The following is a 56,304-nucleotide window of genomic DNA, read 5'->3' as shown; positions in this document are numbered from 1 at the left end:
AAACTAAGCATCATAGGAAATACAATATGTTAGACACAAGGATGAGATTGAACAAATATGATGATGAGGTTAGTATGAAGAAAGGAGAAAAAGGTTCAGAATCAAAAGATCATTTTAAGTAAATTGAAGTGACTGGATTGAAAAAAGAAGCATGAAACAGACAATTCTGCGCAGAGGTACATGGACAGTTGTACTTGATGTTCTCAGGGAAACATGCATTTTTGAGGACTTTAAAGCAGACTCCAGTATTGTCTGTAAACCAAGATTGGTACCATTATTTTTTCTTCATTAGACTTTGACTCAGAGTAAGAGATAAAGAAAGGGAGAAAGAAGAAGAAAGAGGATGACATAACAGTAATGACAAAGAAAGGAAGCAGGGATGAATAAAAGCCTGAACAAATGAGTTAATGTGATGGTGAGCATCTAGTGGTGAATGAAAGAGGCATGAGGTGGTTACACTATTACACACAATTTGTATTCAACAGCCCCCTCCCAAAATTCAATATTGGTGGCTGTAGGTTTCAAAACTAAACTTTGAGCTCTAGTACTTATTCTTTTACAAATTAAAAACTGTCCATATTAGATGTTTTTGGACATTCCAATGTATGTGACTGATCTTAAACTCCCAGAAAAAAATAGAAGAGTCTTACTTTAATTAATCTCACTCTGTCATATAATTTACTTTGTTGAAAACTATCCAAAGATTTGGAGAAATACTCAAGAAGAAAACCATTGAAGTGAAAACTGCGTATAGTTGGCTCTCCATAGTTAAAGAACAAGATCAGAAAAGCATGCCTGACAAGCAAGTCTTCAGACCATCCTACAGATCATTGGTTGCAGTTCTTTAGAATAGAATGCTTGTGCACTGTAAACCTGCCACTAGGTGAAGAAAAGCAGGAAGATGTTGATTGATCACATCAAAATGCACTAGATGGCTGGTCTGTTCAGCAGCCCATCAAGTGCATTTGGATTAGTCAAATAAAATTTCATTCCATTCTTGGGTTACTCTGGAAGGGCACATTTGAGTTGAAATGATTTGTCCCATTCCAGGTACTCATGAGCCTGATGTGTGTCTAGCTTTTTCATTCATTATCAAGTGTGGTTACAGAATCTATTTCAACAATTGAACGTGCTGTAACCTCAACTACAATTTGTACATCAATGATTGTGGCAATGGTGATGCCACTAAGTCAGGGATGCAGGTAGAGGGAGTATTCTCTTATAGGCCACTCTCAAAGCTTGATTTGGACATTACATTCAGCAAGGTATTGACCACAAAGTCATATCCTTTCTGGGCTTATCCCTGCACGCAGTACACCCCTTAACATCTGGAGATTGCATAATGTGTTACATGAGAGGGATGTTGGTAACTACCCTGGGGTGATCATGATCTCCATTACCCTGGAAAAGGAATTTGCCGCTACACAGTGACACTATCTTGAAGTAATTATGTCCAGGATGTGCCTAGGATTGGGATCAATATGGTGGGTCTGTCTTTTTTATTCCCATCTGGCAGCTAGTTTTAAGACTGGTCAATATGTGTCTCTGAAATACCATATTTGTCATGAAACGCATCATGACCTTAGGGGAAGGGACCTGGGTGAGCAACGAGAACTTATAAGAGGAAACTGTGATTGCTTAATTTGGTGTGTCTAACCCACAATAAAATGATTATCCTGGTTAGGCTGTTACACTATTTTACAAACCTGTCAGTAGGGATCCCAGCCTTTTGATACAAACAGTTAGACTCGCTTGTTAGGAACTTGGTCTAGGATGGTGACTGTCAGTAGGTCTGGCTCAAAACATTTAGGATAGTTTTGGTGGGATCCCAAGCTGTACCCTACGTGTAAAATACTGTCTGCTGGCTTTTTGTACATGGTTGGGACACGTTCAAGGATACTGTTCTATTAGATGCATTACAAATCACCTTTGGACAGGGAGGTGGTGTGTGGACCAGAGAAGGTGTGCTTACTGGGTGATTTTGCTAGATCCAAATACAAGAAGGTGGGTAATACATTCCTTTATTTGGCATTGATATTGGTTAAACTCTTGCTTGCACTCTCCTGAAAGGCTGTGGAACATTGACACAGGCAGAGGAGGAGGCCCTGCGTATGGAGGGGACAAGTCATGTATGGAGGAGGCATGTGATGTAAGTAGGAGGCCTATGTTTGACTCAAGTTTATTCAGGCTTTTGAAGGGTGAGATATGCAAAATGTAGCAAATGGATAAGATGATTCCAATAGCACTGACTCACAATTTGATGTTTATTAATTTAGAGAACAACACTAGTCGAGGAAATATGTTATGGTGAATTGCTATATCTTAATATCATTTATGTCCTTTATGCTTATTATGGCTTCCTCCAACCTTACCTCATACATGTACTTTATGCTACTTGATTGAACCCAAATCTGGATTGTCCAGGTGATGTATTGTTTCTAAAGAAAAGACTAATATGCACTTTGCTGTGTGTTCCTTTTGTACTGGCTATTATCTTGTGAAGTTAAAGGTTTATGATTTGAAGTGAGTATACAAAAAGAAAAAATATGAATAGATACTGATTCTGTATTCATGGCTCTCTTCAAAACGATTTAACAGAAGTTTTGAAAAAAACTATACTTGCTACAACTGCAAGCACAACTGATACCATATGTGCACCACCAAAATAATCTACAACAGTGACAAGAAACTGCAATATGAAAATACACACAATCTAGATCTTGAAGCAGGAGTTATTTTTCTTCTATATTTTTAAGAAAGACAAATATTTCCACTTTAACAATGAGTCAGGGCTGTATAAGGATGCTTTATGTTCCTTTGGCCCTGACAGGTACATCAGCCCACCGTAGTCCTAAATTTGAATCTTCGCTGCATTATCATAATTTCATTTTTAGTTTACAAGGTTGAATATTATCTGTTTGATGGTACATTAATGCTGAAAGTTTAAAACCATTTCCTGTGATAGAGGAGCTGCAACAGTATTAGTCATTACTAAGAGCTAACACAGTCTTTTATGCTTTCAATATCACAGCATAGCCACTAACTAATGAGTTATTTGGGGAAAAGGTTCTATAATTACATTTTTGCCCTACAGATATGATTCAAATTCCCTATGGTTTGAGAATCTCATTGGATAACATTGTCACCCAATGTCCTTTTGCAAGTTCATGGAACATCAATGTTGTTGCTGTTGACTCACTTGAGTTTGTAATATATAACTAATATTTGTTCCTTGATGCATATGTTCATCAGTAAGTGTTTTGTTATCATCATTACTTGATGAAATAGCCAAAGGGAAAAATATAATTTCACACAGTTGGAGTATGTCACACTCCAACCATTCACAGTCTTGGGTGTTCTCATAAGAGGTATTCTTCATATTTTAATAGTGATGGCAGATCGGACCCATTTCCATTTTATTTTTTCGAATGGCCTTAATCTTAAAAAAGATTTTGATTACCTGTCACAGCTTTATATAGTTATCACAATGTATTGATTCATTTTAAGAAAACGGTTATATGTATTGGAAGGAAATGAGAAATCTGTGTGGGGAGCCACAATTTGGCAATAATTAAATAACAATTAAAGCACCTCAATCCGGATGAAGATTTTAAATGAGTAGCCAGTCACTAGAGGTTTCAAGATTGAACTATTGCAACTCTATTCTACGAAGCAACACTACATGCAGCTGCCAGGCATGTCTATAGATCGTAGAAGTTTGATTGCATCAACCCCTTTTTGCTCTCTCTAAAGGTTTGCCTCACATACACTTTAGTTTAAGAAACTGTTGGTACATAGCACATAAACATTGCATTTCTTGTGGAAATTATTTCTTGTGGAACTTGGATAACCTGACATTCGAAATTCCAACCTTCAAGATGGAGAAACTGAGGAACAGGTTTCTTTGGTTCTTTGGGCAAGGCCACATCCACCTCACTCACTACATACTTACTCGCCAAGAACAAAATCAAAAAGCTAATGTTTCAGTTCTTCATATTGCTCAGATAGTTATCTAGTGAGTGCACCTTGGAAATTCCTTAGATGGTTTACCATGTTATAATCAGAGCTCTCTTGACTTAATAATTTCCCTCCTAAATGTATATGTCTCAGAAATAATCCTTAACTTTCATCCATCCAATATTCTGTAATACACTCATTCAAATTATATTCTTTATAAATTAATTTTGTCAGTCATTTATTTGTCTCTAAAGCATCCTTGTATCTGTGTCAAGGTCTAGTTGATGATATGCATTACTCTTAAATAAATAAACACTTTCAAATTATTGTTTGTCACTGTGTAGTTAAATCTCTATTTACTTTAGGAGGCCCGGCTACTAATAAATACATTCATGTTTCCTATATTAGCTTTAGGAAATGCCACACCTATCGATAAAAGTTTTTTCTCTATGATGTTTAAAAAATATAATCCAGTATTGATAGTGGATTTTGATAACTTTAGTAGAACAGTAACATTGTAAAAGTGTACTTTTTGCTGTCTAAGAGTTCACTAGTTTGGAACTGGTTTGCCTAATACCCCTGACCCAGAACCTGAATACATATTTCTAACTGGCTTTAAAGGACCAACATCCTGAGAGTCAAAGGTTTAGCAACTGGCAGCAAGATGACAGGACTGATGGTAACAGTGACTCCTTAGTAGGGATTATCCATGTGGAAGATGTCAGGAACTACAGCCACTGATTCATTGACCTACCGTAAACTTTCAGTGTGTGTCCCTAGCAGTAGAAAAAACCTGTTCTGGAACTGAAAGAAGGGAGGGCACCTCATTTCCTTATAAAGAAGTAAATTGAAAATTGAAGCACTGGAGAAGAAGGTGGGAATTCTGCGAAAACAAGGCCTATGACCAATGTCTAGTGTTGGAATCCAGATACTGGAGCTGATCTTTAATGGTCACATTGTTGACCTGCTGTTATCTGCTGCAAGCACACAAAAAGCATAAGGACTCTGACTCCAAAAGGGATCACGTGACCACAATAGAGTAGCCCCTGCAGGAGCCATGGCTGGAGAGTGACTTTGTGCCTAAATGCGGGCCCTGGCAAGTAAGGACTCCAGGAGTTACTATGACTGTTTTTCCAGCACTGAGAACTGCTTGGGATCTAGTCATCTTCAAATGTCCTGACAACCTGGGCAAGGTGCTGAGGACGTCTGAATGGAGGCACACCTCAGTGAACATGAAATCACCTTCATTCCCTTTGTAACATATCTATCTCCTCTATTTTGTCACTGTTAGGTTTGGCAATTAAGTTGACTGCATCGCTTCTCAACAAGAGAGGCTCCTAGTACTCACCTTCATCAATGCTGGGAATCAGGAGTCACCTTAAGAGCTCTCTCACCTTTTTCATGCATGTCCCAACACCAATACAATGACTCACTCTTTACAATATTCCATTGTAACATTAACCATCAGTGGGATGCATAGTCTAGCCATGCCCTTCAAGGTTCACTTCTTTCTCAAGCGTACTGGCCTTCAGACCGGCATGCACCAAGAAACTCATATAAAGTGTGAGTAAGGAGTTTGCCTCCATAAGAAATGCAGAGGCCAAATATTTACCACTGATTATTGGGCTTACTTCAAAGAATCACTAGTATGGCTTAAAGCCAGCACTCCGTTAATTATTCACCCGGAAATACTTAATAAGGAGGGCCGATGTATTTGATCAAAGGTCAGCTAGATAGCACCCAAATGTACTTTTCTGAAACAACTGTTGTACAGCTTGTTGTAATAGGCATAGATTCCATAGTTGTTGGGCGGAGATTTCACAGTGTTTTGATGTTGACCTGGATGGATTGTGCCCTGTGCTATTCTTCACAACAACTGTCCAAAAATACATAATATCACTCTGGCTACAACAAGGGTCCTAGAAGACATAAAGCATTATCACAACCCCCATACCAAACTTTTCTTCTTCTATTCAGCTGTGCATGAATTTTATGTATGCTTGGATATAATTGTTTGCTTTGGCCAGTGATGGTCTCTCCCGGCTATCTGAGCAGGGAGCTATCTAAACATAGCCCCCTGTGGTCACGCTTGAAGTAAGGGTAGATTACTTGCACCTATACCCATATGCACTTTAAACTCGCAGCTCCTTAAGAGTCAGTTTTTTGGGCTACTCTAAAACACAACATTCATAAACACTTAGGGCCCGATTAAATTCGTGCTAGGAAAGCCCTCCGTACGACTCTGATCCAGAGGGCTTTACGAGTGAATCGCGCTCCTCTAGTCTGAACAAGCGAGTACGATGCATCCGTATGCTTACGGTCTCGATTCGCTCAGACTCCCATTGAACTGTATGGGAGCCTATACTGGACTTGTACACAGGCTCCCATAACATACACTCAGAGCCCACCACATTGTGCATGCTTGAATCGGTGGGACCCTTGTGCCCCCCCCCCCCCCCCCCTGACAGATTTAGAGGGCCCAGGGTGAAGGGGGGTTTGCTATGGCCCCTGGAAGAACAATTCTGATAGCCATTTCATTTCGCTGGGGCCAAGATGATGCGGCTGCCCGAATCATGCATCGTACTTGCTCGGTCGGATTCTGGCTCCATTGCGTTGCACGATTCAGCTACGAACAAGTCGTACGGACAGGATTGGGTTGGGAAACGATGTGGACGATGCGCATGCGATCTTCACATCGTACTTGGTCGTTCGAACCTGTGTACGAGTCGGTCGGAAAAATGGATACAAATCGGATCTGGAAAATACAAATCCGATTCGGAGGCATTCATAGCGACATCATAATTGGTGCCTTAGACTTACACAGTCTTTTGAATGGGAATCCTTTTAAGTTTTGATTCAGGGAATTTGCACTTATTCCGTGGTTGGAGGTCGGAAGGTGTTGGAGAGAATCTTACACAGACTGAGAAAACATATGTTGAAACTGAGCAACACCTAGTAAAGAAACCAGAATTGCATGACTCCCTTAATGACCTATGTGAGAAAGAGGTAGCATTGATGGAATCTTTGCAATGTCTATATTACACAGCATGCACGTTTGAGCTCGCTCAGATTGGGATAAAACTGAGAAGCTATTTATCTGGTTAATTAATAAGAATGGATCAACACACACAACTTCTCTCTGCACCTTGAATGGAGAAATAATATGCTCCCAAAAAGCTATCCACAGTTCATTTTAAGATTAATCTAACAAGCTCTGCTATACTGACACAAACTGTTCTAAACCACATATTGAAGCCTTTTAGATGGCCTGTCCATATCAAATATTCCTACTCCCCTTAGAGACAAGTAACAAAGCACGTGTCGGCTGTCTGCTGCTCTGACTTGTAGTATTGGACTAGGACATTGAGGAGGAAGAGGAGCGACGACAAGAGACTGAAGCAGAGCAGAGTCAGAGGAGCGGAGCGGAGCGGCGTGAAGCCGAAAACCCGAAAACCGAAAAACCGAAAAGCTGTGCCGTAGCCGTAGACGCAAGGGAAGAGAAGGCGGCGGCAGGAAGCGGCTGCGGCAAGCATCGAGCATTTGGGTCGAGCGCAGGGGGTCTTACCTGCGTTCCCCGTACTTGTGGCAGCCGTTTTTACCGCAGCAGCAGCAGGCGGCGAGCATTTGGGTTGAGCGCCGGGGGCCTCCCCTGCACTCCCCGTACTTTTAGTAGCCGTCTTTACCAAACCGGCAACAGCGGCATCAGTGTGGGAGGTGCAGTAGCGGGTGCTTGGCGTTATGGTGTCTGGAGCCTGAAAATACGGAGAAGCCCGGCAGGGAGTGCGGCATTCGAACGCTGTTTGTGCGAGGGGGACAAGTGGCATCTCTACCGCGTGGGGGCTTCTACAGGCGAGTGCAGTAAAGCAAGGCGAGTCAGCCTGTCGCACTGCCTCCCTACTGCCTCCCCTATCTCGCCACACCATACACACCACAGCAACCATCTCCGACCCTTTTTGACATCACCGCCCTCCACGCAGAAGCACAGAAGCTCAGTAGCAGTAGTAGTTCTCCCTGACAGCGCTACCCCCCCCCCTTGACTGCAGGGAAACGTGAATGTAGGCGGAGGGAGAGTAGTGATCAATGGGCTGGGGGCAGCGAGGAGAACTGTAACAAGGGTCACTAACAACAGCCTTTCCTCAACCCAATCAAGCCCACTAACTAACCAATTAATACACTAAACTTTCTGCATCAGCCTTTCTACTACTGCTAGGTCGGAGCCCGGTTCAGACAAAAATATTTTAGGGCTACTGGAATACCTTTTTGAAGGAGCCACCCCTGCAGCTACCACCGGACAATTGTCTTAAAGGAACCAACCGCCTGTTTACGCCTACCTACGGTGGACAAGACCTTGAACAAGAACGGCATATACTGTAATTACATCACCAAAGTACAGACGCCGTATCAAAGATTAGGCGACAGCTAACCGTCTACCGTGTAGAGCAACCATGCGGACAAGGAATGCAGACCTTCTACAATCCCACCCCAACCACTGTCCTCATGAGTCAGCACAACGCCAAAAGGCTAGGATGCTATATCCTGTGGGCAAAGACAATACAAGACATGACATGACCCTACAGGATAGGATTATAAACGATGGGAAACAAGTGGGAGAAGAAAGGACAAACTCCCCTCCAGCTTCTGGGTCAGTCCTCAGGATGGAAGCCATAAAGACAAACATAAGGACAAACGGGGACACTGGCACACCAGCAAGCCCTTGTTACCACAACAACACGGACAGCAGTGTTTGCACTAAAAACACAAATACAAATATTAGTCGCAACAGCAACAGTCCTAAAGGCACCAACGGCATTAGGAAATATTTTCATCAACAATCAAAACAAAGCAACCTCTCTGTTTATGGAAATTCAATCGACACATCTCCTGTTGCCTTCAGGCTGGATCCTTACCGCTTTAATGCCAACAAACCAGCAGGCACTATCAAAAATGGTATTTCAAACCACAACCCTCCACCAGTTGTTCCTCTTTCACCAAAAGTTCTGATCGTTAAGGGCAAGAGCAAACAAACCGAAGAACTTCTAAATGATCATAATCAGACCAAAGCTAATGACTTAGGAACTAACACACTGGTGCTCAAAAACTTTCCCGACGACTCTCCAGAACAAAAACTTACTACTGCCTTAGGAGGAAGTGAAACAAATAAAGAATCCTATATTCTAACAGAAAACGACGCGAACCTCAAGATCGATTCCACACCCTTGGTACCTCAATCGGGGCCACTGACAGCTCCGTGGCCATCCATCAAATTGGGGGACAAAGACGATGACATAACACCCCAACAAAACAAACACTTTGTTTCAGGGTTGGAGGAAAGCATAACAAATTCAAGGGCACATTTGTCTTTCTGGGAATCTAGCTTGGTCCCACAAAGAATAGAAAACCATCTTGCAGTAATCAACGAGGCCTTGATATCAATGGAAAACGCTGCACTAATGCATGCGGACAAATGAGATATTCAAATCAATATTTTGCAGTAAGTTGCAAGCTCCATCTCCCGAGTGGATTCATAACTGGAACACTTAAACTCCTTGATACGCAGAGTGCAGGCGGACACAGAGGTAACAATGAAATCTTTAGATTGCGGGTGCTCCCCGATACTGCAGTCTTTGGAAAAACTTCTGGAAATAATGAACACATTAGTCACGGATCTCAAGTACGAGGTAAATAGAAGGAAAAGCAACACAACACGCTTCTCTCCCCAAAAATCATTGCAGAGAACAAGTGCAAAGATCCCACACAATGGGACAAATACTACGTCTCCAACCTCAAGGTTAGTTGGAGATCCAATAAACAAACCAACAATAAGTAATCCACAGTCTACTTTGTACTCAAACCAATGCTCAAAGATCACCCAGAACAGCCTAGAGAGAACCCAAGAAACTGCCAGCAACAGCAACAATGAAACAAAATGCCCATCCACCCCTAACCTTCAGATCCAAAATCTAAATTTATACGCATCTTCACAACCTCATCAAACAATTAATAATAGCCCTGGTAAATAGGATGATTTAAATCCACCTCTCTCAGTTCGTCAATCCTTATCAAGGAAAAGTAAAAAAAAAATGAAAAAGCTAAATAAAATAAAAAAAGACAGAAGCTATGCAAAAGAGAAAATTGAGCACTGGTTTGCACCAGCGAACAAGGATAACAAAGCTACCAGCAGTGAGGATCTGAATGGTCGGGGTCCAACCTTTATAGATCAAAAGAGAGAAATACAAACACAAATACATGAAATATCTACCACAGCAATGGTTCCCAAGAGCCTACCATGCGCTACAAGTGAAAACTTGCCTAAAGCTTCAACTGAAAGATCTCCCGTGCTACGTGGCATCTCGAAGCGTGTACAGGGCAAACAGGTCCACGATTTTGAGAATGATAACAGGCACAAAATTGACATGATAGACATAAATGCTCATAAGGGCCATCAATCGGAACTCACATCTAACGCTCAAAGGGAACAAACTACCACTCAAGCAAGTAACAATGATGGCCGGCTTCAGGGGGACCACACCATCGCCCCTAGGTTTGATGCGTACACTCACACCACAAATACAAATAGGATCGAGGAGGGATGGGTCCCAGGGGATACCCTCACCCAGAACTTAAATTAACCTTTTGTAACCTCTATCGCGCCTTCTATCACACTTAATACCGCTCAGTCGCTAGACCCTGATCTTGAAAATCTAAAAGTATGGCTATATCCAGAATACATCTCGCAAGGGAGCTGGGACATCCTCAATAGAGGGAACCTCCTGAAACTCTGCAAAAGCATTTCTGGCCTGGAAAACATAAAATCAACAGGTATTCATAGGGTGGCCTTTTTGGTCCAGGGCCCAGCGAACAAAACGAAACGACCGAGATAACCTTCACCAATTCCAATATGGCGAAGGCTCTGAAGGGATATAAAATACAACTGGATAATTGGGGAATAAAAATCAAACCCCCACTACCAACGAAATATCCGGAAATTTTTAAAGACAAAAATAGTCAACAGGGAGAGGAAGATCTGAAGGGTGGGAAAACTATGTATACCACTCATTCAATCCCCCCCGCCACCGGATCTATCCTACATGGTTCATTAGGAGGCACACACGCAATACAGCTGAGCAGCAACTTAATCCAAATTTCCAAACACACAGAAGGAGGCAATCAATCCTGCTCAATCATGGTGCAGGGCAGCAAAGATTGGTCTTGGCTGGCCCATGCTTTAAATTCCACTCCCTATTATCAACATTGGCAATTTGTCAAATAATCCTCTGCCAACAGCAAAGAATATCCTGGGCAATAGCAGGTGTAAAGAGTCTGTTTCATGCATCATTAGCACCGACCAAGAGTTGGGCAACCACTTAGCACAAGCAATTCCCAACATTGGCCGAGCTCCCTTATATCAATCCCACGAACAATCCTATAATCAACAAAGTGTCTTGGAATGTCGCTGGGATACATAAAGCCCTGCAAAGCCCAAGTGCAGTAGCACTCATGGTAGGAGCAGACATAATTTGTGTACAGGAAACATGGGCCACCTCCTCTACACCATTATGGAGCTATGCAGAATACTTCAAACCCGCAAAAAAGGTTAACATCTTTGGGAGACCGTCAGGTGGCATCTCAACATATATTAAAAACGCATTAAAAGTAAACTTCGCAACAATACAGAACCCTTCAGACATGTTTCTGGCCAGAATTTTTAAAGGCCTCATAACGACTAAGGCCCGAGTTCAATTCTCCTCATCAACATCTATTATAATCGCCATGGGCCGAACTCAAAAGACAAACTGACAGACTTATTAAAAGAGATCGAGGCCCTACTGGTACGATATGCAGGTATGGACTCAATTATATTGGGCGACTTCAATTTGCACGACATAGGGCACACAACTGACGAAAACCATCACAATGGAAGTACTAGAAGATTTAATGCCCGAATGCGAGCCTACAAATTGGCAACAACACACTATATTACCATAAAAAATAACCCAAGAGTACTGATACCTCCCACCTTTAATAACCAGACATCAATCGACTACATTTTACTAAGCGAATGCTTACAAAATCACATGTTAAGTTACCCAGTTCAACCTCGGATTGATAGCGACCAAGCCGCTCTCATATTAGAGCTGTCCTTGAGTGCGAAATTAAGACATACCCTCCATCATATAGGAACTACAATTGGAGACGAACAACCGACTCCTCAAAAGAATGAAATGTGGACCGCTTCGGACCCATACGTTTGCTGTATGCAAATTGTCCTGGAAAGATTGGCAGATCAGCCGTAACGATCAGGGAAGAATTGGAAAATGGGGCGTTCTTGCATATGATTTAGCCCACAAACTCAGAGGGAACAACAATCAAAGAGCATATGATAACTCCACATACAAACTGGGATTCCAGCCAGCAATAAAGAAATCCTCAAAAGTTCTTAACTCCAAACGCAGAGCCGATTGGGCAACTAGATCGATAACCGCAAAATATTACTTAAAGGAGGTGGCCAAGGCCCTTGCATAACTTGTTTGGCAGGTGAAACGTGAAGCAACCGAGCGAAAATGGTTGAAAATCTTTGAACTGCTTGCCCCTAGCAACCCCCAAGAATTTTGGCGATATATAAACAAGCTCAGCCATGGGTCCTGCAATAGAGAGAATCCACTTGATGCAAGCACTTGGGTAGTTACGTAAAAACTCTCCATTCTAACAACTCAGAGATAAATCCAAGCAAAAGAACACCTCCAGACGAACATCTAACTGACAAATCAACCGAATCAACCGCCCTCCTTGTTAACGTCACATCTGCTGAAAGAAAGGTTTTAAGAGCAATCTTGAAAAAAATATGCCCCAATAGGGCACCTGGACCAAACGGCCTACCGGGCTCTCTCTTCAGAGAGGATATTGACTTTTGGACCGAGAACCTGGGTCAGCTGTATGCGGAGTGCAGACTCCTGATGGATGTCCCAGACTCCTGGAGGGGTTCCCTGTTACACCCAATCTACAAAAAAGGGGTAAGCACAGATCCTAAGAACTATCGAATGATTGCCTTATTGGATGTGGAAGGCAAGGCATATGAAAATTCTCTCCTCATGGAATTAGCACATTGGGTCACTAAGGAGAACTTGCTTCCCTTCTACCAAACAGGATTTCGCCCGGGAGGCTCAACTATAGACAACATCATAGCCCTATCATACATTATACAACAATCAATGGCTCAGGGCGTCCAGCCTCTTTTTGCCTGCTTCATCGATTACACAGCTGCATTTGATGTTGTTGACCAGAATATCCTATGGAGCAAATTGGCGGGTTGGAACATCTGCCCGAAACTTCTACAAGCCATCAGATCACTGTACACTCAGACATGGGTAAGAGTTAAACTTTCATGTGAATCAGCCACGGAAACAATTGGCAAAGACCATGGGCTAAAGCAGGGCTGCATCCTTGCCCTGCTTCTTTTCAACTTATACACAGCGGACTTGGGCAAGGCACTGCAGGGAGCTCAGTCAGTCAGTCAAAAACTCTTTATTTCGATTAGTTAAAATCATAAAAGACAGCATAAAAACATACTACATAAAAACATTTTAAATATTTTAAGATAAACATGCATTTGATAATTACAATCAGTAAGTACGCTATTTACAATACAGAAATTCATCATTGGTTACGATGAAAAGATATGATAAAACCATTTTCCAGATATGGGTCCAACTAGAATGTTATATACAAACAATCTTCTTATTATGAATCCGGGTTGCAGCCACCAGGAAACTTGCAACGCTATAAATGACACGCGTGCTACTAAGCATTTGCAAATAAAGCAGGGCAGGTCTCACTTGTACAAATCCAGCCGCACGTGATATCAGGGTTACATTTTTTTTCAGGATTTCTGAATACTGCTCACAAAACATAACGAGATGTAGAGTGTCTTGTGTAGAAAAGTTATCACAAGAGCAAGGCGCAGAATTTTCAGGTTTTCCCCACTTCAAAAAATTACCCAGAGTAAAATGAATTAGGTTAAATCGAAATCTGACCAGCAGGAAGCGATGGAATGGCTTAGTTACAATTTTTAAGTATGCTTCAATAGAGGGGGAAGTTAATGAAACATAATTATTTCTAACACACGGTTTCCCGAACTCCTGCTTCTCCCTATCCAACTCTAGCATATTCAAGAAATTGTACTTAATCCAACCTATATCCTCTTGTATTTAGGCACTCAGGTGATGTGTATAATTCCGGTTGTCCTAGTTTGATGCACACCGCTCTAACGTACATCAGCAAGGGATTCCTATTTGCCTTATCAAGGGCTACACAATCTTTTAAAATCAAGTGATTTAGGGTGATTTCCTCATTTAACCAGGTTTTCACCCAACAAATCAATGGTGCCAGTTTAAGGTGATCTGAGATATAGCCCAGTCCTAATTCTGTATGTAAGGAGTAGGTCGGGGTCGACTGGGGAAGTGTCAGAACGGATCTTAAAAACCTATTTTCTACGGCTTGTATTTTATTCAAAGACGTATACCCCCATAAGGATGCCCCATAGGAGGAAATCGCTACGCATTTAGATTTGTAGATCTTTAGCATTGCCTCCATGGGTCTTGTCCCGACCTCTTAGAGAAACTCAGGAGGGCTGATGTTGATCTTGCTACAACATTGCTCTTTAGCTTCTGTTGTGGGCCCCAATGTCCCTTCTCATCAAAAAGGACCCCAGCATAGGTGAAAACCGGAACCTTCAAAAGTTCCGCGCCGTTGCATGTGAAGGTTTTTATCTTTGTATTCTTGCTTCTTGCTCCGGCCACCATTACGTGTGATTTTTTAATATTCACTCTTAGATCCAATGAATCCATGAAGGCGCCGAAATGATCCAGAAGCCTCTGGAGACCCAGGCCTGTACATGCCAATAATACTGCGTCATCCGCGTACAGGAGGACCGGGATACCCGAACCCCCTATACGCAGAATATCCAAAGTAGAAACTCCCAGAGACTCCTCTAGGGCATTAATATAAATAGTAAGAAGAAGTGGTGCCAGAATGCATCCTTGTCTGACACCCCTCTTTGAACTAAATTGCCTGACACCCCTCTTTGAACTAAATTGTCTGACACCCCTCTTTGAACTAAATTGCTGCAGGGAGCTAACCTGGTGACGCCTTGGATCGGTGGAACCAGACTCCAATTGATTCAGTACGCAGATGACCTGGTCCTTTTGGACCACATCAAAGTTGGTCTTCAGAAAGGTTTAACAGCACTAGCAGATTACAACGCCAAAAACAAACTGGTTGCAAATCCAGCAAAATCTAAAAAACTGATTTTTGGCTGCTATCCATAAAAGAAGCTAATAAAATGGAGACTGGGACCACTTACATTATCTAGCACACAAGCATATAACTATCTTGGAGTATGACTCAGCGAAACTGGTCGGCCACAGGTCCACCAATTAAACCTCCAGCAGAAAGCCAAAATGGTAACTTACGCCATCTGCAAACTCAACGCCACCTTGGAAAGCCCAACCACCATGGCCATCCAACGAGTTCTGAAAGCAAAATTATTACCCTCCCTTAATTACGCCATACAGGCGTTCCCAGGCAAATTGGGACAAGATCTACAAGATCTGCGCAGCCTACAAAAAGCTATTTTGCCTTCCATCATGCACAAGAAACACTTTAATCCGCTTAGAATTCAATCTCACCCGGCAATCCTTGGAAGAACTGGCAAGCATGGCAAAATATTATTATCTAACGGCCATAGTACCAGAGAACTCGATGAAGCAAGTAATACATAAAATATTCACGAAGTGAGGTAACCCGTGGTCAGCCAGCCTCACTAGCCGAAGAGCACCAGAATTTAGCAATAGAAAACTGGGACCCCAACATAATAAAATATACAACCATCAAATCAGTTACGAAAAAGCAAGTAAGAACTTGCTCACGAAAACTGGACATTGAAGCATTGACGGTCAGAGGCTTCCTCGAGTCCCAAAGCTCTCCTCACATTTTAAATGGCCACAAACCACATCTTGTAAAGTTGTTGGGTAGGCAAGCCCTACAAAGGATTCTGGCTGCAAGACTGCATGTGCTTCCCCTAAAACAGCTTTACCCTTCTGTCATAGTTGGCCCAGCGAATGTCACCTCTGTCATTACAAGCGTGAAACTCTACCTCACATTCTATTATGCTGTCCTGCCCTGCTGTCAGTTCGTAGAATCCATCTAAGACCCATCCTTCTCCAACTAGGTGTACGGACAGTAAAAGAGGCAGTTCTTCAATTATACTTGTTGGACACGGTGAAGCACATGGACAACTTCGCCAAATTCATTTACCATGCGCGAATAGCATTAATGGACAAGACAACCATGGTACAAACTGACTTTTAACTGTTGGAAGCTTTCATGTAGCATATTCTTCCCAAACACACATTGTTTTATTTAAATTTTCAACATCTTTTTATACTGATTGCTCTTCTTCATACTAATTGCTCTCTTTTGTATTGATTTTTATTAATCACTCAAATAAAGTATTGTCATTGCCCTTAGAGACTAGATAGACACTACCATCACTCTTCAGCATTTAAAGAAAGCCATTTTAGAATTAACACCCAGTAAAACCCACACACTGGCACACTTCTATTAGACTTTTCCAAAACCTACACAGGCGTCCCAGCTCCAAAGATAGCCCAGGTGTATAAGGTAGTAATAGACAATGGGATGCTGCCCCTCTCTATGGTCTCAATTTTACTTAGAATATAAGATCCTTACTAATATCTTTGCTGACCACCTGCAGCAAACACAACTCCATTTAATTCCTGTAGACCAGGGCGATTTCATCCCTGGACAAAACATCTCCTAAAATATTAAGAGGGTCTACATGGCTATAGAACTGGCTCTTCAGGGTGGACAGGTGCAGCCTGCCTGGTTTGGACCTATAAAAGGTTTTTTTCATCTTGAGATGGGGCTAACAGCCTTTAGAATTGTCCCTTGCACCATACAACTTGTTAATCTCCTCTATGCTGTTCTATTGGCTGAATTCTGATTAAGGGCCAGTTTTCTCCTGACTGGCAGGCTTTTTTTTGGCATTTCTACAGCGGTGCCTATGAACAAGGCACTGTAATGGGAAAGTCAAAATCAGTACCTGCTGCATTTCCTGCCGTGCAGGTACTGCAGTGCATCCACATGGCACGAGGCACAAGGGAACCCTGTAGGGCCCCCTTTGTTTTCTCACAGCCACACGTTTCATAGTGGTCACACCACTGTAAAAGTGTGGCAGTGAAGAAACTCGCAATATTCGTGGCGGAACCGCGTTGGTCCAGCTAAACATATTGTGACCTCAGGACCACTGTGCAACTGTCAGGAAACAGCAATTCTCTGGTAGTTCTGGGGGTCCCAGGGCAGCCCGCCTGCCCTATTCATAATGGGGCATTTGGGAGACTACCATCATGATTCTGGAGGTCTGTGGACAACCAGACTCAGAAGAAGGTCCTAAGTGAACTTATCTCAGACTTTTTGATAATAATAAGCTTTGTTCAGCAATTCTTTGCTCAATGTAGATGCTTAGCAACATATGTGGGGGACCCAAAGCACATTTTGAAAAAAATTGGATAATTTATGTGGAACATGGGACTTCATCAGTTTTAAAGACTGGTTGTAGCCCCTGCACTACATATTGCTATGGTCAAAGAAGACTCTTCTGCTTATGCGTTGAAAGGTGCTCCTGGGGTATTGTTCTCCAGACCAGGGCGTAGCGTTATTAATGAGGTTGCAACCCCGAAAGGGGAATGTCCCCCTAGGACCCAAGGGATCCTCGACTGAGGCTTTGAATATTTTTGGAGAAATATTTTTTCAAAAAGTTCAGTTCATTTGATATATTTATAGCCATAGTTCCATGATGCTAGTGGATAAATCAAAACAGTTCATTAGTTTTACACACATGAAGATACTTGAGCATTTATTGAATATCCTTTCGGAGCCTGTGACTTTTAGCAAATGTATGTGAAAATAGTAATTTAATGTGTGCCACCTGCCAACATTTATTTCAGACTTTTCTTTTGGGAGATCCCCCCCGCATACAATGGATTGAAATACACTCTGTATAGGAAGGCCAGATGCAACATGCTAGGTTTCACTCACGTTGTCCTGCTGCGCCTGAGGTCATATTTCAAATTACTATAAGAGACAAACAAGATCAAACATCTCATCGAGAATAATAAAACACAAAGGACAAACAAGACTCATTTCTGTTTATTATCTGACTGAAGACATTGCCCATGAATAGCTAGTACAGACCTGGTGACTTAATGTCTCTAAAAATGTGATGTAAGTAATGATTGACTTGAACCAAGGGCATGGACTAAGTACTCAGATCCCAGAGATTGTGAAGATATGTAATGAAGTAAAGAAGAGCATATTATCCCTTTTAAAATAACAGTGCCAGCTCACTGATTTGTCTTCTTGGCATATTGTCATATCTCATAAGGATGCCTATGGAAACCATTTTCCCTCTTTCAAGAGAGTATGTTTGGAAAACAGTCCCTGAACTCACCTATGTGGCTTGCAGTGCTCTCTTCAAGGCAGGGCAAACAGTGGGAACAGCTGGGAGGTCCAGCAGCAGCTGATATTCTGGTTGTTGGGGCACATTTGCCACTGCAGGAAGACAGCGGTACCTACATGTTTGCGAAAGATGGAGAGAGTGTGATAAAGGGGTGGGACAAATCTTTATTTCCTTTAAGCTTCTAGTAATATATCTTTTGTACCCTGGGGCATCTCTTTATGCTTGCCCTAAACAAAAAGTCAAAGTGCTACATTTAACAAGAAGGTAGTATCTGGCAATACAAAACAATATTTGCTGGGCAGAAGAATTCAGCGGGCGGAGTATCCTTGCCATGGTGGGAATAAAGTTTCTCTGCCCGCCAATAATTACTTCATCCCTAGCTCTTTTAACAAAATGAGCACCTATTAGCATTTTGCATGCTGGAAATCAATGCATTCCTCTGCCACCATCATATGCAACCGGAATGTTGTGGATTGTTCCCAAAATGGATCAACCCGAAGGAGCAAGGCTGCCATAATGGGGAATCGATCCAGGTAGGTGATATACCTTACTAACCTCATGTCAAACCTCGGCTGGGGCAAGGCCTGAGCACAACACTTGGCACCCAGTACGGCACCAAAACCTATGCTGCCTCCTTCATCAGTAAACAACCCAAAATCTTGACTTGACCAGAAAGGGGCCGGCCATACTCTTAAACCATTAACTTTCTGAGAATTGAAAATGTCCCCCAAATCTTCAAATCCTGCTTCAGAACCACCAACAACTGAGTGCTGTGGTACTTCTCTTCCATGACATGACTTGAGCTATAGAGCATGAAACATGGGTGACCAATTCATATTATCCTTAGGGTAAAACTGAGCTGTAGCTGCAACTGATATAGAGTAAACTTCTGTGCTCATAGACATAACTCCAGCAATGACTTTAAGGCATCCACTTTATCTAATGATAGTCTATACTCCCCCTTCACAGAATCAGTTTCAATCCTCAGAACAAGCATTGGCAATACAATAGCTTAAATTCTCCCTAATGCAAGACCCATTGCATTGCAAATATTGTTTTGTTAACTAGCGCCCATGAGGTGCTTTCACATTTATGGAGGCCACGCCCCTTTCTTTAAACAAGCCGGGTCTAAAGAAAGGGGCCTGTCAACATTAAAGTGAAAGCGGGACATGGGCACTTAAAAAAAAAAAATCTGTTTGTCAATTTGACAAACAGATGTTTTTTTTGTAAAAGCACTTAGGCCGCACATTCACTTTATTAGCGCCCGCACACCCTTCTTTAGACATGGCTTGTCTAAAGAAAGGGGCGTGGCCACGTGAATGTGTAAGCATGCATGGGTGCTAGTAAACAATATAAGTATGTGTGGCCACTATACTTAGAGCGGACCACCATTAGCAAGTAAAATCAATAAAGAAGGAAATGCAGTCGCTATAATTAAATCGGACCGCAATTAATAAGTACAATTAAAGCAGGTGGCGTGTTTTGACCCAGTGGCTGGACTAGGGGCAAATAATTAAACAAAATAATGCTCACAGCAAAGATATCGCGGTACAAAAGGGGGTGGTGATGGACGGAGCATCTGAACCAATCCAACACTCACACCCAGTCAACAGATGTGGGTTGAATTCATCACCGTTCTTTAGCCCACTCTGCCACCCCAGTTTAGACAGGGCCATATGTAAATCAGTCTGACCCTGTGCCTCCTGGGAAAAGTCCCTCCTCGTTTTTGCTGTTTTATGTGTGCTACGTTGTGCAGCACATATGGAAACAGCAAAAGACCGATGATTGTTTATGTACTGGAAGGTCCCCCTTCCTGGACATATACAGTCATTTAACAAAAAATTCTGTTTTGTTGCATTTAGCAGCACACATAGATGTTACAAAATGGCATTTCAAGACTGTTTATGTGCAGGAAGGGGAACCTTCCTGTACATAAACAATCTTACCCTGAACGTAGACACCCTTGCACTATGGTGCTTGCATTGGCGCTAGGCTGCTAAGTTTAGCACCAGCGTAGTGGTAAACGCTTTTATGAATTGGCTGAGTGAGGCGTTAAACCATGAAGGCTAACACCTCACACCTTTACTTCCCTAGTTATGCCCCTAGTTCCTTTTCAGTCTTCTTTCCTGCTACCTCCTGACTTAGAACTAAGAATTGTTAGTTTTGCAAAATTCTGGCCCTTGCATACCTGATGCAGGTATTCTGAAACCGTAGTTGGACCCAATTGTCAAGCAATTTTGGTAACAGTTTGATAACAGTTTAGCCAATGATTCAAGTACCATGCACATATAAAGCTATGGGAAATGGCAACTCTGTAGCTGAATGCATATGCCCTGTACTGCCTCTAAATAGTTCTATGTTTAGTATCTTGGCTTTGGACTCTATGGGCCCCACATTGTACAGTACATGGTAACGCTACATTTGCACGTGAACTTAACATGCGCTAAATGCGCCCGAATACCTTGCAACAAATAATTGGGGTCTACGTGCCATCAATCGCTGGTCATTATTTGAAGTTATATTGCTGTTGTGCTAAATCCACATAGCGAGAGTGAGACAAATCAGGGGCACCCCTTCTACCTCTGGTGACCCCTAATTGACATCCATGATTATACATATTATTAAAAGATACAGGGCTTCATGGCACAGGACTGTACTGAATGACTCATTAACTGCCAGCCTCATGACTACCAATGAAGTGGGGATAGAAGTTTGCATATCCAGCAGAAATCTGTCTCCTCTGTCTTTTTCCATAAGCCTGTGCATTACACTTTCTGTCCCCTAAAGGAAAGCTGACTGCTCTAACAATGCCAGTTGTTAATTCGTACATATTTGAAGTTTTGAGTGTAAGTTTCAAAATCCCTGGCAGAGTATGCCTTTGTCACCCTGTACTTGATTTCACCATTATGGTGAACATAGGGCCTATTCCTGCTAATGTCTGGGTCCCCTTGGGAGATGTTCCAAAATGGTATTGTTCTTTCTCTCCAGTATAGTAATTGAGAAATAAAGAAGTGGTGAACCTACAGGAGTATCCAGGCCTCTAACCCCTTAACTCTGAATGAACTGGCAAGGGCATGGCCACATTTCCACACCTGAAACAAAAAGATGCTCTTTGACCATCTCCACGCCCAGAGCTGAGCTAGGGTAGCAGAAGTACAGCACCAACCTGAAATGAATCCACACTCAACAGTGCCTGCTGGGAGATGGTTCCCATTACCATCGATTGCTGAAGGATTTCTGAACACTGGTAGCACTGAGAGCATTGAAGGGTGCCCCATCACTATGCACAAGATAAAATAAAAACAGATATGTGCAGGAATGTGATAGGTTCTCTTCAAATATCTGAATGTATATCAGTCCATTAATTGCTGCTTTGTTTGCCATCCATTGCTACATAGTATGACTATAAACTGGTATTTGTTACCATGTCATGATCCCATCTGATGTCTTAGATACTGTGCAAAACAAGGTGGAAGAATTGGACTGGGAAACCGGCATGCTGTTTTTGCCTTCCTGATATCTAGGTATTTGCTAAAGTACCAGTCGTCTGAGGAAAAAGAAGCACACTGCCAGACATCTAGGGACAAAACCCAATGGCAACAGTAAGAAAACCAAGCCAAAGTGTTGCCATGAACATGCTATTAGGACCAGTTACCCTTGGTATGTATGAGCTTGATCTCAGACCAATATGCTGCTGCAGAAGTCAACCAGATGAAGACAAATTGTCAAGATGCTGGAATTTTGTCTCAATGCTTCTTTTTCTTTCTCATGTTGTGAATCCTCCTGTGCTTTATCTTCTCAGATGCTGCAGTCGAGGACTGAAGAGCTAAGGAATCCTCTGAGACAACCCACTGTCATTTCATGAAGGTAGCTGTAGGTGCTCTCCCTCCTTTGTGGCCTTTGCACAGGTCCCACAAATCACCTTCTCACCAAAGAGATCTGTTGTATTATTGATGCATCGTAGTCCATGTATATTAAGTAGGTTGATTTATTTAAGATGGATGTAATCATGTTGAGCCCCACCAGGAGCAGCCTTCCTGCTGCTCAGCCCATCCTCCAACTCGCACTCTCACTCACCAACATTCCACAGCATCCCTACAAACCTACATTCCACCACCACAGTCACACTGGCTGAGCAGCAGGTAAAACACATCTCCTTTCTTTACACAAAATAACATTAGAGCTCTTGCATGGAAAATTAACTATGGAAACATTTCACACAAGAAGCATACATGAATAAGCAACATGTGATAAAGTATTACAAAGAAAGCACCATGCTAGTTGTCACAACAAATAAAGGAATCAAAGATAACCATAAAATAAGACCCTCCAGAAAATGCTCACCCTCATCTTCTCCCTTTCTAACCAAACAAAACACACTCACTCTACCACACCACAAAACGTCAATCCAAACCCGCATACCACAAATTTTGCCAGCTGGCCAGGCTAGCATAAAAGTAGTATAAAGGACACCGAACACAGGGCGCGGTAGGGAACCATCCAAACAACTGCTAAAATAAAAACTCGGTAAGTGTGGAGCTCCACACCAACTACGTGGCATCTACACCACCATTCCCTCAAATCTGAAGTAAGGGTGGTAAGTGTGGAACACCACTCCAAATCAACCATATGGCATCTAAACTGCCCTTCACCCAAAACCGTAGTAAGGTTGGAAAGTGTGGTAGACCCCTCCACACCAACCATGTGGCATCTACACTGCCCTTCACCAAAACCCATGTTAAGGATGGAAAATGCAATCACAAGTAATGTGGCTTCACTCCCACTTAAAAATGTGACTTCCTCTCTGCCCTTCACCCTTACCCCATAGGAAGGGTGGGAAAAAAATCATCACACATGCAACAGCAACAGTGGGTGATATTACAACACATCCCAGAAACTCCACAAGAAAAGTGGGTGATATCACTGCATCATCCCACAAACTTCACAATCAGTATCTACCCTGTCCTTTACTCAAACCCATGGTACGGGTGGAATAAAAACAATTTCACTTACACATAAATCTTCAAACACTTACGTTTCGGCTTAATCCTTTCCCTCACCCTTACCCCATGGGAAGGTTGTCATAACAAACTTCAAATACATTCATTTTGGCATCAAAACTGCCTTTCACCCTTTCCCCGTAGGAAGGGTGGCACAATAAACTTCAAACACAGATATTAGGCATCAAGTATGTGCACAGTTTACCTAAGGACCATAGTACTAACACTTGAGGACACTCGCAATTAAGCCCAGAAACATACACATCACACCCGGGAAACTACACTGTGGAAGAAATACAGTATGGGTACAATCCACACCCTTAATCAGCAATGAACCATAGACATGAAGTGTCATAGCATATAACAGTAGCCCTCAATGACGCTGTAGATAAGAGGGGAGCCCAGTGCACACATCTCACATCACTGCCTCCTAGAACCTACATGTTATGCCACACAACAAAATGCAAGAAATATTTCTGAACTGATGGCTGCTGACATCATGAATCTCCAGTACAGAAAGTCATTACCACTGTGTTGCATAAATTACTTACATCTCTAATTCCAGAACATTCGCTGCTCTCTGAACTCAAACTCATTCTTGTTCCAAGGATAGAAACTGTAAGCAACGGGAACCAGGAACTTCAATGTATAATTAGGGCGTACAAAGTTATCGCCTCCTGAGTGAAATTATTTTACCTACTTTCCCACAAAGTCAGCGTTGACAAAGTACCTAAACAAAATTGTTAATGCTAGTCGTTAAACGGTGCCGGAACCACAGATCAGTTCGCAGACCAAATAAATCACCCAAGGTGAATAATGCAGTGAGAAAAGCTGTTGATGAGAGTCACTCACCGGAAAACGTGAGTATCGGCTTTTACAGTCCTTAAATTGAAAGCTGGAAAACACCCAGGAACACAGTTAGGAAACCACCATGGCTTTGACTGCCGGGTACAAGATGGAGTGTAAAGAAAAACAGGAGTGAAAACCCATCAACCTAGTTGGGATTGGGGTGGAGATATATATACAATAGACAATATCCCAACTGGTATTATTTGTAGGCAATTATACAGGATATCTATACAGCATTATCCATCAAAGAGCAAGGAGACTCAGTTTGATTTTCATATGTGCTCAAGGATCATTTATATCAGCATTTCAAAAATTATATAGGGCAAATGTAATTACAGTTAGTATCAGCACTGCAATTAATCAATACCAAGTGACAGCCCAAAGTTGTACAAGGTGCACGAGGGTGAGTGGCACTACGGCAACTCAAGTGACAGTGAGAGCAGCGTGGACGGCGCAAAGTGTGTTGTGAATAATTATATACAGTGCGTAAAAACAGAGTGGTATTTAAACAATTAAGTTTTCGTTTTCCATTTTTTTCGAGAATCACTGAGTGGGGGGCTCCTAAAATCTCGCTGGGAAGTCGACGGCGTTTCGATCCGTAACAATTAGGATCATCATCAAGACTGAGGGTCTGGAAGCAGTGCATCCGGCAATTGATGGATGACAAGGATGGAGTACCATGGGTCAGAGATCTGTATGGATGTCCCGGGGGACATACAGGCGCAGGGGGACTATTCTGTCCGAGATTAAATCTTCGGTCCCATGAGTGCCTGAGAGCGGGGGTTCAGAATGAAATCAGGGTAATCCGGAGCCGGGTGGTCCGTGAAAAGGCGAGAGCTGATCTCGGAGTGATGAGAGGGGCGAGGCGAGTCAATCTTTCCTCGAGGTATTTTTACGAGCCAGTGAAATGCTGTCCAGGAGTTGCTGTAGCCACATACCAGTAAAGGTGAACTTTACCTGGCCCAATCAAACACTGTACTGCCTAGCCGGCAAGATCCTCTTTTAAACAAACTGCAAACTGTAATATGACGTAGTTCACAGGCATGTTAATTTCCCTCATTCTTGCCGATGTAATTTAGATTCCAGCAATGGATAATCATGGAATTCATCAAAGTGTACAATTAAAATGTCCCCTTCATAGAATGTCTTGCACTGCTCGGGTACATTCTTCCTTGAAAGTCTTGCACTTCTGGAGAGCATTCTTCAACTTAAACCACCATACTTCACATGCATTATCACGGCTGGCTAAGAATAGAATCTGATTAACGCCCTGGCTGTCCAGATGACAAGGACAATGGTGGGGCACAGGATGTTTTGAAATCTTTCTTGTACACTTCACCAAAATTTCCCAGCAGATCTCTTGAGATTCTCCTTTGCTTTTCAGTTTCTCTCTAAGTTATCAGTTTCTCTCTGGTGACGTCCTCACAAAGCTTTTTCTTCACCAATCATCGCCAAAATATGTTGTAACAAAGATGCCTCGTAGTCCATGTATATTAAGTTGGTTGATTTGTTAAGGGTGGATGTAATGATGTTGATCCCCAACAGGAGCAGCCTTCCTGCTACTCAGCCCATCCTCAAACTGACACTCTCACTCACCAACATTCCACAGCCTCCCCACACAGCATCATTCCACCACCATCACAGTCACACTGGCTGAGCAGCAGGTATAACAATTTCTTCTAAATTCACCCAACACAGGTTGCCCTAGAAATCTGACCAATAAGATCAGAATGCTGATATAAACTGCACCTGTGACTAACACCACCAATGAACTATTGTGGGTTGGTGTACACAGTTGCTTGTGTGAAGATCTGCATTGGTACGTCTGGAGAGGTCTCACAGGAGTGAGATCGGGTAAAAAACATGGGAATGATTTAGTTTAGGACAAATCAGAGGCGGGAATCCTAATACATGTGAAGAAACAAAATACCTCTGACACCATAAATCAAGAATTCACTTTTTCCCAAAATATTTTTTTAATAACCCTGGGTTATGTTCATTTATATTGTATTTCTTTTTCCTTTTGTTTTACAAAACCTTAAATCATATCACAAGACAAGCTAGAACGTGACCCACTTGCCTTCATTTATATACATCAACAACAAAGAATCTAAATTGCATGTAACATCCTGAAAGTTACATCAGGCGAAAGGTAGTCCTACTAAATTCTATCAAATGGAATAGAGTAATTTATATTCCTGTCCTCAACATAAATTACTCTTTAAGCCAAGGAGAGGTCAAAGATGATAATCAGAACTCAATGACAGAACACTATTTCATGGGTTCTACTGTGTCCAATTTCGGGACCTGGCTTATACTTGGTTCTATATAGAACCTCTCTACGGATAAAACCAACGCGTTTCGGCCTTCTAAATGGCACGTCTTTATGGGAAGGTCTTCATCAGGGATAGTAAATTTTTCAAGGAGGACTTGTGTACCTAGGTGAATTAAAAACATGAAATAGAAAACTATTGTGATTATCAGTGTCATGTGTGCTATTTTAAAGTTGTGAATCTATTGTGAAATGGGAACTAACACATACCGTGTATGCATCTTGTAGAACGAAGCAGGGGAATTCCTTTGTCTTTATTCGCATCAATGTAGCATGTGCTGAAACAAGCAAATGACTGTATGTTAACTTAACAGGGTAAAACCTGTTCTTAGTTTTGTGAGCAGTTAAATAGTGCTCTTTAAATGTGGATTATTCTGATTGTGTCGGTGGGAGGGGCGGGCCAGTGACATTGCCGGGTTAACAGTGACTATCAAGTATGTATTTAACTATGAGCAGTGTCTCCCTTTAGTTTCTGGTTTTTTTGAGGGCATCTTTATCCTGAGCGTGGTTGGTTAAGGGTCACCATGCCGCCACTTAGGTTCTGCATGCACTGTGTGTGTTACATGATTTTGAATGCCGGTGCACCTTATCTCGTGCGCTCCTTGTGGTGCAGAAAATTATTTGACCTCCGCCAGGATTCAGTGTTTGCAGGAAACAATCAATTTCAGATAAGTAGCGTCGATGTGCAGTTGATTGCTGTCAGTCTTCAGTCTTCTCCGGTAGACAGGCTTGTTGTCTTCGCTCGTTTGTTTTACTGCCAGACACCATGAGTCGTCTTCTTTTCAATTGTTTCCCGGCAAAGGAGCCGATCTCTCACTTTCGCGGCCGGACCTCAAGTTGCCTGACCTTGTCTCGTTTCCGGACGTTCGTTTTCAAGTTTCCATGACTTCACAAGATGACAGGTTTGATCCTGGTATTTGACTTGAGTGTTCTTTTGAACTAAAATAAAGTATAAAGGGACTGCTCTTGTATGATACATATTTCACCTAGAACAATGCTAACGTTCGTTGTTTTTTTTTTCCTCATTTGCCTTACCATCTTTTCAAGAAACGCCGACCACCTTACGTGTCCTACCTTGAGAGACAAAAGATTTTAATTATCTCCCATTCCAAGACACAATTGACATAATGGCAGAAGAAGAATCCAGAAGACAAGAGGGGGAGAGAGGTATGGGCTAGCAATTACTCCATCAAGGTATTTTTCAACATGTTGGACCAGTTACAGTATCCGAGGGGAGCGACAACCCAAGGTCCATGGAGTGTTGTAGGCATAATCATACGACCCGGGGAAAAAAAAAACCCCGTAGATCCTATCTCCACTGAACAAATAAATCCCAGAAAGCCAAATTTCATTTACTGCGTGGTCTGGCCAAGTCCACCTTAGATGTTTCGTCAGCCAACCAGCGTGTGATGGTGCCGTGGTGTCAACCCAAAACTTACAAATTTGCCTTCTTGCTAAGAGAATTGCATAAAAAAGAAATGACCTTGCCTGGCCGATGACGCTTTCATCTAAACCAAAAATTATTAATGGCAGAGTGATGGACAATGATGTATTGAGAATAGAGTCCAATGACGACTTTACTTCTTCCCAAAACATGCAAATGGGACGGCAGTCCTTAAACATGTGTACGTCAGATGCTTCGGGGAGATTACATTTATTACAGCTCTTTCCTGGCTGGAATTTTGATAGCCTTAGAGGGGAGAGGTAGGCACGATGTACCGTGAAAAGATGGTTACGCCTCAGCCATGCTGGTTTAACGGTTTTATACAGAAGTGTAAAAGATTTTATCCATAACTCCTGGCAATGAAAGCCTAGCTCACCCCCCACAACTCATCAGGAAGGGTAAACTCCCCATCCACCTCCTCCAAAATACTCCAGTACCTAAGAGCCACCTCTTTGCCTCCCCCTTGCCTCTCTACCAACTGATGTTACAGGTTACTAACTTTCCCCAGAGGGACACCTTTCCTACACAAGGCCCGAGCCCAGCTCTCAAGCTGCATGTGTTTAAATCTGAATAGACCCGGGCCTACCCTGTCCCGTAATTCTTCCCATGTCACCATTGACCCCCCTGCCAGCAGATCACCCCATCTTACAATCCCAACATCCTTCACTGGGGTCGCCAGACTGTCCTTTAAGTACGGTGGTAAGATTGGGGAGTCCCACAAGGGTGCAAAGTTTGAGAAATAAGAAAGCCCTATTCTCTTTTTAATCTGTGCCCAGGCTTTAGCCAAAGATTGGAGAATTTTTAACGTAACTTTTAAAAAAAAATTCTGGTCCCTGAATTTAAACAAAAAATCCATCAATTGGTAGGTACACCCCTACTAACATGGCTTTAAACATTATCCCTATTGACGAGCTAGATGGTATTTTCAAAAGCATTCTAGAGTGGGACAACTGAAAAGCCCAGGCATAATACTGTAAATCGGGTAGTGCCAGCCCTCCCTTTTCCCTCCTCCTTCTCAACTTCTTCCATGCCAATCTAGTAGCTTTGTAATGCTAACGTTCATTGTTTGGGCATGAATCATTGAATCAGAATGTTGATAAAAGGCACCGTCGACACGGATATGTCAGCTTGCTATTTTTTGCACAATTCCAAAATTAGATGTTTTGTTAACTGTTGACGCAGGGTCAATGATGGCATTTTATGCGGCCATAATCAGGATGAGGGACGTGGGTACACCAGAATTTCATAACCCATGGTTTTTCTCACTCATTTCGTTAAGCCCATTATCAAATGTGTTTAGATACATGAGCAGAGGCCGAAGAATTTACTGCACCACAAGGAGCACACGAGATAAGGCACACCGGTGTTCGAAATCATGTAACACGTACAGTGCATGCAGCACCTGAGTGGCAGCACGGTGACCCTTAACCAACCATGCTCATGATAAAGAAGTCCTCGAAAAAACGCAGTAACTAAAGGGAGACACTGCTCATAGTTAAATACATACTTGATAGTCACCGTAAACCCGGCAATGTCACTGGCCCTCCCCTCCCACCGACAGTCGGAATAATCCACATTACAAAACTAAGAACAGGTTTTACACTGTTAAGTTAACATACAGTCATTTGCTTGTTTCAGCACATGCCACATTGATGTGAATAAAGACAAAGGAATTCCCCTGCTTTGTTCTACAAGATGCATACACGGAATGTGTTAGTTCCCATTTCACAATAGATTCACAACTGTAAAATAGCACACATGACACTGATAATCACGATAGTTATCTATTTCATGTTTTTAATTCACCTAGGTACACAAGTCCTCCTTGAAAAATTTACCATCCCTGATGAAGACCTACCCATAAAGACGTTCCATTTAGAAGGGCGAAGCGCGTTCGTTTTATCCGTAGAGAGGTTCTATATAGAACCAAGTATAAGCCAGGTCCCGAAATTGGACACAATAGAACTCATGAAATAGGGCTCTATCAATAAGTTCTGATTATCATCTTTGACCTCTCCTTGGCTTAAAGAGTAATTTATGTTGAGGACAGGAAAGTAAAACCAGTCTTCACTCTATTCCATTTGATAGAATTTAGTAGGACTACCTTTCGCCTGATGTAACTTTCAGGATGCTACATGCAATTTAGATTCACTGTCAGACAACAGCGTGTTTTTTATATATATCCTTTATTGAAAAATACACTTTTTCCTGATTGCACTGTATATAATTGTTGAGCACAATTTTCAAAAAATGTCTTTGTTTTTTATGTATATAAAAGAAGGCAAGTGGGTTACGTTCTAGCTTGTATCGTGATAGGTTTTAAGGTTTTGTAAAACAATAGGAAGAAGTAATACAATATAAATGAATATAACCCAGGGATAATTAAAAAAATATTTTGAGAAAAAAGTGAATTCTTGATTTATGGTGTGAGAGGTATTTTGTTTCTTCACATGTCACAGGAGTGAGATGTCACTCATATAAGTTTCTACCAAGAACCAACACTACAGCACTATGTCAGATGAATCTCATCTTCAATGGAGAACAAGATTACCAGGCACTCATCTGTCATAGGACTACGCAGTCATAGTAACAGTCAGCTCACAGTATTTAGGGGTTATTGTAGATACATTTCTTGCAAGATTTCTCTGCCAGGGACTGCCATGCCCTATGGGTTAAGGAAATCAAGCAATTACACTGTATTTATAGTTTGGTTTTGAAATGATGCTATCAGAGCTAAATCCTTGATCTCCAAGCATGGCCTCATCATCGATTGCTTCAAGCAGGAAGGGATGTCATAATCAGGTCTGAAAATACCTGCTATCAGCGGAGACACCGGAGCAACTTTATTTCCCTCTGGTAGGGAGCATTGTTTAAATATAACGAATAAATCGTTCCCAAAAAAATTAAATAACAATTGCACTCTTCAGTGTAGCACTGGAGTGTTTCTGAAGCGATAATTGTAACTAAGCCTTGGCTGCTTGATCTTCTTACATTGCTGAGATGTTTTTGGCATTTCAGTGAACTGTGCAGTAGTTCTCAGACTTGGGGACCCCAAGAAATTAGACGGTACTTGTCAATAGTACTGTCCAGTACCTCTGAGTCTTCCAGGATTTGGAGAACTAGCTGAAACCTGGTAGTCTGGCACAGATTACTTCTACTTTGAGATTTCTTGTTGTTGCCACAAGTCATCACATAGCATGTATACCTGTACTCATGATTATACGTCCACCTGCTGTTCCATTACTATGCCAGCTGCTTTGTTACTGTGATAATTGCAAGGTGCAGTGTTCCTTTTTATGCATTAGCACAATGGAATTCTCATTAATATTATGAGGCTATTTGCTTAGCCCTGGTTATGCAATCCCAAAGTTACTCTGTGCAGACGACCTCCAATGTTCTAATAATACATTATGATTGCTTGTAATGATTGCACTGATTCTGACCTGAGTGTACTTTCCACCCCAGTAGATGGCACTGTTGTTGATGGAGAGTTGGTGGCTTGATGGACTGCTGCCGTTGTAAGTTCCAACTTTCACAAAGCTGCTGGTGTTATTGGAAGTTGTGTGCCAGTACATCAGATCGAATAACGGTGGGGGGTCTCCATGTGTATCAAAGAAAGCATGTTTCTCAGCAAAGTTCCTGTTGTGCACATTCTTCAAATAGTGCAAGATCTGCACAAAAAAGAAACCAAGTGATGGTTAAATGTGTTGGAAATTAATGCATTACAACAGGGGTCTCCAATGTTGTCAGTGGTGTAGCCTGATTGCAGTGTGCCCTAGTGGAAATAAAATAACTGGATTCCCTCACAAGGGAGACATCTCAGTCGGTCAGCTGCCAAAACTCCTAAACCTCTTTTGACAGAGTCTGCATCTGTCATATCAAAGCTCCCTCCCATTCTCATACATACACTATTGTGTTTCCACTTCCTGCACTGCATGTTTGCAAGTCAAAGCCCTAACCCTAAAAACATTTCAAAACCTATCTGTTTGGTCCTTGTCAAGTGAAGACATACAAGGACATACAAACACATAAAATATATGGACCACACCCTTACTCTGCTGCCTGTACATAGCACATCCCTCACACTTGCTCACATAGACTTATGGTTCACTCTGCACTCACACAGGCACAACTATCAACAGCGTGGCTGCTGAACTTTGTAAGTGATGAGTCGTAACTCATCACACCTTCTGAGCAAGCCTATCAAAAAAGCCTAAACTCTCTAATAAGTGTTGATAAGGCTCTCAAGCCCAACAGATTTAGAATATTAGGAAGAACGGGTCCATATTGCACCCACAATTGTCAAACTTACTGAGTAAAATATTTACTATTTATTATTGCTGCAAATATCACCTGTTTATTTTCTGAGAGCAGCCAAACAAACTTTCCTCACACGTAGAATGAGTTCACCAAAGTTATCAGAAGAACATGCTTCAGTGATGCCCCTATGCTCAGCACATGTAACAGAAATGAAAACTTGCATGACACACAGAAACAGAGTGCAGGCTGCATGAGTTTTATCTACCCAGAACATTGTCCCTCGAAAAAAACACACTAGCAATAACACACAAAATATGACGGACACACAGGGTGGCCAACAACAAAGCAAGCTTCCCGCACATGTAGAACCTTACCAGTAGAATTGCAAATCCATGATGTTTTGCTAGTAAACTGTTGTTGGGTGAGAGTGTATTTTAAAAGGTACACATCTTATTTAAAAAAAACATGAAATGAAGTGCTCTAAAGTGCACAGTAGGTTCGGGGGTTGTTTGCATATAAGAGCTACGCTGCTTTCCTTTAGCAAAGTATCGCAAACTAAGTGTTCGACTGATTACGATCTCATCCAGAAAGCATTCCGACCCAATCGGTTCCGGAATGCTTTCCAGATGACCCGGATTGGGGGAGTCCGACCAAGCGAATTGGATGCATCCAGATGCTTCCAAATAAGATTTGGTTGGGCTCCAATTGATTACAAGGAGAGCCTGTGTTCTGAATGAGAATACAGGCCCCCATTGAAGAAAGGGGTGGCTGGGGAAAATCGTGCACCCTGTGGTGGGCGCCCCTTGGTACCTGCCTCACTGTGCATGGTCTGAAAGGAGGGTTCCTTGGGTACCCCACAGGCCTAAACCAGAAGGCCCCAGGTGAAGGGGGGCCAGCTATGGGTCCTCAAAGATAGGTTCCAAAAGTTGTTTAGTTCCGGGCAAACCCAATCAGAATGGCTGTGAAAATCGGTCATCGTATTTGCTCACTCGAAATCATGTCCATAGAGATGTATGAATGGGCTCCCAAAGGCTCAAACTGTCTGAATGCCTTTCAGAACCGATTCGGAGTGCCCTTATGGTTTCCAGGCATCGTAATCGGTGATTCGGAACTGGGTACAGTTCGATCAGAAACAAGGGTTTTGAATCGGATTTGGCAAACCCAAATCCAAATCGTAGCCCTTCTGAACACAATCGTAATCCACCCCTAAGTATAAACAGCACTGTCGTGCATGCTGTGTTCATTTTGGCCCTAAACACTGCACTTCTTCTAAAGATACAATTCCAATGATTAAAACTGAAACTATATTGTGACTTTTGTACCTCTTGGTAGCAGACCATTTCAGAAAATGAACAACAAAACTTTGGAGATCTCAATGTAGAAATAAATTCTCTAATAACACACAAAGGAAACCTTTAGCACACAATGCTATTAAATAGAAGAATATATTCTTGCCTTGCTCACCAAGTACTGGCTAACAAATAAACACAAACCTGTCGCTCCCTATAGTCGTTAATTCTTCCTATGCATTGCTGCCTAAAAATGTTATGAAGTAGTTGGGAGGCACAAATTGATATCCACATGCAGGGGAAGAGGCTATTTAGGATGTCCCGGGCCCTCATTTCAATTGAGCTTTATAGCTGTCCGGTAATCACACCCACTTCCCCATCTCGTCATTGGGCTCTCTTGGTTTGTCAGCAATGCTAATTCAACCCCATCTTCTGACGGGAGAGAAAGGGGGGTATCAGCAAAAGAGAAAAGGGTACTTGCGCCTGCCTCCTATTTGTTTTTGTTTAAATTTCCTTTATTGCATTTTAAAAAACAAGTACAACGGCCAGTACGTGCCGTACATTTATCGGATTGCAATCCCGAGATATAGCTGTGTGCTTGGCTGGCACAGATACCAAGAAGAAAATATAGAAAGATCATAGGAGAGACCACCCTCCCCCTCCCTTCCTTCCCTTTCCCATCTATTGAAATCATAATGTGATAGGTTTCAGGTGTGTGTCGCTGAAGTGTTATGGTGGCGGTGGTTAGGTGCTATCATCCGGCTGTGGTCGGGGATGGTCTGTGAGTCTCAGGAGCCGAAGGTATTTAGGGCAGATAAGCGCCGTGAACTTAGAGGAGAGGATTGTGAGGAATGGTTTCCAGAGGTCGTGGAATGGACGCAGTAGGAGAGGCCAGCGTGAGTGAAATTTTCTCCATCCCCAAAATCCCCCATAGTCAGTGAATCCAACCCAGTCGTGTCGGCAGCGTTATAGAGCCCCAGTGGGTGAGGATATTTTGGACTGTCGCTCCTAGTGCTAAAGCCATGTGTTTGCCTCGCCTGGATCTAAGAGGGAAGGTGAGCACATTTGAGAGGCCCAAAAGGGTGGGATTTGTGTGTTGAAGTGCGAATCAACAATGTCCAGGATCTGTTGCCAATACTATCCAAGCAATGGACACTCCCAAAGGATGTGGGTGAGAGTGCCCACTGATCCACATGCCCTCCAGCAGTGAGGGTCACGGGCGGGGTTACCGTGGTGTAAGCGTTCAGGAGTTAAGTACCAATAGTAAGCCACTTTAGTGGCAGTCTCCGTGGAGGCCATGATACGGGCAGTGTGTCGGGCCCTATAATATTTTGCAGACCAGTCTTTCTGTGTGATCACCCTTCCCAGCTCTCTTTGCCACCTTTGTTGCCCTAGAGTCTTCGCCTCACCCAAGGAGGGACGCACAGATTTATATAAGTCCATAGTGAGGCGAGCATCCGTGTGTCGGGTGATAAGCCACTTCTCAAAGGAGGTGAGGCGTCTCTCTGCGTCCGCACGCATTCCATCCTGAAGCACCCAGTGACGTATCTGTAGGTACCTATATCATTCAGTTTCTGGTAGACTCAGGTCCCTGCACATGTCGGGAAAGGATCGGAGTCCCTCGAGGTAAAAAACATGGCGAATGGATCGACTAGCCTCCTCCGTCCAGCGCCGGAACTCGGCCTCGTCCATCCCCTGAGTAAAATCTGCATTAACTACTATAGGTGTGAGTGTGGAGGGGAAGGAAGTCAAGACCCGGTGGCTGGCAATACTATCCTAGGCTGAGGGAACCGGGCAAGTCACCTCTGAGAGATACAAGTTGCGCGGTCGAACTGTGTGCCTGAGAAAGGGGACGCCCCAAAGAGATCTACCGGCTAGTGAGCAGTCCATAAAAAGCCAATGTTTTTCGGACTCGGAGCGGGAACATTCCATCAGCGGTCTCAACTGGGCCGCCCACCAGTAGACTACAAGATCTGGTATCCCCGAACCTCCCTCGTCAGGACTGCGGCAGGCTAGGTCTCTGTGCATGCGAGCTCGTTGGTCTCGCCAGATGAAGTGCTATTTTAACCCCGGGCTGTAGCATCCTCCTAGTAAGAGTAAAAACATTGAGACAATGGGTCCTGCTGCAGTGCAATCTGAGTCTGCAAGACATGCCACTGCCCATGAAAATAGATAATGGGTGGGTGAAAGTAGTGTGGACCAGTGCATGTGCAGAGTTTCCTGGAGAGAAACGCTCAAACTAACAAAGTCAGTTTCAGGAAATCACAGGAATCAGAAAGTAAGTACGTGCATGGGAAATTCGTTGTTGCCTCAACAGCATCAATCACACTTGGGTGGTGGGTCTCCATCATTCTTGGGAAGCAGCCGCCCTGGCTTTCAACCTGTAGAACAGAGAACAGTCGGTAAAGATGGGGAGCTTCTACTCACCAACGTTTGTGCTGCCCTGCGGAGTCCCCCAGGGATCCTCGCTAAGTCCGACACTCTTTAACATCTATGTGTCGGACTTGGCGAGGGTCATTAAAACCCATGGAATAGGAGTGACTTCGTATGCCGACGACACTCAGTTGGTGCTAGCGGTGCATAAAAATGGGAGTGAGGTGGCAGCCAACTTTCAGTCAGGTATGAGAGCCATTAGTCACTGGATGGACAGTAATTGTCTAAAATTAAACACCGATAAGACTGAGGTAATGGTGTTTGGAGACCTAAAACCATCTTTGTCCCCGATCTGGTGGCCACCAGAAATGGGTAACCCACCCACCCCAGTTTCAAAGGTTAGAAACCTGGGAGTGTTGATTGACAACAAACTAAGTTTTACCAGTCATGCTAATGCGGTAGTCTCCTCTTCCTTTCTCACGTTACGAAAAGTGAAAAAGTTGGTACCTTTCCTTCCCCTGTCTGCGGGAAAAACCCTTATGTCCTCCTTGGTGTTATCCAAGGTGGATTATTGTAATGGGCTTCTGTTGAATGCCCAGGAGCAGGTTTTTAAAAAACTACAAATGGTGCAGAACGCTGCTGCACGAATTCGGACCAAAACTCCCAAGTTCGCATCCATCTCTCCTATTGTCCACCAACTTCACTGGCTCCCAGTAAAAAAGAGAACCAAATTTAAGGCTTTATGTATCATCTATAGAGCATTGAACAGCCTAGGACCTGACTTTTTTAGGGAATCACTGTTGGTGTATGTCCCTAATAGAGCTTTAAGATCTGCCTCATCCGCATCTCTATGCATTCAACGGGTGAGAACGGTTACATGGGGAGACAGACGCTTCCTGGTAGCCGCCTCGAAGCTCTGGAATACCTTGCCCCACCATATAAAAAGCAGTTCCTCACTGATGATTTTCAGAAAGCAAGTGAAGACATGGCTATTCATCCAATAATGCACAGGAGGTGCCTCTCTGTCTGCCCAGCGCCGAGACACCATTCGTGGTATTTGTTGCGCTTTATAAGTTTAAAAAAAAAAAAAAAAAAGAGCACTTACGCAACACACACAAAAGACAATGTTAATCCTGCATTCACACATCCTTGACAATCCACTCACAAAACATGGTGGCTATCCCATACTCACACAAGCACATTGATCACACACAGGTACACCACTCACTGGGATGGAGCAGAGTTTGGATGGATAGTGACATAGGAGACACAGGTTGAGTATCTGATACATCATTCCACTAGTGTAATTCAAAGCACTTGAAGTAAACTATGCTGAAGCCTGAAAGTCCACTGACATCAAATCTCCCATCAGCCAAAATTGGACCAGCCAACCATGTGAGTCTGGTCTTTGTGGAATTTTGCAGGGAAGTGCCTTGGTATAAAAAAAATGAAAGATAGCAATAAAGAAAACCAAAAGAAAAAAATATGACAACTTAATGTGGAGGCCATGTGCTTAAAAATGTAAAAAGCAAACTTGCACCTGCAGAGGAGAGTAAATAGTCAATGAATAGGCAGATGAAAGGCTGATGAGGTGTGAACGGGAAGCCTCGAGAATAAATTGCCTGTAGTATATAGCAATGTGTGTTCTCATTACCTCTGCCAAACCTAGCCGTTGTACCTGTACTGCTGCTGCATGTTTGTTGAAACTGAAAAATAAAGTTTATTAAAAAAAGAGTAAAACTTTGCACTGATCATCTTGGAACAGTAAAACCTTACAAAATATGTAGAACACAGTTTCAAGATGGTGGCATGGTTTTAAATCTTGTAGCAGTGATGCTTGGAGCTCTGCATCAGAAAGTTGTGGTACAGAAGCATTGACATTGGATGATACTCTTACTTTTCAATTACATCTAGTCTGCATTTGTAGGTGAGCTGCTAGGGAATGAAATAAGGGAAACATCTCCTGTGGTTAGACTTCTCTGGATGTAGAGAAACACAGAGTAAGCAGACCAAATACAGTTACTTAGATTACCTGACATACTAAAGACCAGCGGTTATCTGCTAGACAGAGCCAAGCACTGGCAACCAAGCCAATGGCGGAAGACCATAGATGCACTGCCCAGTTGTATGTATGCTCTTCATTTTCAACTTCACTGAAACACATGGTACAAGCATGACACTGCAAGTTTCTTTTAAACACATGGAACAATTGCGGTATTGTAGTGCTAGTCATGTCAAGCTTCTCCCTAGATACTCCATAATACGTCACGCTGTAAATTGCCCGCATTTTTTACTTCGCCACTTCGTCACAAAAGGGACGCAACAGCAGCGCAAAAGTGTAAAAGACATGGAACAAGTATGTTGCTGCAAGTCCCCTTGGTGCAAGCTTCCTTCAAAATATGGCACAAATGTGGTGATGCAGAGATTTCTCAATGTGGGCAGTTGCGGCAGGTTGCTACTGTTCACGTTGTGAAAGCTGTTGCGTGAGTATAAAATCTACTCAAGCGGCAGAAATAGGCAGAATTCTCAGGCATGCTGTGTGGTACTGTTCGCACTGATTTCACAACAAGAAACAAGCTCCCGGTGCTAAAAATCTGTGCATGCAAAGCAATGAGCTGAATCCACCGGCTTGCGGAAGTCCGTGGAATATCACAGAGTTTTAATGTAACTCTACGGAATTCCGCTGAGTGAAACTCTGCGCGTTCTGCAACCCCTACATTTGACCGCTGTCTTTGAACATGCATTGGATCCTAAAATTATTTGGGATGGGCCCCAATTGGAGAAAATGGATACGAATCCTGCCTTCAACCCTGATGGCCTGAGTAAAAACTTGGGAAAAGCATCTCTGTCTCCTGGCCGGTGGATAGAGGTGCAAAGAAGGGTTGCTCCTTGTCACACTTGTTCTTTGCCTTCAAGGTCAAGGCCAATATTGAGGCAATCAACTACATGGCATTTATGTTAGACTTAGCAATGCAATTCTTTCCTTGTGAAATCACACCATGGTATTTCAGAGTCGATAGGGACCCACCTCCTCAATACCCTACCTGTTCTTCAAGGATTTAAGGGATATATCCTGCAATTAACTGATAGAGCTTAGGGAGGAGGGTCTTCGGGTTTTCTTCTCTTCCTTTCCTGCTGTCGACCTTTAATGAAAGGAGCTGGTTAAAAGTGTGTCCAAGTATAATGCCATAGGACCCCCCACCTGCTGTGATCTTTGTTACACTCCAAGGCATACCTGCGACCCACCGTAAAGGTCATCTTTAAAAGAATCATATAACGTCTCCATATGTATCAAGCTAATTAGCATTCGCAAAGGCCGAAATTCTGCGAATTTCGACCTTTGCGAATGCTAATTTGAGAAATGGTATGTATCAAACATGTTTGATGCAAAATAAGGAATAGCAAAATTTGCAATTCCTTATTTTGCGATTGCACTTAAGGAATCGCACATTTTCCGATTCCTTAAATGCAATGTATCAGACAAAAAATATTCAAAAAATGCCATTAAGGATTCGCAAATTACCACCAACTTATAGTTGGTGGTAATTTGCGAATTCTTTTCAAAAAGCTTTTTTCCAAAAAACAAAAGGCCCTCGGAGCCGGTGAATTAAATAATTCTTCTGTATATCATCAGAGATGGTGACCATAATGTCCCTTGAGGCTGTCACACCAACCCTATAATCAGAGACGATGACCATAGCGTCCCCAGCGGGAATAAATGTGGCCCTGTCAAAGAGAGTGGTGTAGCTGCCAGTGGGAAAGCAGGTAAGCTGGGCAGTAGTCAAACCAATATAGTCTACTGTTAGGAGGATAGGCAGGGGTAACGCTCTTTTCCCGATGCAGTATGGACCTTGTACTGTGGATAGAAGTCCTACCAGCCACTGCAAGCCTCGACTTAAAACAGATTTCTGACCCCAGAGGGGGAAAATGTACGCTGATATAATACAATTAGCCCTGTTACCAGCTCTGGGTTGCTAGTCTGTGGTCAGTAATATCCCATTGGGTATCACGTGATTGAAAACATCGTGCATACACAATATCAGAATGAACAAATGAGTAACAATGCAAGACTTTGTTTAGCAAGGAATCCCTGTTTTCAATGCAGTCAGGGAGTAATTTGGGAATCTTTAACATGAAAGTGATGAATACAAGTGCTCAAATCCTTAGATGGGAAGGTTTCCTTTGGGACATAGGGTTGCTAAACAAACAGGGCATGGAGAGCAGGCCAGTTGGAGGCAAAGAGCATGTGCGAGAAGCAGTAGCATAGTCAGTTTCTGTTGCCATAGGCAACTCCTAAGGCTGCGGCAGGGGCAGCAACATATCAGAGTTGCTCCTGTATGAGCCTTCATTATTACTAGCACTTCTTTTGAGCCCCTTGTGGTGCACGCAATGATTGTCTTGGAAGTCAAGTGAAGGTTGGGTAGAATCTCCGGAAGGAAATAGAGTGATGGAACTTGGAACCCCATTGTTCAGTGAGGGGGCGACATACGCGACTGCTAGAGAATATTGCAAGAGAGTCGGCTACACCAAGTATAGCTTGTTTCAATTCATTAACCTCACCCCTAAGAGGTTTAATGAGGTTGACTGCTGCTTCAAGAGTAGAAGGATTGGGGTGATGCAAAGTTATATCAAGTGATGGAACTGGAGTGGCACTTAATGCACAGACTGCAGGAGGAGGGTACATCTGAAGCAATTAGGCGCCTTGATGCCTTCGGGTTTTAGTTGCGCGATATAAATTTTCTTTCTTTCATTCATTCATTCATTCATTCATTCATTCATTCATTCATTCATTCAAACCTGTTAAAACAGTCTACATTTGAAATGACTTGGAAATCCCCAGTTTGTTCTTGTGATATGGAGGGAGTTTGGTGCTCTTTGGGCTGTAGAGAGTAGGTTTAAATGTATTTGGCTTTCTCTTAAATATTTCTGCCACCTTCCCCCCTTCAAGCCTTCTATCATTGTAAACATCCCCGGGGCCGCCACTTTTCAAGATACTGTGCACCTTCTCAATTAGAGTGTCAATATCTCAGGACACACAATTAGCTGCTGTGTGTATAGAATGTTTCAGGATTTTTGTTTGGACTGTAGCATATGTGGGGCTAGTGGTTGCCTTCCTTTTCTCCATTTTGAATCATGCTATGCTTTAAAACCACTGTGCCATAGTGCCAGGAATAAGCTGAAGCAATCCATTGAATGTACAGAAAGTCAAAGGGGCATATTATCAAGGGGGTTTATCTCCGCTTTTTTGGCTTTAAAAGTCAAGAAATCAGAGATAAAAATATCTCCCTATTACCTAGCTGTTGCTAACACCAGTTAGCAACAGCTAGTAGGAGATAGCGACCATCTTGGGCCCCACTTTGCATGTCAGTGATATTTATCACTAATGACATGCAAAGTGGGCGTGCCAAGATGTTAGCGACTGGAAACAGTCGCTAACATCGCTATCTCCTATTACCAACTTTTGGAGATATACGCGCTAAGCGCAAATATCTCCAAAAGCTAACACCTGCCCTGAGCAGTTCTTAGCCATGTTATCCAATGGGAGGTGGATAACATGGCTAAGAGCATTAGCTCGCTAATGCATGAATATCGCTGACTTTTCAGCGATATTCATGCATTGCGGCCGATTTTTATCGCATTTGCGATAAACCTCGGTAATACCAAGGTTTATCTGCGATAAAAATCGCCACAGCTCGGCGATAATTTTTTCACGCTAACCAAGCAACAGCGATAATTATTACTATTGCTTGGTAATATGCCCCAAAGTACTTTTCTCCCTCCCGGTTTGTTTTCATATTGGGCATTTGTGTAAAATAACCGGGGGGGAGGGGGAGTGGGGTTGGCCCTACCTGCCTCTTTCTCTCGCTGATGGGCCCGCCCTTGGCCTGGGCCTTGCCTAGGCGTGTGCCATGCGGTGGCACCTCTTGAGGCACTTTAGAGTGCAGAGCAAGTGCTAGTGACAGGGAGGGCTGCCCTCTGACCCTCGTGGATGCTGGGATGCGGAGATTGCACAATCAGATGCAGGGCCAGGTCTACTGAAAGAGTGCCAGACCCCCATTTTATGATGCAAGTCCTCCGTTGTCCCAAGTATTAATTGCAGCCAGATTCACAAAGCAGCTAAAAAAAAATGTATACATACACTGGGAGTTTTGTCACTATGTGTGGATCTAATGTAGATTTTCCCTTCTGGGATACGCGGTGCTGCAGACAGTGGCAGTGCAATCTGTGTATGGGAACCCACTCATGATAGGGTGCACCTTATGATGCACAAAGGCAGCAACCCTGTGGCTACTGCTGATGATTGTGCACCAGCAGATTCAGCGGAGGCTCCACCGATGGCCAATCCGTAGTTCCCTATCACTACATGAGATGGGGGAACTGTGAGTTTGCCACAGTGGAGCCAAGCTCTGTCAAACTTTAAATTACCCTAAAAGCCTTTTAATTTTGTAGTGATCATTGTAAAAGTGCATTTTTTATTCAAGTAATGCCTAAAGTGGTGTAGTGTGCATATCTGTTCTTTATTAGATATGGATATCATCTACTGGAATATAAAATGAAACACTTACTAAAAACCAAATTGAGTCAATCACAAAATTGGTTACTAAGGTCCTCTCCAGGCTTCCGAGGAAAATACTCCCTGTCAAACTCTCTGTGTCCAGGCATGCCTAGTTGCTGCATTCAAGGTTTGCATATTGCCCTTTGGTTCATCGCATTATAACCAGGACAGGAATGAAGCAGTTAGTCAAATAAAGACCTGGAAAATCTGGCAGCTGTAGAAGGGTGCCTGCGGCTGCGACAATAGGTCTCCGCAGGACACCCTTCATTTTGTACTTTTGTGCTCTTTTTATAAGCACCTCCGGCGTAAATATTTGGTGGAAATTAAAAAAAAAGAAAAGTTTAGGCACGCCAAAACGGCTTTAATCTACCTGCAAAGAGGTAATGACCCATGGACCCTCTATGAAACACAAGAGGAGTCAGCTAATCTTGTAGTTTTTAAGTACGTATTTTTATCTGTTTGTATTGGTAATTCGAGATGATCCTCAGATGTAATTTAATTCTATTTTTAACTTTGTAAATATATTTGTACTTTTATGATGCTTTTTAATCATCGAATAAAGAATTACTGACTAACTGACTGGCTCTTTAATGCATGAAGCATTTAGAGAGAATTTGAATAATACACTTCCTTTTCAATTAGATTCTTTTGATCACATGCTTTAATAATTCTCTCACATGTATATATACACATTCTCAAATGAGATAATCTGAATTGACATTGGAAAAAGTAAGCTATATATCAATATGCGAGGGCCCTCACCTGCCAAGGCTGGAAGCTCTGAGGATCTGCACATGATCTGTTGACAAATGGACCTTCTTGCGGTTTGCAAGAAATAAGATCATCCAAGGCTTGTGCCAAAACATAGACAGCACTGTAAGCAGAGTGAGTGAACCTTCCATGAGCCATTAGAGCATCAAAATCTTGTAATATTTCAGCCTCAATGCAAGATTTGAACCCATCTGCTGCTTTCTCTCCTTTGTGATCTTCTGTCCAGGAGCAATCAAACATCTGCTCCCAGAACCTTACCAAGAAAATGTCTCCTGAATACATAGATGGATGAGTTCCATAGAAAAATTCATTAAACCCAGGGATCTCCCTGTTGTACTCTGCCAATCCCAAAGTGCCATTTAGCAACTGCCCTAAATCCTGTATGGCAAACATTGATGCAGACATCAAAGTAGTAATGCCAATCCATATTTTATTAGAGACGCCAAGCAAAGATATACCCTTCAGAACTGGGATGATATGATGTTCGAAGGTGTAGCAGATAATAACTGCAGCAGTGGATCTGTACAGTACTCCTATGGTATGGTCCAAGGAGGCGCGGCTGGCATCTGTTGGTAAAGTCTCAAAGTACTCAATGCAGATCTGCCTCTTTTCTGCTTCTCGCTTCAGAATTTGGCTACCTTGGAGGCAAATGTCATCGTTGGAGATCAGGATTCCAATCCACGTCCAACCAAAGTGGAGCAGAAGCTGTACTAGTGCCAGAGGCTGGGCATCAGGGTTGGTCACCGTCGGCAGGAAAGAAGGGAATTGGATTTTGTCATTCAGGATGGGAAGTTCTGCGGCATAGCTGATCTATTTAGAGCAGACAATTAATAAAGTTGATCAGATTCAGTTATTGAAAATCAGACATAAAAGTACACTTGCCCTAAAGTGTGTACTTGCAGTGGTCCATGAATGCTAGTAAGCAATTTTCTATTGATTATAAATAAGGGAGAGGCAAGGGATATCTACACTCTGTTTGCTATACAATTATTTGGTAGGATAATGCACATAAGTCTCAACTATGCCCTCTTGGTCAGACAGATGTACCAATGAAGAAGATTGACCATTTGCGATATGACTGTCTTCTGCAAACTAAGGTAGATTTTCTTCAAGAAGATGTGTAGCATATAGCATACATTTAAAAAAGTGAATTGCAAACAAAGCAATGGCAATCCACTTGTGTCATTTATCGTGGCTGTCATTGCTTTCTGCAGAAAGCTTATTGTTTTATCTGCCAATTACTTCACTAGCACATTAATTTTGCAGGCTCAGAGATTGTTTTCAAACAGTCATCGATGTCCTGATAATATATGCCTTAATTCTATTTTGACTGGTGCTGTTATCCTTCCTTTAAAATGAATGCACTGACGTGTAAAGCTAGATCTATGGACAACAGTTATCTTTTAGTAAATGTTGATGATATGCTTATGGGCTTTCCTTTGTCTGTTGTCTGGCACTGTACATTTTCTTAATCAATCTACGTACAAACAGGTCAATTCAAAATATCCTGATTAGGAGTAGGTTGCAAACAGATCTACCTCATTCATATTCATGAGCTATGTTGTAAATCGTAACTAACTGTGATTGAAACAATCACAGAGATGGTGGCCTACTTAAGTCAGCAAACCACCTTGCCTGTGATTGGCTTTCAATAAAGTAACCTTTAATAAAAATTGCCCATTACCATTAACCCGTTAGCTGCTGGACACTCTGCATAGTGGCAAGCCCTTTCTTTGCTATGTGGGGTAGGTTGTGCTTAGGCCTCCATAACGTTTTGTCCATATAAGGTATCCTTGGCAAATGTGTGTCCTTTTTCTTCCAACATCCTGGTTGTTCGAAAGGTACTCAGTGTCTATAGATTCCCCTGGAGGGAGCTGAGACAATTGTCAAAATATACCTAAACTTTGAGTTATTTGAAAAAATATGCATAAAATCTTCTAGATAAAAGGGTATTTTTAGATAACAAAGACATCAACGAATGGTTTGCTGTGCTAAAGTCTCCATCTTCCCAGATTATAGGATCATGTGGAGCTCCATCAAAAAACCTATTTTTCAAACACAGTTTTGGCCTTTTTCAAAGAGATAGCCCACTTTTCTGATTTTTTGTGCTTTCAACCTACTACCAGTTTGTGGAGGTCAGTGTGAAACCCATGTGTGATCTAGGAAAGCTATATATTTCTGAAAGTAGACACATTTCCAAATTACACAAAGGGTCATATGTGTAGAGCCTTCAAGGTATTCCCCAAAAGACGAAGTGCCCTCTTACGATGTTGGGAGGACCAATACCGACAGGCCCTTGGTGGTGGCCTGCTAGGCATCTAGAGCAGCACTCTGACCACCAGATTATGATATCAGCAATCAGAGCATAGTGAGCGATGGGGAAGACCACCGCCTCCAACAAGCTCAAGTAGCCCAGATAACCTGACACTATGTTCAGACAAAATCATGTAAATTTCTCATTAGAGGATACATTTACACTTTCCGAGACTTAAAGCCTGTGAAGAAATATGTGATAGTGGTAATGTTGGTCCATGTTGATGTGTAGTGTTTACCTTAATGTTGCGGCAGGACATAGTGTGAGATCTGGCATGCATATATGTAAGGATGAGAGTTGGTGTCATGGACACACTGAATAGAGACTGGGTGCGCACACGCTTCATTTGGTGCAACCACAATTGCTGAGTGGATTGTTTTTGGTCATCACACAGACCTGCCCTTGGAAATGTTGTCAGTGGGTAATCATTAGATTAACCCATTCGATGCTCATGACGGAACGGTTCCGTCATGAGCATCGGTTGAGCTGTGCTCATGACGGAACCGTTCCGTCATGACCACACCCAGTCACATTAGGACCCAGCACACCAGGAAAATCTCTTTAGCAGCCATGAGGCTAATGGCACTGAATCTGGCCCATTGAGTTTCAGAAAAGCAAGTGTAATCAGGCATATTCTCAATTTTCTGTGCTTCTAATTGATTTTGTACCAGGTCCATGTCCAAGAACTAAGGTCACTACATTAGGGAACAAACAAGGATTACAAAAAATATTTAAGAAACATTTTGTTTTTTAGCAAGACACTTTTCTAAGAGGCCAGTTCCAAGTGCTGACAAAGGTGTATTTTTGCCCCTTTTCAGACATATTATCAAATTCAAAGACATTATAATCAGGTTTTCAGATTCGTGTTTACTGCTTGTGATCCAAAAACTGCCCCATCTGAGATTATGCCAATCTGCATTCAATTCCATTGAAACTGAACTGTCTAATTATTAATTACAATATTTGTCTCATACCTGAGGGATCCTGTTGACACCAAGGAATCTAACAGTGGACAAGTCTTCTGAAGAAGAACCATCTCCGATGAAGCCGGCCAGCTTGGGTTTTGCACGGCAGCTGTAGTTGGGGATTGTCTTGTTTTGGCCAGTGAGCAGCCACAGCATTGCTTGCAAGGCACCAGCATCTGAGTGGCAAGAATCAAAAATCTGGAACCCCAAAGTTGTATTTGGCAAAAGGTTTGCATTCCTATTGACTTCACTTGTGGCAAAAACCATGGCCATGATAGCTTGATACTTGTCAATAGAAATTCTGAAATGCAAAAGGAAATCAAACTCATGAAGAGGAATAACAAATATGCACAGAATCTGGCTGCTAAAAAATTGAGAAAGAATATTTTAAACTTTTTTTTGATGGGAATCATTTATCCAAGCTGTGTTTTATGTAGATTTAGCCCTATACCACTTGATAAACAGCGAGTGCAAAAAGACTGGTTGAAACAAAATGTGTGCACAGTGTTTGTGATTTAGACACCAGCGCACATTTTGAGGAATACATTGTTTCAAATGGTTTCAGAGGCTGGTATCACTTAATGTGTTTTTCTTAATGTGTGTTCAGCTTTATCAGGAAAAGAAAGCTTTTGGACAAAGCAAGCACAAAACCAGCACTATTGTCTTGCATATCTCTCACATGACCCTAAGGATGGCACAAGAATTTAACCCATTATTAGTGCTACACTAAAATGAGAAGATACAAATTCAAGGCAATGAGGTTTGTCCAAAAAAACACAAAATCTGGGAAAGAATACATTTATTTGCCTCACTGATTGTTCATTTCATAAAATACATCCCTTTGGCTCTATTTAGGCACAGAGAGTTCTGCAGAACAAGGGTGGGATAAATGCAAGTGCAGTGCCTGTGGTATGAATCAATTTTCACAACTCCTGCATGTGCTTTTATGGCTGAATCACAACACCCAGATTTACAAAGAGGTCCCACAATGCAGTGCAGCAAACAAAGTTGCTGCCCAGTTTTGCATGGGAGGGAGAGAAAAAGCACCATAACTACAGAGATATGGCAGTGTCCTGCTCGCTCCTTCGCGCTGGCACACCATCAGGTTGCTGAGTGCCACACAGGCACCATTGTGCAAAGGTATCTGTCTCATGTCTAGCATAGGTTTTGTACTGGAAGGATACCCTTCCAGCACAACATTTTGGGCCCGATGTAGGTAAATCCTATTTACCTACTCTTAAATGCCGAATCATACCGATTAAGAGTAGGTAAATAGGAAGGGGGGCAGATGTAGGTAATTCTTATTTTACAATTACCGAATCTGTAAGATTCGGTATTTACCGATTCGGTACATACCGAATCGGTATTTCCTATTGATTCCTATGGGCCTTGAAGCCCATAGGAATCAATGGGAAATACTGATTCGGTATTTACCGAATCGGTAAATACGGAATCCTGCAAGGGTGAACGGGGTGTCACTTTGACACCCTGTAGCACCCCAATTCCAGGCTTGTGTGCCATGTGGCACACATACATGCCCTAAGGGCATGTCTTTGTGTCACATGGCACAGGTGTACATGCACAGATGTGCATGTACACCTGAATTCGGTATTTTACCACCCAACTGTATTGGGTGATAAAATACCGAATTCTGAAGGCCTGTAGCACTGTAAACAGTGCTACCTACATCTGGGATTTACTGAATCGGTAAAATTACCGATTCAGTATTTTACAGAATCGGTAAATTGACCGATTCGGTAAATTTACCGATCCTGTAAAATGGCCCCTACAACTCAATCACCAAATACCGTCTGTTACCGACCGGTATTTGGTGACCTACATCGGGCCCTATATGCTTAGTCTAACTTTAAAACTTTTCCCACTTCGGATGCATGCTGTACAGTGCTGAACATATGCAAGGTGAACTAAAAGCATTTCTTCTTTTTGCACTTGCTTCAAATTCATATTATTTTTTGGTGCAAACCCCTGGTTGTTGCAGTGGAAAACTCACATATGGAACCCATGGAACACCCCCTTGACAGAGAGTGACAGAGTAACTCAAAGCAGTGCTTTACTCTGCTTTAGGTACTTTCGACAGTATATCCCCAAAATAAACATTTTGCACAGGTTTACATCATTTTTGTGATGCAAAGCCAGTTCAAATATTTCTATATGTGAGCCTAGTCTGTTGTAAACAAAAGCTACACAATCAATGTAAGAATATGGACAACTTAATGTAATGTGTTAACTATAGTCCAATAATCGAGCTTTACATGATATTATGCTTAGATAAAAAGTACATTACTCACAAACCCCCATGCAGGTGGCCAAGTTCAGTGAGCCATGAATGGCCACTTGATATTCTTGCTGAAAAATTGCTTGTTATAAAAACAGACCAGGATCCAAGACAAGGCAGGGACCCTAATAGGGCTATTCACAATGGTAACTTACACTCATGAATAATTTACATGTGCAAATTTACTCCTACACTTATGAGTGAGTAATTTACTAACTTTGGCTATTCACAAAATCTGAGTGTAAATGTACTCAACAGTGTGGACACATTTTCACCAGCTGTAAAGCGGGGTGGAGCTAAATATACAACTTTAAGTTAGTACTGTCAATAAAAAAACTAGTAAGTCTAGCATCACACATATCCAACCACTGGTATTGCACCGCCCCCAATAGAAAATGGGGGATGAAGGGACATAAAATGAAACCCCATAGGAAACAATGTTAAATTAAATTAAATAATTCAAAATACTTAGATATATAAATAAATATAATTTTATTTGAATAATATCTAAAAATAAAACACATTTATTATTAAATAAAATATAGATCTTTAATTTTTAGACTTTTAATTTAGGTGAGACTTTATTTTGTAATTGAATTTCAGATTTTTTTAAATTCATGTACTATATTTAAATTAATTACAGATTTAATTTAAAATTAAGTTAGTAGTACTCTAGCATTTTTATTATTTGCACCCATAAAAGTAAAAGTTCCCCTAAAAATGTGATGTGACATATTGCCTGGGCTCCTATTTCCAAAGTGTGAATTTCCACATAGCATAGTCTTGGGAAGCGGTGCCTGATATGCAAATACACATTTTTACTTTTTTCTCCACAGGCAAAAACGTTTCCAACTGCAAATGTATGCTTACGGCCCGAAGACTTTTTGAAATACTGCTCAAATTTTGCTAAATTGCAAGCTCAAGCCTTTATTGTTTATGCTGGTAAAGGTTACAATTGACTTTCATTTGCTTTCTTTTGTTGAGTAGGTATTTTATTGGTTATAATTATGTGGTGGTTCCCTCCTGGAGGAGAGAGAATACAATCGTTTGCAAGAGCAGGTAATAAAAACAAGAATATGAAATAAAATCAGCTTCATTACGTTCGACATTGTCTGGGAGCTGGGGGTTCCGTGAATTGTAAGGTCGAAGGAGAATAAATACTCTCCAGATGCAAGGCTGCGACCCCTCCAAAGATCACATCTGCATTGCCCGAGTACGCCTGCAGGGGAGGGTTGGAGAGAGAAGATGTGTAGGTGTCCTTCACTGCAGCATTAGACACCTCAGCAGTGAGGTGCAACAGTAGAAACACTTTAACCAGGTCCATCTTGATTGGTTGAATAGCTGCTTGCCACACCTATAGCTGATGTTGGACCTGGAAATAAAAAAACACAGTCAATGGATCAGAGCAAGTTCATCAAATGAACCCAGTGGAAAAACTGGGCAAGAAGACTTCAACAGAACGGTACAGACACCATCAACGTGCAACCAGCATAATGGTGTTACCTGGAGAGCATCTTGTCAATGAACTCGTTATCTGCAGGAGGTTAACCCCTTCCATGCTGATGACGGCCCCCAGCCGCCATGCATCACGGTGCTCGTGTGCTGATGACAGCTGGGGGCCGTCATGAACCTGGCCACTCAATAAAAGTGCCGCACAGGCGCAGAATCGCGGCCGCGCCCAAGGGGTTAAAAAGACTGCTTGCCACTTGTCCCTCATCTCATTTTATTGCTGAATGTACCACACAGTGCAAATATTTTTGTCGTGATAGAGAGCACGTTCAGAAGAAAAACGATTATTTCTAGATTCCAGCTCTTAGAGAGTAGAGGGAGAGACATCACGTGCCCCTTGACCCTGGTGACAATAGGTGACTTTTAACATGATGACATCACTGAGAATGACATTGGGAGACCTATCACCTTGATGACACCATTGCAAGTGGCATCACGGGAGTAGACCATCTCAATGAAGCAAGGACCAATGAACCAGACACAAAGCAATAGCTGCAAATCCGACCTGTGTTGTCAGTCCTTAGACAGTCACATGTGATAGATGGCTGAAGGGAAGCAAGGACTCATATCACTCTTTGCATTCTGTGGGTGCTGTGAGGATTTTTATCTATTGTAATCCAATGAGGTTTACAGATTTTTAATGAAGCTATGACTGTGAGAGCTAGCTCAGCTGCCTAACCCCACCAACCAGCTCAGCTGCCTAAACCCAACTACCAGCTCAGCTGCCTAAACCCACCCCCCAGCTCAGCTGCCTAACCCCACCAACCATCTCAGCTGCCTAAATCCAACAACCTGCTCAGCTGCCTAAACCTACCAACCAGCTCAGCTGCCTAAACCTACTTTAGTGAGAAACCGGTTCGCATCCAATCCAAATTGAGTACGCGGTGTATGTGCTTGAGTGTCCGTGCGGCCTACGTTATGTGGGCAGCACGAAATTACTGGTACACAAAAGGATACTCCAGAACCTTAGAGCCATTACCAATGGCGACACCGCGTACCCAGTGGCAAGACATTTTGAGGAAGTCCACAATCAGAACCATGCAGGCTTAAGAGGGGGTGACCGTGAGGCCCTTCTACGTAAACTGGAAACAAGACACATAAAACTGTTTGATTGCAAAATTCCAAACTGTATGAATTCAAGTGAGGATTTTTTTACCTGTTTGTAGATATTTCTGTTGTTTATAACATATCTGTGAATTGCTGCTCTTCCAACCGATATAATGGTTTTTTAACTTTTTTACGCATTTAGGTATTGTACATTTTTGGCACTTTTTGTAATTTTTTATACACTTAGATTGGTATAGTGTGTTGATATGTATTTATTTGCGGAGTTTTGCACATTCAATTTCACTTGATTGCTATTTACACATTGACTATAGCCCACTTAGCCTTATTATCCTGGTAAATGCAATAATATAACTAGGACATAACAGGCATGTTGGCGTAAAAAGATCAAAATGGGTTCCTTTTTATTTTAATTTGGTCCCCTGTTTTTACAGATGTCCTAGGCGAGCTTTTTGTATGATTAATTTTTTAGCAGTAGCTATTTGAATTAACATGTATATAGGATACTGATAAAGTATCATTCTATTTCTTGAATTTACTCAGAAATTGTTTTTACATGTTTTCATTCGCAGCACTGTTATACCTATGCATTTTAGCTTTGCTGCTTACTGTATTTTACAATTATTCTTGAGACATATTTATTGCAAATTACCTGTATGTTTCTGACCGCAAAAAGGAGACAATAGTCTGTCTTCTGTGTCCATGTATTACTGTCAGCACGCTAGCACTTTAAAAAGGACACTCCGCATTCTCAGCGATGTCCTGTGATCAAGGCCCTTCGCGGGCTGAAATGCGTCATGGTGGACTTGGTGTTTGGGCTACAATAAAAGAATATTTGCACCAGTTTCGGGTTCGTCTCGTCTTGTCAAAACTGACTATTGAAGACGTTTTATGCCATATATATAAATTTGTATATATATATATATATATATATATATATATATATATATATATATATATATATATATATATATATATATATATATGTATACACTGACCCTCCTCGTTCTGGCAGCGCTGTGTAACTGGGACAAACGTTTGGTTCAACTTTCGAGAAGAGAGAAACGCAGCGCCCCCCAAAACCGGCAATCGTGGAGAAACTGACTGTATGTGGCATGGACGAATAGCTGACTCACCGGATCCCTGCGAAGGCTGGAGAGAAGTTGCGGGCGTCCAGGTAAGACGGCGAAAATCTGTGTCACTACTCCAGTACAATACTGCAAGGGTTTAGGGGAGAGGTAGTCCTGTAGTGTGTGACGACTACACATTGACAGGCAGTGACTTTCACAAGTAAACGTACAAATCCGTATATCTGTTTAAGACATGTCTGCGGAATGGGAGAAATTGCGGGAGGCGGCCGCTTTGGATATCTTTGTGGACGCAGACACCAGCACTGCGACAAAGAGTAAAAAGGCAGAAACAACGACAGTCACTGACAAAGATAACAGCATTAAGAACCTATGTGCTGAACTAGAGAAACTTCGAAAAAAGGAAGTGTCAAAATGGTGGGAGATAAAATCACTGCAGAGATACCTGGACGTGGGTAGAGTACCACGAGGACTAAGAATATTAGTTGCCCCCACCTATGAGAATCCTGATCCGGCCATGCTACAAGACTGGGCAGACAACAATGCCCTAGCATCCCAAAACATGCTGAAAATACTTATCAAGTATGCGGCAAGAGACCGTGATAAAATCATAACACGGATTGAAGAAATAATGAAAGATTTGGAGTCAAGGGATAACCAGGATGAAATAACTGTGGCACTTAAAGAAATAATAAACAGACTTTCCAAATTGGAAGAGGAAATAAAGGAAAGTAAAGCGATAAAATTTCAAAGAGACCGAAATGACTATGTTAATGGCCGAATCTATACATTTGTCAGAAAATTCGACAACATAAAAAGACAACAGCTATCTGCAACGGCAAGCGGGTCACAAATGACACCCGCCACGAGTGGAACAGACCTCAGTACCTCATTGGAGTCAGATCCAGAAAGCATCAGTTCCTTAGTCCTCACAGGGGAAGTACCAAATCCGGCCCAGGAATTGGCTTATTTTCGTTTACAGCGCCTCAAATCGCTAAGGCCGCGGAAACAGTCACAAACAGAATGGACCAAAGGGAAATCCAAACAAGATACAAAATAAAAAGCCGAAGAAGAAAAGACAGGCGCTGGGGGTGGCGGAACCACAAAACAAACAAAGCCAAAATACAGAAAAAACAGGAAACGATAATGGATGACAAACTAATGAAAGATTTGGACAACACAGTCATTAATCTGACCGATCTGCAACTAACAACAAGGGAAACGGAAATACTATCATTGGGATTGACATTTTGCACTTCAACTAACTTTGATGACACTCAAACCCGGATAGACCTGTTCCAATATATAAGGAAGCTCAAATTGCAGAAACATTTTTTAAACAGTACCAACAAAAATACGGGTCCAGAAAACATAGGCCAAGGAATCGCTGAGACTCTGAGTATTGCGGACATGGCAGTATTAGGAGAAATGAATGCCCTTGAATATGATGAATCCCTTAGCCAAATGACACCAGGAGAAATAGCCAATTTAGCAGACTTAAGCACACATCAAACTGTACAAACACAGTTTAAACCAAAATCTATATTTATGCCTGTACTGCTCAAAGATGGACTAGACCTTTTTTCAGAGAATGTAATTAAAGATCTAAAGGAACTATCAATACTAAGCACACAGCAATTCTGCACGAAAGACCACAACAAGAGAATGGAGTATAGTGCACTAATTGCCAAAATACAAAAGAGATCGGATATCGTTGTGCGGTGGTCTGACAAGGGTGGCAATGTGGTGCTATGGCCACTCAAAATGTACAATGAGGAAGCAATGAACCAGTTGCTTGATCAAGAATGTTACTGTAGAGTGAGCCCAAACATCATAGTGGGTATACAGGAGAGGTATCACTGTGACTTATACAAATGGAGGAATTTGGGGCTAATAAGCAAAGCAGAACTGGCTTTCCTCAAAAATGACTATCCAACCACTCCCCAGCTATATCTTATACCCAAAGTTCATAAAAACCCAACGAAGCCACCTGGAAGACCTATTATTTCTGCCATTGGCAGTCTGTTTGAAAACACCAGCACATATGTTGATCATTTTCTCCAACCATTTGTTAAAGACCTTCCAGCTTATATACAGGACAGTGGTGACTTTTTGAGACACATATATGATTTACAGTGGGAACAGGATTTTGTGTTTATGTCACTGGATGTACAAGCGTTATACACGAGCATTAGACACATAGATGGGCTGAAGGCTTTGGAATACTATTTGAATAAACGTCCAATAGCATTATACCAACACTCGTTGATGTTACTACAGATGGTAGAATGGTGCCTGAACAATAACACCTTTTTATTTGATAAACTGCATTACAAACAACTGCAAGGTTCGGCAATGGGTACTTGCTTCTCCCCCAGCTATGCGAATTTGCATATGGGCTGGTGGGAGGAGCAGGTATTAGCCGTTAAACATGAGGTGAAGATGTCAGAAAATGTGGTGCTATATAAGCGCTACATCAATGATATCTTTATCCTCTGGAGGGGTACCATTGAGAGTGCAGAGGCATTCGCCAAGGACCTGAATGAGAACAGCCTGAATTTAAAATTTACTAGCACAACCAGTAAGGAAATGCTCCAATTTCTAGATATAGAAGTTTATGTACAAAATGACAGAATCCAGACAAGAACCTACAGGAAACCAACAGCAGGCAATGCAGTGCTTCATGCACAAAGTTTCCACCCCACTAAACTAAAGGAGTCCATTCCTTATGCAGAATGCTTGCGTATGACACGCAATTGCAGCACAGAGGAAGGAGTCACCAAGGCCAAAAAAGACTTATTTGAAAGACTAAGTAAGAGAGGGTATAAACCACACACCCTCAGAAAAGCTGAGAGCAAATGTAAAACCAAAAACAGGAAGGATCTATTATTCACCAATAACTTGGAGAATAAAACAACACCAACAAGGGTGACTGGTAACCCCCCAAGAATGATAACCGGCTACAACATGTACCACAACCAGGTCAGGAAAATCTTGCAGAAACATTGGCCCCTGATCAAAAATGATCCAGTAATAGGACACCTGAATGGGAACAGACCGAGTTTAACATTTAGGAAGGCCAAATCTATGCGTGACCAATTAGTGTGTAATTCCCCTACACTAAAAAAACCAGTCACTTGGCCCCCACCTCAAAAAGGCTTTAAAAAGTGCACGAAATGTAAAGCCTGTAAACAAGGGCTAAACATGAAGGAGGTCATTGTACCTTTCAGGAATAAACCCTACACCATCAGGGGCGGCTACTCATGCAAAACGGAGTATGCCGTATATGTTCTGGTCTGCAGCTGTGGCAAACGCTATGTTGGGAGTACTATTCACCAAGCACATGTGAGAATTCTCCAACATTTGCGCGCCATCACAAACAACGATCAAACGTACCCTGTGGCCAGACACATAAATACCAAACATGACGGGAATATCAAACATATCTCCTATTATGTGATAGACAGTGTCCCAAAAAACCCAAGGGGTGGAAATCGCAGACTAGCCTTACGACGTCTTGAGTCAAGATATATAATCTTGTTAAATTCAAAAATCCCAAATGGATTGAATTCAGACGAAGCCATGACTGTCCACTTATAAATCCAGAGTAGAACCCTTCCCGACAATGTAATCCCATTCCAGTTTTAACTCTGCACGTTTGAAACATGTAATTTAATTTGAATTTTGAGCCACAATGTGT

The 56,304-nt window shown here is 42.2% G+C and overlaps 1 protein-coding gene across 1 annotated transcript; it reads right to left on the bottom strand.

The window, feature by feature from the left end:
- Positions 1-9,430: 9,430 nt before the first annotated feature.
- Positions 9,431-50,266, bottom strand: LOC147684538 (vomeronasal type-2 receptor 1-like). The gene is made up of 6 exons (XM_086939698.1): positions 50,043-50,266; positions 46,656-46,947; positions 43,359-44,177; positions 31,562-31,789; positions 29,626-29,702; positions 9,431-9,593 (listed from the first exon to the last, which is right to left on the bottom strand). The coding sequence occupies exons 1-6, from the start codon at positions 50,264-50,266 to the stop codon at positions 9,431-9,433; spliced, it is 1,803 nt and encodes a 600-aa protein (XP_086795824.1).
- Between the last annotated feature and the right edge of the window lie 6,038 nt (positions 50,267-56,304).

This window comes from Lissotriton vulgaris, chromosome 10 (genome assembly GCF_964263255.1).
Source record: "Lissotriton vulgaris chromosome 10, aLisVul1.2, whole genome shotgun sequence".
NCBI classification, from domain to species: Eukaryota; Metazoa; Chordata; class Amphibia; order Caudata; family Salamandridae; genus Lissotriton; species Lissotriton vulgaris.
The sequence above is the reverse complement of the archived record's forward strand: the minus strand, read 5'-3'. Positions and strand labels throughout refer to the sequence as shown.

Excerpts from the sequence above, each read along its gene's own strand:
- LOC147684538 (XM_086939698.1), bottom strand. The coding sequence starts at position 50,266 with ATGGACCTGGTTAAAGTGTTTCTACTGTTGCACCTCACTGCTGAGGTG. Across the intron at positions 29,703-31,561 it reads GGGGTGGAAAGTACACTCAG|TTTTGTAATGTGGATTATTC; the intron begins GTCAGAATCAGT and ends ACCTGTTCTTAG. Across the intron at positions 9,594-29,625 it reads GGGTTTACGGTGACTATCAA|AAGTTTTTCCAAAGACTGCA; the intron begins GTATGTATTTAA and ends CATTATTTCCAG.